Below are 70,897 nucleotides of genomic sequence, written 5' to 3'. Positions count from 1 at the left end.
TACCTTATGGCTCTGGCCAGAACTCAAGGTTTTTTCATTCACTTGTACACACTTTTTCACTTCGAAGTTGCCTGATTACCCCTCCCACTCCACTAGTGAACCAGGAGCTCCCAACCCACGTCCACCCAACACGATGGTCACAAGACAAGTCCCCCAATGTGTGTGTGTGTGTGTGTGTGTGTGTGTGTGTGTGTGTGTGTGTGTGTGTGTGTGTGTGTGTGTGCGTGCGTGCGTGCGTGCGTGCGTGCGTGCGTGCGTGCGTGCGTGTGTGTGTGTGTGTGTGTGTGTGTGTGTGTGTGTGTGTGTGTGTGTGTGTGTGTGTGTGTGTTTTGTGGCAAAAAAAAAATAATTTGATATATGACAGATGGGAAGGGAGCCGAAAGAGCCAAACCCCCATAAGCACAATTAGATGAATACTCTTGGCCACTCGCTCCTAACACTTTGCCGTTGGGGGGGGGGGAAATAACACTTTGCCGTTGGGGGGGGGGGAAATAACACTTTGCCGTTGGGGGGGGGGAAATAACACTTTGCTGTGGGAGGACAAACACTTTGCCGTGGGGGGACAAACACTTTGCCGTGGGGGGACAAACACTTTGCCGTGGGGGTGACTAACAACACACAAACAGTATGCCCTCAAAACCGCGTGAGCGAGAGGCCCGCAAAACCTAGCGAGCGAGAGGCCCGCAAAAACCTAGCGAGCGAGAGGCCCGCAAAACCTAGTGAGCGAGAGGCCCGCAAAACCTAGCGAGCGAGAGGCCCGCAAAACCGAGCGAGCGAGAGGCCCGCAAAACTTAGCGAGCGAGAGGCCCGCAAAACCGAGCGAGCGAGAGGCCCGCAAAACCAAAGCCGTGTTAGTCACCTGCACGGCAAAGTGTTAGTCCCCCACGGCAAAGTGTTAAGGTAGGAATCTGGTGTTCCTACACCAGGTTCTTCCTCAGTTCACGAACTATTGTTCACTGAGGTCGTGACCTGCCCCGCCTGCCCCGGGTCACGGGTGTCACGGGCTGCGGTGTTATGCACAGAATGTGTGACACTGGTGTTGTCACGGGTGTTCTCACGTGGGTGATCACGGAGGTAGTAACAGGTGTTGTCACTTGGGTGGTCACCACCAATTATGCCTGAGGTGGTGTTCTGTAGCACCACGTCTGTGTCACAGGTGACCTGGGTCGTGACCTGGGTCGTATCCCGACACGCCTGCCCCGGATCACGGGAGACACGGGCTGCGGTGTTATGCGCAGAGTGTGACACTGGTGTTGTCACAAAGGTAGTCACTGGGGTAGTCACGGATGTGGTCACGGATGTAGTCGCGGGTGTAGTCACCACCAATTATGCCACAGGTGGTGTCCTGTAGCACCACGTCTGTGTCACGGGTGACCTGGGTCGTGACCTGGGTCGTATACCGACACGCCTGCCCCGGATCATGGGAGTCACGGGCTGCGGTGTTATGCGCAGAGTGTGTGACACTGGTGTTGTCACAGGGGTGGTCAATGGGGTAGTCACGGATGTGGTCACGGATGTAGTCACGGGTGTAGTCACCACTAATTATGCCACAAGAGGTGTCCTGTAGCACCACGTCTGTGTCACGGGTGACCTGGGTCGTGACCTGGGTCGTATACCGACACGCCTGCCCCGGATCATGGGAGTCACGGGCTGCGGTGTTATGCGCAGAGTGTGTGACGCTGGTGTTGTCACAGGGGTGGTCACGGATGGGATAGTCACGAATGTGGTCACGGATGTAGTCACGGGTGTAGTCACCACCAATTATGCCACAGGTGGAGTCCTGTAGCACCACGTCTGTGTCACGGGTGACCTGGGTCGTGACCTGGGTCGTATACCGACACGCCTGCCCCGGATCACGGGAGTCACGGGCTGCGGTGTTATGCACAGTGTGTGACACTGGTGTTGTCACAGGGGTGGTCACTGGGGTAGTCACGGATGTAGTCACGGGGGTGGTCACCACCAATTATGCCACAGGTGGTGTCCTGTAGCACCACGTCTGTGTCACAGGTGACCTGGGCCGTGACCTAGGAAGTGACCTGGGTCGTATACCGACATGCCTGCCCCAGATCACGGGAGTCACGGGCTGTGGTGTTATGCGCAGAGTGTGTGACACTGGTGTTGTCACAGGGGTTGTCACGGGGGTGGTCACGGGGGTGGTCACGGATGTAGTCACGGGGGTGGTCACCACCAATTATGCCTCAGGTGGTGTCCTGTAGCACCACGTCTGTGTCACAGGTGACCTGGGTTGTGACCTGGGTCGTATCCTGACACGCCTGCCCCGGATCACGGGAGTCACGGGCTACGGTGTTATGCGCAGAGTGTGTGACAATGGTGTTGTCACAGGGGTAGTCACGGGGGTTGTCACGGGTGTGGACACGGGGGTAGTCACGGGTGTGGTCACAGTGCTGGTCACAGTGCTGGTCACAGGGGTTGTCACCACCAATTATGCCACAGGTGGTGTCCTGTAGCACCACGTCTGTGTCACGGGTGATCTAGGTCGTGACCTGGGTCGTATCCCTACACGCCTGCCCCGGATCACGGGAGTCACGGGCTGCGGTGTTATGCTCAGAGTGTGTGACACTGGTGTTGTCACAGGGGTTGTCACGGGGGTGGTCACTGCTGTTGTCACAGGGGTTGTCACGGATGTAGTCACAGGGGTTGTCACGGATGTAGTCACGGGGGTGGTCAACACCAATTATGCCTCAGGTGGTGTCCTGTAGCACCACGTCTGTGTCACAGGTGACCTGGGTCGTGACCTGGGTCATATCCCGACACGCCTGCCCCGGATCCCGGGAGTCACGGGCTGTGGTGTTATGCGCAGAGTGTGTGACACTGGAGTTGTCACGGGGGTGGTCACGGGTGGGGTCACTGGAGGTGGCCCCGTCGACTCCGTCTCCTTCACTTAGGACTCAACTGGGTTCAGGTCGAGAAGGATACTAAGGGTCCTGAAGAAGGCCCACCAGACGGCTACCTCGAGGACGCCTGTCACGAAGCAACTGGACATGGTCCAGCAGGTCCAGGGGGTCGTGAAGGTCTCGGGGCGTGGAGGGACGATCACCTTCAAGAGGGGGACTTTACTCAACAGTCCCCGCCAGCGGGAGTCGTACTGCCGCTAGAGGAGGCGCAGACTGAGGTGATCCTGGACCACACCCCAGACGTACCACAACACACGACACACCAACGCCACCACCATCATCATGGAGGAGTTGATTCTGTCAGTACTCATTATTTATGTTGTATTATTTCTGAAAAGTATTTTGTTTTTTACAGAATATTATTAATTTGTTGCTGTATTGTTCATCGCTAATGTTTGGAAATGAGATGTGTTACAACATGCAGAAATACGACACGCACCTGGCAGCTACCAGGTGATTGTAGTGGAGTAGCTACCTTGTGATTGTAGTGGTGTAGCTTCGTGGTGATTGTAGTGGTGGAGCTACCTGGTGATTGTAGTGGTGGAGCTACCTGGTGATTGTAGTGGTGGAGCTACGTGGTGATTGTAGTGGTGTAGCTACGTGGTGATTGTAGTAGTGGAGCTACCTGGTGATTGTAGTGGTGTAGCTACGTGGTGATTGTAGTGGTGGAGCTACCTGGTGATGGTAGTGGTGTAGCTACCTGGTAATGGTAGTGGTGAAGCTACCTGGTGATGGTAGTGGTGAAGCTACCTGGTGATGGTAGTGGTGAAGCTACCTGGTGATAGTAGTGGTGTAGCTACCTGGTGATGGTAGTGGTGTAGCTACCTGGTGATGGTAGTGATGTAGCTACCTGGTAATGGTAGTGGTGTAGCTACCTGGTGATGGTAGTGGTGTAGCTACCTGGTGATGGTAGTGATGTAGCTACCTGGTGATGATAGTGGTGTAGCTACCTGGTGATGGTAGTGGTAGAGCTACCTGGTGATGGTAGTGGTGTAGCTACCTGGTGATGGTAGTGGTGAAGCTACCTAGTGATGGTAGTGGTGTAGCTACCTGGTGATTGTAGTGGAGCCGCTACCTGGTGATTGTAGTCGGGTAGCTACCTGGTGATGGTAGTGGTGTAGCTACCTGGTGATGGTAGTGGTGTAGCAACCTGGTGATGGTAGTGGTGTAGGTACCTGGTGATGGTAGTGGTGTTGCTACCTAGTGATGGTAGTGGTGTAGCTACCTGGTGATTGTAGTGGAGCAGCTACCTGGTGATTGTAGTCGGGTAGCTACCTGGTGATGGTAGTGGTGTTGCTACGTGGTGATTGTAGTGGTGTAGCTACCTGGTGATTGTAGTGGTGTAGCTACCAGGTCATGGTAGTGGTGTAGCTACCTGGTGATGGTAGTGGTGTAGCTACCAGGTGATTGTAGTGGTGGAGCTACCTGCTGATGGTAGTGTTGTAGCTACCTAGTGATGGTAGTGATGTAGCTACCAGGTGATGGTAGTGGTGTTGCTACCTGGTGATGGTAGTGGTGTAGCTACCTGGTGATGGTAGTGTTGTAGCTACCTGGTGATGGTAGTGGTGTTGCTACCTGGTGATGGTAGTGATGTAGCTACCTTGTGATGGTAGTGGTGGAGCTATCTGGTGATGGTAGTGATGTAGCTACCTGGTGATGGTAGTGGTGGAGCTACCTGGTGATTGTAGTGGTGGAGCTACCTGGTAATGGTAGTGGTGGAGCTACCTGGTGATGGTAGTGATGTAGCTACCTGGTGATGGTAGTGGTGGAGCTACCTGGTGATGGTAGTGGTGCAGCTACCTGGTGAAGGTAGTGTTGTTGCTACCTGGTGATGGTAGTGGTGTTGCTACCTGGTGATGGTAGTGGTGTAGCTACCTGGTGATGTTAGTGGTGGAGCTACCTGGTGATGGTAGTGGTGGAGCTACCTGGTGATGGTAGTGGTGGAGCTACCTGGTGATGGTAGTGGTGGAGCTACCTGGTGATGGTAGTGGTGGAGCTACCTGGTGATAGAAGTGGTGGAGCTAAATACACCTGTGTGTGTGTGTGTGTGTGTGTGTGTGTGTGTGTGTGTGTGTGTGTGTGTGTGTGTGTGTGTGTGTGTGTGTGTGTGTGTGTGTGTGTGTGTGTGTGTGTGTGTGTGTGTGTGTGTGTGTGTGTGTGTGTGTGTGTGTGTGTGTGTGTGTGTGTGTATGTGTGTTTTGTGGCAAAAAAAAATAACTTGATATATGACAGATGGGAAGGGAGCCGAAAGAGCCAAACCCCCATAAGCACAATTAGATGAATACTCTTGGCCACTCGCTCCTAACACTTTGCCGTTAGGGGGGGGGGAGGAATAACACTTTGCCGTTGGGGGGGGGGGAATAACACTTTGCTGTGGGAGGATAAACACTTTGGCGTGGGGGGACAAACGCTTTGCCGTGGGGGGACAAACACTTTGCCATTGGGGGGGGACTAACACTTTGACGTTGGGGGGACAAACACTTTGCGGAGGGGGGACAAACACTTTGCCATTGGAGGACTAACACTTAACTTGCCATGGGGGGACTAACACTTTGCCGTGAGGGTGACTAACAACACGAAAACAGTATGCCCTCAAAACCGCGTGAGCGAGAGGCCCGCAAAACCTATCGAGCGAGAGGCCCGCAAAACCTAGCGAGCGAGAGGCCCGCAAAAACCTAGCGAGCGAGAGGCCCGCAAACTCCACAGCAAAGTGTTAGTCCTCCGCGGCAAAGTGTTAAGGTAGGAATCTGGTGTTCCAACACCAGGTTCTTCCTCAGTTCACGAACTGTAGTTCACTGAGGTCGTGACCTGCCCCGCCTGCCCCGGGTCACGGGAGTCACGGGCTGCGGTGTTATGCACAGAGTGTGTGACACTGGTGTTGTCACGGGTGTTCTCACGTGGGTGATCACGGAGGTAGTAACAGGTGTTGTCACTTGGGTGGACACCACCAATTATGCCTGAGGTGGTGTCCTGTAGCACCACGTCTGTGTCACAGGTGACCTGGGTCGTGACCTAGGACGTATCCCGACACGCCTGCCCCGGTTCACGGGAGACACGGGCTGCGGTGTTATGCGCAGAGTGTGTGACACTGGTGTTGTCACAGGGGTGGTCACTGGGGTAGTCACGGATGTGGTCACGGATGTAGTCACTGGTGTAGTCACCACCAATTATGCCACAGGTGGTGTCCTGTAGCACCACGTCTGTGTCACGGGTGACCTGGGTCGTGACCTGGGTCGTATACCGACACGCCTGCCCCAGATCATGGGAGTCACGGGCTGCGGTGTTACGCGCAGAGTGTGTGACACTGGTGTTGTCACAGGGGTGGTCAATGGGGTAGTCACGGATGTAGTCACGGGTGTAGTCACCACCAATTATGCCACAGGTGGGGTTCTGTAGCACCACGTCTGAGTCACGGGTGACCTGGGTCGTGACCTGGGTCGTATACCGACACGCCTGCCCCGGATCATGGGAGTCACGGGCTGCGGTGTTATGCGCAGAGGGTTTGACACTGGTGTTGTCACAGGGGTAGTCACGGGGGTTTTCACGCGGGTTGTCACGGATGTAGTCACGGGGGTGGTCACCACCAATTATGCCACAGGTGGTGTCCAGTAGCACCACGTCTGTGTCACAGGTGACCTGGGCCGTGACCTGGGTTGTATCCCGACACGCCTGCCCCGGATCATGGGAGTCACGGGCTGCGGTGTTATGCGCAGAGTGTGTGACACTGTTGTCACAGGGGTTGTCACGGGGGTTGTCACGGATGTAGTCACGGGGGTGGTCACCACCATTTATGCCTCAGGTGGTGTCCTGTAGCACCACGTCTGTGTCACAGGTGACCTGGGACGTGACCTGGGTCGTATCCCGACACGCCTGCCCCGGATCATGGGAGTCACGGGCTGCGGTGTTATGCGCAGAGTGTGTGCCACTTTTGTTGTCACAGGGGTAGTCACGGGGGTGGTCACGGATGTAGTCACGGGGGTGGTCACCACCAATTATGCCTCAGGTGGTGTCCTGTAGCACCACGTCTGTGTGACAGGTGACCTGGGACGTGACCTGGGTCGTATCCCGACACGCCTGCCCCGGATCATGGGAGTCACGGGCTGCGGTGTTATGCGCAGAGTGTGTGACACTTTTGTTGTCACAGGGGTAGTCACGGGGGTGGTCACGAATGTAGTCACGGGGGTGGTCACCACCAATTATGCCTCAGGTGGTGTCCTGTAGCACCACGTCTGTGTGACAGGTGACCTGGGTCGTGACCTGGGTCGTATCCCGACACGCCTGTCCCGGATCATGGGAGTCACGGGCTGCGGTGTTATGCGCAGAGTGTGTGACACTGGTGTTGTCACAGGGGTTGTCACGGGGGTGGTCACTGCTGTTGTCACAGGGGTTATCACGGATGTAGTCACAGGGGTTGTCACGGATGTAGTCACGGGGGTGGTCAACACCAATTATGCCTCAGGTGGTGTCCTGTAGCACCACGTCTGTGTCACAGGTGACCTGGGTCGTGACCTGGGTCGTATCCCGACAAGCCTGCCCCGGATCACGGGAGTCACGGGCTGTGGTGTTATGCGCAGAGTGTGTGACACTGGTGTTGTCACGGGTGTTGTCACGGGTGGGGTCACTGGAGGTGGCCCCGTCGACTCCGACTCCTTCACTTAGGACTCAACTGGGTCCTGGTCGAGAAGGATACTAAGGGTCCTGATGAAGGCCCACCAGACCGCCACCTCGAGGACGCCCGTGACGAAGCAACTGGACATGGTCCAGCAGGTCCAGGGGGTCGTGAAGGTCCCGGGGCGTGGAGGGACGATCACCTTCAAGAGGGGGACTTTAATCAACAGTCCCCGCCAGCTGGAGTCGTACTGCCGCTAGAGGAGGCGCAGACGGAGGTGGTCCTGGACCACACCCCAGACGTACCACAACACACGACACACCACCGCCACCACCATCATCATGGAGGTGTTGATTCTATCAGTACTCATTATTTATGTTTTATTATTTCTGAAAAGTATTTTGTTTTTTACAGAATATTATTAATTTGTTGCTGTATTGTTCATCGCTAATGTTTGGAAATGAGATGTGTTACAACATGCAGAAATACGACACGCACCTGGCAGCTACCAGGTGATTGTAGTAATGTAGCTACGTGGTGATTGTAGTGGTGAAGCTACCTGGTGATGGTAGTGGTGGAGCTACCTGGTGATGGTAGTGGTGTAGCTACCTGGTGATCGTAGTGGTGAAGCTACCTGGTGATGGTAGTGGTGAAGCTACCTGGTGATGGTAGTGGTGTAGCTACCTGGTGATGGTAGTGGTGTAGCTACCTGGTGATGGTAGTGGTGTAGCTACTTGGTGATGGTAGTGGTGTAGCTACCTGGTGATGGTAGTGGTGAAGCTACCTGGTGATGGTAGTGGTGTAGCTACCTGGTGATGGTAGTGGTGTAGCTACCTGGTGATTGTAGTGGTGTAGCTACCTGGTGATGGTAGTGGTGTAGCTACCTGGTGATGGTAGTGTTGTAGCCACCTGGTGATGGTAGTGGTGTAGCTACCTGGTGATGGTAGTGGTGAAGACACCTGGTGATGGTAGTGGTGTAGCTACCTGGTGATAGTAGTGGTGTAGCTACCTGGTGATGGTAGTGGTGTAGCTACCTGGTGATTGTAGTGGAGCAGCTACCTGGTGATTGTAGTGGTGTAGCTACCTGGTGATGGTAGTGGTGTAGCTACCTGGTGATGGTAGTGGTGTAGCTACCTGGTGATGGTAGTGGTGTAGCTACCTAGTGATGGTAGTGGTGTAGCTACCAGGTGATTGTAGTGGAGCAGCTACCAGGTGATTGTAGTCGGGTAGCTACCTGGTGTTGGTAGTGGTGTTGCTACGTGGTGATTGTAGTGGTGTAGCTACCTGGTGATTGTAGTGGTGTAGCTACCTGGTGATGGTAGTGGTGTAGCTACCTGGTGATGGTAGTGGTGTAGCTACCAGGTGATTGTAGTGGTGGAGCTACCTGGTGATTGATGTGGTGTAGCTACCTGGTGATTGTAGTGGTGTAGCTACCTGGTGATGGTAGTGTTGTAGCTACCTGGTGATGGTAGTGATGTAGCTACTTGGTGATTGAAGTGGTGTAGCTACGTGGTGATTGTAGTGGTGTTGCTACCTGGTGATGGTAGTGTTGTAGCTACCTGGTGATGGTAGTGATGTAGCTACCAGGTGATGGTAGTGGTGTTGCTACCTGGTGAAGGTAGTGGTGTAGCTACCTGGTGATGGTAGTGTTGTAGCTACCTGGTGATGGTAGTGGTGTTGCTACCTGGTGATGGTAGTGATGTAGCTACATGGTGATGGTAGTGGTGTTGCTACCTGGTGATGGTAGTGATGTAGCTACCTGGTGATGGTAGTGGTGGAGCTACCTGGTGATGGTAGTGACGTAGCTACCTGGTGATGGTAGTGGTGGAGCTACCTGGTGATTGTAATGGTGGAGCTACCTGGTGATCGTAGTGGAGGAGCTAACTGGTGATGGTAGTGATGTAGCTACCTGGTGATGGTAGTGGAGGAGCTACCTGGTGATGGTAGTGGTGTAGCTACCTGGTGATGGTAGTGTTGTAGCTACCTGGTGATGGTAGTGGTGTAGCTACCTGGTGATGGTAGTGTTGTAGCTACCTGGTGATGGTAGTGGTGTAGCTACCTGGTGATGGTAGTGGTGTAGCTACCTGGTGATGGTAGTATTGTAGCTACCTGGTGATGGTAGCGGTGTAGCTACCAGGTGATGGTAGTGGTGTAGCTACCTGGTGATGGTAGTGGTGTAGCTACCTGGTGATGGTAGTGGTGTAGCTACCTGGTGATGGTAGTGGTGTAGCTACCTGGTGATGGTAGTGGTGGAGCTACCTGGTGATGGTAGTGTTGTAGCTACCTGGTGATGGTAGTGGTGTAGCTACCTGGTGATGGTAGTGGTGTAGCTACCTGTTGATGGTAGTGGTGGAGCTACCTGGTGATGGTAGTGGTGGAGCTAACTGGTGATGGTAGTGTTGTAGCTACCTGGTGATGGTAGTGGTGTTGCTACCTGGTGATGGTAGTGGTGTAGCTACCTGGTAATGGTAGTGGTGTAGCTACCTGGTGATGGTAGTGGTGGAGCTACCTGGTGATGGTAGTGGTGTTGCTACCTGGTGATGGTAGTGGTGTAGCTACCTGGTGATGGTAGTGGTGGAGCTACCTGGTGATGGTAGTGATGTAGCTACCTGGTGATGGTAGTAGTGGAGCAACCTACACCTGTGTGTGTGTGTGTGTGTGTGTGTGTGTGTGTGTGTGTGTGTGTGTGTGTGTGTGTGTGTGTGTGTGTGTGTGTGTGTGTGTGTGTGTGTGTGTGTGTGTGTTTTGTGGCAAAAAAAAAATCATTTGATATATGACAGATGGGAAGAGAGCCGAAAGAGCCAAACCCCCATAAGCACAATTAGATGAATACTCCTGGCCACTCGCTCCTAACACTTTGCCGTTAGGGGGGGGGGGGGGAAATAACACTTTGCCGTTGGGGGGGGGGGGAAATAACACTTTGCCGTTGGGGAGGGGGGGGAAATAACACTTTGCTGTGGGAGGACAAACACTTTGCCGTGGGGGGACAAACACTTTGCCGTGGGGAGACAAACACTTTGCCGTTGGGGGGGGGGGACTAACACTTTGCCGTTGGGGGGGACTAACACTTTGCAGAGGGGGGACAAACACTTTGCCATTGGGGGACTAACACTTAACTTGCCATGGGGGGACTAACACTTTGCCGTGGGGGTGACTAACAACACGCAAACAGTATGCCCTCAAAACCGCGTGAGCGAGAGGCCCGCAAAACCAAGTGAGCGAGAGGCCAGCAAAACCTAGTAAGCGAGTGGCCCGCAAAACCTAGCAAGCGAGAGGCCCGCAAAAACCTAGCGAGCGAGAGGCCCGCAAAAACCTAGCGAGCGAGAGGCCCGCAAAACCTAGCGAGCGAGAGGCCCGCAAAACCTAGCGAGCGAGAGATCCGCAAAACCGAGAGGCCCTCAAAACCGAGCGAGCGAGAGGCCCGCAAAACTTAGTGAGCGAGAGGCCCGCAAAACCGAGTGAGCGAGAGGCCCGCAAAACCGAGCGAGCGAGAGGCCCGCAAAACAGAGCGAGCGAGAGTCCCTCAAAACAGAGCGAGCGAGAGGCCCGCAAAACTTAGTGAGCGAGAGGCCCGCAAAACCTGAGTGAGCGAGAGGCCCGCAAAACCTGAGTGAGCGAGAGGCCCGCAAAACCGAGCGAGCGAGAGGCCCGCAAAACAGAGCGAGCGAGAGTCCCTCAAAACAGAGCGAGCGAGAGGCCCGCAAAACTTAGTGAGCGAGAGGCCCGCAAAACTTAGCGAGCGAGAGGCCCGCAAAACTTAGCGAGCGAGAGGCCCGCAAAACCGAGCGAGCGAGAGGCCCGCAAAACCGAGCGAGCGAGAGGATCGCAAAACTTAGCAAGCGAGAGGCCCGCAAAACCGAGCGAGCGAGAGGCCTGCATAACCTAGCGAGCGAGAGGCCCGCAAAACCAAGGCCGCGTTAGTCACCACCACGGCAAAGTGTTAGTCACTCCACGGCAAAGTGTTAAGGTAGGAATCTGGTGTTCCTACACCAGGTTCTTCCTCAGTTCACGAACTGTGGTTCACTGAGGTCGTGACCTGCCCCGCCTGCCCCGGGTCACGGGAGTCACGGGCTGCGGTGTTATGCACAGAGTGTGTGACACTGGTGTTGTCACGGGTGTTCTCACGTGGGTGATCACGGAGGTAGTAACAGGTGTTGTCACTTGGGTGGTCACCACCAATTATGCCTGAGGTGGTGTCCTGTAGCACCACGTCTGTGTCACAGGTGACCTGGGTCGTGACCTAGGTCGTATCCCGACACGCCTGCCCCGGTTCACGGGAGACACGGGCTGCGGTGTTATGCGCAGAGTGTGTGACACTGGTGTTGTCACAGGGGTGGTCACTGGGGTAGTCACAGATGTGGTCACGGATGTAGTCACGGGTGTAGTCACCACCAATTATGCCACAGGTGGTGTCCTATAGCACCACGTCTGTGTCACAGGTGACCTGGGTCGTGACCTGGGTCGTATACCGACACGCCTGCCCCGGATCATGGGAGTCACGGGCTGCGGTGTTACGCCCAGAGTGTGTGACACTGGTGTTGTCACAGGGGTGGTCAATGGGGTAGTCACGGATGTAGTCACGGGTGTAGTCACCACCAATTATGCCACAGGTGGTGTTCTGTAGCACCACGTCTGTGTCACGGGTGACCTGGGTCGTGACCTGGGTCGTATACCGACAAGCCTGCCCCAGATCATGGGAGTCACGGGCTGCGGTGTTATGCGCAGAGTGTGTGACACTGTTGTCACAAGGGTTGTCATTTGGGTTGTCACGGGGGTTGTCACGGATGTAGTCACGGGGGTGGTCACCACCAATTATGCCTCAGGTGGTGTCCTGTAGCACCACGTCTGTGTCACAGGTGACCTGGGACGTGACCTGGGTCGTTCCCGACACGCCTGCCCCGGATCATGGGAGTCACGGGCTGCGATGTTATGCGCAGAGTGTGTGACACTGGTGTTGTCACAGGGGTAGTCACGGGGGTGGTCACGGATGTAGTCACGGGGGTGGTCACCACCAATTATGCCTCAGGTGGTGTCCTGTAGCACCACGTCTGTGTCACGGGTGATCTAGGTCGTGACCTGGGTCGTATCCCTACACGCCTGCCCCGGATCACGGGAGTCACGGGCTGCAGTGTTATGCGCAGAGTGTGTGACACTGGTGTTTTCACAGGGGTTGTCACAGGGGTGGTCACTGCTGTTGTCACAGGGGTTGTCACGGATGTAGTTACAGGGGTTGTCACGGATGTAGGCACGGGGGTGGTCAACACCAATTATGCCTCAGGTGGTGTCCTGTAGCACCACGTCTGTGTCACAGGTGACCTGGGTCGTGACCTGGGTCGTATCCCGACAAGCCTGCCCCGGATCACGGGAGTCACGGGCTGTGGTGTTATGCGCAGAGTGTGTGACACTGGTGTTGTCACGGGTGGGGTCACTGGAGGTGGCCCCGTCGACTGCGACTCCTTCACTTAGGACTCAACTGGGTCCAGGTCGAGAAGGATACTAAGGGTCCTGATGAAGGCCCACCAGACCGCCACCTCGAGGACGCCCGTGACGAAGCAACTGGACATGGTCCAGCAGGTCCGGGGGGTCGTGAAGGTCCCGGGGCGTGGAGGGACGATCACCTTCAAGAGGGGGACTTTACTCAACAGTCCCCGCCAGCTGGAGTCGTACTGCTGCTAGAGGAGGCGCAGACGGAGGTGGTCCTCGACCACACCCCAGACGTACCACAACACACGACACACCACCGCCACCACCATCATCATGGAGGAGTTGACTCTATCAGTACTCATTATTTATGTTTTATTATTTCTGAAAAGTATTTTGTTTTTTACAGAATATTATTAATTTGTTGCTGTATTGTTCATCGCTAATGTTTGGAAATGAGATGTGTTACAACATACAGAAATACGTCACGCACCTGGCAGCTACCTGGTGACTGTAGTGGAGTAGCTACCTGGTGATTGTAGTGGTGTAGCTACGTGGTGATTGTAGTGGTGGAGCTACCTGGTGATTGTAGTTGTGGAGCTACCTGGTGATTGTAGTGGTGGAGCTACGTGGTGATTGTAGTGGTGTAGCTACGTGGTGATTGTAGTGGTGGAGCTACCTGGTGATTGTAGTGGTGGAGCTACCTGGTGATGGTAGTGGTGTAGCTACCTGGTGATGGTAGTGGTGAAGCTACCTGGTGATGGTAGTGGTGAAGCTGCCTGGTGATGGTAGTGGTGTAGCTACCTGGTGATGGTAGTGTTGTAGCTACCTGGTGATGGTAGTGGTGGAGCTACCTGGTGATGGTAGTGGTGTAGCTACCTGGTGATGGTAGTGTTGTAGCTACCTGGTGAGGGTAGTGGTGTAGCTACCTGGTGATGGTAGTGGTGTAGCTACCTGGTGATGGTAGTGTTGTAGCTACCTGGTGATGGTAGTGGTGTAGCTACCTGGTGATGGTAGTGGTGTAGCTACCTGGTGATGGTAGTGGTGGAGCTACCTGGTGATGGTAGTGTTGTAGCTACCTGGTGATGGTAGTGGTGTAGCTACCTGGTGATGGTAGTGGTGTAGCTACCTGGTGATGGTAGTGGTGGAGCTCCCTGGTGATGGTAGTGGTGGAGCTAACTGGTGATGGTTGTGTTGTAGCTACCTGGTGATGGTACTGGTGTTGCTACCTGGTGATGGTAATGGTGTAGCTACTTGGTGATGGTAGTGGTGTAGCTACCTGGTGATGGTAGTGGTGGAGCTACCTGGTGATGGTAGTGGTGTTGCTACCTGGTGATGGTAGTGGTGTAGCTACCTGGTGATGGTAGTGGTGGAGCTACCTGGTGATGGTAGTGATGTAGCTACCTGGTGATGGTAGTGGTGGAGAAACCTACACCTGTGTGTGTGTGTGTGTGTGTGTGTGTGTGTGTGTGTGTGTGTGTGTGTACTCACCTATTTGTACTCACCTATTTGTGCTTGCGGGGGTTGAGCTTTGGCTCTTTGGTCCCGCCTCTCAACTGTCAATCAACTGGTGTACAGATTCCTGAGCCTACTGGGCTCTATCATATCTACATTTAAAACTGTGTATGGAGTCAGCCTCCACCACATCACTGCCTAATGCATTCCATCCGTTAACTACTCTGACACTGAAAAAGTTCCTTCTAACGTCTCTGTGGCTCATGTGAGTACTCAGTTTCCACCTGTGTCCCCTCGTTCGCGTCCCACCAGTGTTGAATAGTTTATCCTTGTTTACCCGGTCGATTCCTCTGAGGATTTTGTAGGTTGTGATCATGTCTCCCCTTACTCTTCTGTCTTCCAGTGTCGTAAGGTGCATTTCCCGCAGCCTTTCCTCGTAACTCATGCCTCTTAGTTCTGGGACTAGTCTAGTGGCATACCTTTGGACTTTTTCCAGCTTCGTCTTGTGCTTGACAAGGTACGGGCTCCATGCTGGGGCCGCATACTCCAGGATTGGTCTTACATATGTGGTGTACAAGATTCTGAATGATTCCTTACACAGGTTCCTGAACGCTGTCCTGATGTTAGCCAGCCTCGCATATGCCGCAGACGTTATTCTTTTTATGTGGGCTTCAGGAGACAGGTTTGGTGTGATATCAACTCCTAGATCTTTCTCTCTGTTCGTTTCATTAAGTACTTCATCTCCTATTCTGTATCCTGTGTTTGGCCTCCTATTTCCACCACCTAGTTTCATTACTTTGCATTTACTCGGGTTGAACTTCAACAGCCATTTGTTGGACCATTCACTCAGTCTGTCTAGGTCATCTTGTAGCCTCCTACTATCGTCCTCAGTTTCAATCCTCCTCATAATTTTTGCATCATCGGCAAACATTGAGAGAAACGATTCTATACCCTCTGGAAGATCATTTACATATATCAGAAACAGTATAGGTCCAAGGACTGACCCCTGCGGTACTCCACTCGTAACGTCTCGCCAATCTGAGACCTCACCCCTCACACTGACTCGTTGTCTCCTGTTACTTAGGTATTCCTGTATCCAACGGAGTACCTTCCCTTTCACTCCAGCCTGCATCTCCAGTTTTTTCACTAGCCTCTTGTGTGGCACTGTGTCAAAGGCTTTCTGACAATCCAAAAATATGCAGTCTGCCCACCCTTCTCTTTCTTGCCTTATTTTTGTTGCCTGGTCGTAGAATTCAAGTAACCCTGTGAGGCAGGACCTGCCATCCCTGAATCCATGTTGATGCTGTGTTACAAAGTTCTTTCGCTCCAGATGTTCCACTAGCTTTCTTCGCACAATCTTCTCCATCAACTTGCATGGTATGCAGGTTAGGGACACTGGTCTGTAATTCAGTGCCTCCTGCCTATCCCCTTTCTTGTATATCGGGACTACGTTAGCTGCTTTCCAAATTTCTGGCAGTTCCCCTGTTGCCAGTGATTTGTTATACACCATGGAGAGCGGGAGGCACAGTTCTTCTGCTCCTTCCTTTAGTATCCAAGGGGAGATTCCATCTGGACCTATAGCCTTTGTCACATTCAATTCTAGTAAACACTTCCTTACTTCCCCGCTGGTAATCTCAAACTCTTCCAGTGGTTCCTGGTTAGCTATTCCCTCTCTTATCTCTGGGATTTCTCCTTGCTCCAAGGTGAAGACCTCCTGGAATTTCTTATTTAGTTCCTCACACACTTCCTTGTCGTTTGTAGTGAATCCTTCTGCCCCTAACCTTAATTCCATAACCTGTTCTTTTACTGTTGTTTTTCTCCTGATGTGGCTATGCAGCAATTTAGGCTGAGTCTTTGCCTTGCTTGCGATGTCATTTTCGTATTGTGTGTGTGTGTGTGTGTGTGTGTGTGTGTGTGTGTGTGTGTGTGTGTGTGTGTGTGTGTGTGTGTGTGTGTGTGTGTGTGTGTGTGTGTGTGTGTGTGTGTGTGTGTGTGTGTGTGTGTGTGTGTGTGTGTGTGTTTTGTGGCAAAAAAAAAAATAATTTGATATATGACAGATGGGAAGGGAGCCGAAAGAGCCAAACCCCCATAAGCACAATTAGATGAATACTCTTGGCCACTCGCTCCTAACACTTTGCCGTTAGGGGGGGGGGAATAACACTTTGCCGTTGGGGGGGGGGGGAAATAACACTTTGCCGTTGGGGAGGGGGGGGTAAATATCACTTTGCTGTGGGAGGACAAACACTTTGCCGTGGGGAGACAAACACTTTGCCATTGGGGGACTAACACTTAACTTGCCATGGGTTAGTCACCCCCACTTTGCCGTGGGGGTGACTAACAACACGCAAACAGTATGCCCTCAAAACCGCGTGAGCGAGAGGCCCGCAAAACCGAGCGAGCGAGAGGCCCGCAAAACCTAGTAAGCGAGAGGCCCGCAAAACCTAGCGAGCGAGAGGCCCGCAAAAACCTAGCGAGCGAGAGGCCCGCAAAAACCTAGCGAGCGAGAGGCCCGCAAAAACCTAGCGAGCGAGAGGCCCGCAAAACCTAGCGAGCGAGAGGCCCGCAAAACCTAGCGAGCGAGAGACCCGCAAAACCGAGCGAGCGAGAGACCCGCAAAACCGAGCGAGCGAGAGGCCCTCAAAACTGAGCGAGCGAGAGGCCCGCAAAACCAAGCGAGTGAGAGGCCCGCAAAACAGAGCGAGCGAGAGGCCCGCAAAACAGAGCGAGCGAGAGGTCCGCAAAACCGAGCGAGCGAGAGGCCCGCAAAACTTAGTGAGCGAGAGGCCCGCAAAACTTAAGCGAGCGAGAGGCCCGCAAAACCGAGCGAGCGAGAGGCCCGCAAAACAGAGCGAGCGAGAGTCCCGCAAAACAGAGCGAGCGAGAGGCCCGCAAAACTTAGCGAGCGAGAGGCCCGCAAAACCGAGCGAGCGAGAGGCCCGCAAAACTTAGTGAGCGAGAGGCCCGCAAAACTTAGCGAGCGAGAGGCCCGCAAAACCGAGCGAGCGAGAGGCCCGCAAAACAGAGCGAGCGAGAGTCCCGCAAAACAGAGCGAGGGAGAGGCCCGCAAAACTTAGCGAGCGAGAGGCCCGCAAAACCGAGCGAGCGAGAGGCCCGCAAAACTTAGCGAGCGAGAGGCCCGCAAAACTTAGCGAGCGAGAGGCCCGCAAAACCGAGCGAGCGAGAGGCCCGCAAAACCGAGCGAGCGAGAGGACCGCAAGACTTAGCGAGCGAGAGGCCCGGAAAACCAAGCAAGCGAGAGGCCTGCATAACCTAGCGAGCGAGAGGTCCGCAAAACCAAGGCCGTGTTAGTCACCTCCACGGCAAAGTGTTAGTCACTCCACGGCAAAGTGTTAGTCCCCCACGGCAAAGTGTTAAGGTAGGAATCTGGTGTTCCTACACCAGGTTCTTCCTCAGTTCACGAACTGTAGTTCACTGAGGTCGTGACCTGCCCCGTCTGCCCCGGGTCACGGGAGTCATGGGCTGCGGTGTTATGCGCAGAGTGTGTGACACTATGGTGTTGTCACAGGGGTGGTCACGGGTGTAGTAACCACCAATTATGCCACAGGTGGTGTCCTGTAGCACCACGTCTGTGTCACGGGTGACCTGGGTCGTGACCAGGGTCGTATACCGACACGCCTGCCCCGGATCACGGGAGTCACGGGCTGCGGTGTTATGCGCAGAGTGTGTGACACTGGTGTTGTCACAGGGGTGGTCACTGGGGTAGTCACGGATGTGGTCACGGATGTAGTCACGGGTGTAGTCAACACCAATTATGCCACAGGTGGTGTCCTGTAGCACCACGTCTGTGTCACGGGTGACCTGGGACGTGACCTGGTTCGTATCCCGACACGCCTGCCCCGGATCACGGGAGTTACGGGCTGCGGTGTTATGCGCAGAGTGTGTGACACTGGTGTTGTCACGGGGGTTGTCACGGGGGTGGTCACCACCAATTATGCCTCAGGTGGTGTCCTGTAGCACCACGTCTGTGTCACGGGTGACCTGGGCCGTGACCTGGGTCGTATCCCGACACGAATGCCCCGGATCATGGGAGTCACGGGCTGCGGTGTTATGCGCAGAGTGTGTGACACTGGTGTTGTCACAGGGGTAGTCACGGGGGTGGTCACGGATGTAGTCACGGGGGTGGTGTTATGATCTCAGCCTGCAGGAGAAACGAGTCTCCCTTCTTGAGAGTTATTCAGCAAGCCTGACCTAACTGGAAGGTCTAGCAAATATTGAGGTGATAACCCATATGTAAAATGGTTGGTTGGATATGTGTAACAGTTTGAGATTATGGGCAATGCAGAAGAAAATAGATAAATGACTGGCTAGGAGATGTGGACATTTTGCTGGAGGCGTGAGGCTCGCTTCTGGAGGACCTTGACCTCACTTGAGTGCCAGACATCGCAGGGGGAAGCCGCGCTCCGTTGAGCTCCCGTCAGAAGGGAACCCCTAGTGATATATCTCTAAGAGAAGAGAAGTGTGCAGACGTACCAGCTGTGGAATCGAGCTGGGGACGTGTGGTCTCAAGTCGTGGACGATAATTAGTGAATATTAAGCCTCCCGGAGGCATTATTGTGGGCTGTGTGGAGCGCCCTGACCAGACGCCGTCAGAGGAAAAGCGCCCTCGACCAGTTAATCTGTGGTAAGCACGATATACGCCAGTTCATAGTGATTGCATTGTAGTTGGTCGTGTGCCCAGCGACAGTAGCGATGTTTATTTATAAGTTAGACATGTTTTAATAAGGCAGAAGGCCTGAAATAGGAGAGTGAAGAGGGAGGAACACGGAGCGACGTCCGTCCTCTCTGAGCGCTGGCGGACGACTGAGGGAGCCTGGCTCCGGATGGAGGAAGACCCTCCCAGCGAGTGAGGACCGCCACCAGGCGAGGTGGAGTATGGACCCGCCCAAAACGGGGGAGTCCACTCTCACTGTATGTAGAGAACAGATAGAGGTTTGAGGCAAACATATTGTGTGAATATTTTTTGTTTATGTGTTAAAGGGGAACATTTTATTGGAGTGTCGATGGGTTGCAGGTTTGTCTTTTGGGGAAGAAGTTGCTGAGAACTTCGAAGCCAGCAGATGAAGTAGCTGATGAGACTCCAAGGTAGTGGAGCAGAGGACCTCGAGCTGTGAGGAGAAGCAGCAGTGAAGAGGAGTGTCATGTGCTTCTGTAGAGGTGGAGAAGTACCACAGTTGCTCGGGGAAACTTCATGGTGTAGCAGCCAAGAGAGATGTGGAGGAACCTAGCTGAAGGGTGAAGCACCGTAGTTACACAAGGAAACTTCATGATAGCAGCCTGGAGGAGCTGCAGAGGATCCCGGTAGTGAAGCCCGGAAGAACCTAAGGATATTAGGGTTGTGAACTTCCAGAGGTGGAAGGGGAAGTTCTGGTGGATTACTAGTAGGGAGTTGATAGTGTTTGGTTGTCATTAGCGTGCAAGACGCAGTGAGAGGTGAGTGACTGTTGGCATTCTTATGTCAAGGAGTTTTTTTATACTGAAGTATCAATTAACATTTGTACTGGTATATGTTATTGCATTCAAATGCTGATTTTCTATATATATATGTTATCTTGCTGATGGTGCAACAGTGTGTAGGCTTGACCAACTTGAGGAAGTTAATAGTATCAGGTGGTGAACCAGGAGGTAGGATACCACTTGATAAGCTGATAATAGAGTTCTGATGGTATTGGAGTGCAACCTGATTGTGATATTATAGAGTATAAGATTCATTATTATATGTGTGTATGTATCGTGTATGTGCTTTGTTCAGTAAATGTGTCACAATTTGCTGGTGTTTGCCCTTGTCCTAGTGAGGCTTCCCAGGAGGTAGTAAAGAAGGAGAGAGAGAGAGAGAAAGAACCATGAACCACTGCTGTGGACAGGGTAAGAGGTAATACTAGTAAGTCATAAGGGGATTGAGGAGATCATATCTCATAAGGAGAGAGTGGGGAGTCACAGCGGCTCGAGTGGGTGTGTGCACGTGACAACGAGGCTAAGTGTTGGAGCCGCATCCCCTAAACGTGTGACGTTGAGCCCCTCTCCAAGAGCCAGAAGCGCCAAGGGTGATCTCCTAGTATAAGCACTCTGCCGAGTTGTGGGTTGGGTTGTCCATAGAGAAGGATCGACGACGACAACACCAACCAACCCACAGTCTATAATAAATTGGGGGCCTGTGTCCGGGAGAGTGAACTGACACACCCACACCCTGTCCAAGAGTGGATTTGTACACCCTTGCTGAGATAAACTGTGTGAACGCAGGTGTATATTTTCTCTTGGGAAGACTCACAGGACAAAGATGGATAAGGTGCAAACGTTTGTGGAGTCAGGCAAGCCTGAGGACTTGGAAGGTTGCACGAGGGATCAATTGAAACAAATAGCAGAAAAATGTGGCATCAGGTTGAAAGCGTCTAAAGTAGCTGGGATGAAGGATGAGATCCTGAGGCAGTTAAGAGCCAAAAGTGAAGCGGCAGAGCAAGGAGCCCAAAAAGGAGCTGAAAGTGGAAAGGAGGATGATGGGCAGGATGAAGTGAGATCCCAGGGATCGAGTAGGAGCAGCAAGAGTAGCCGCAGTAGTAGGAGTAGCCGGAATAGGAGCTTGGAGAGATTCCAGTTAGAGCTCCAGATGCAGCGTGAGGACAAGGAGAGACAGTTCCAGCTGGAAAAGATGAAATTAGAACTGCAGATGAAAAATGAAGCCGAGAAGGAAAAAGAGAAAACCAGACTGGAAGTAGAGAAAGAGAAAACCAAACTGGAAGTAGAAAAAGAGAAAACCAGAGTAAGAGAACTGGAGTTGGAACAAGAGAAAGAAAAAGAGAAAGCAAGACTAGAGGTCGAAAAAGAAAAAGAGAGAACAAAACAAATGCAGATAGAAGCGAACAGAACCTTGGCTGAGCAAAGGATTGAACATGGGTTGCCAGAGAGCACCACCCAGGTATCACACCCACCAGATGTTAGGGTTAGGGAGAAGGACATTCCCTTGTTTGTTCCCGAAGAGGCAGAGAGCTTTTTCGAGCACTTTGAAAAAGTAGCCAGCATCAAGGAGTGGCCACAGGAGGAATGGGCCCAGCTGGTCCAGTTAAGATTGACCGGTGCAGCCAGGGAGGCATACACCCAATTGTCACTGGAAGAGTGTCAGGATTATGCCACGGTAAAGAGCAGCATTTTGCGCTCGTTTCAGTTAACCCCAGAAGCTTATAGAAAGCGCTTCAGAGAGATGATCAAAGTTGGAGCATGTACGTTTGCTGAGACAGCAAGAGATCTGGAAAGACGATTCCAGAAGTGGATTGAGGCTGCTGGAGTTGGATCTTATGCTGACCTGAAGCAACTGATGGTCATGGAGAAGTTCTTGGAGATGATGCATCCCGAAACAAAGTTCAAGATCCAAGAAGCAGGGATAATGGAGGTGAAAGATGCCGCAGATAGGGCGGATATGATTACTGAAGCGTACAAGAGCTTAAGGGAGAACAGAGTGAGAAGCGAGGCGAGACGCAGCAATGGCAGATCCAATGGAGTCTGGGGAGGAAGAAATTATGAAAGACCCAGAAGAGTCTGGGGTGAGAAAAATTTTGATAAATGGGCAGATAAAAGTAAGTACCCTAAAACTCAGAAGAGTAGGTCGCGCACTTCGTCTGAAAGTGAGGATGGAGGAGCCAAACGAGAAACTAATCGTTATCCAGGGAATCAAGAGTCCAGTAAAGCTCCACAGAGTGCGAGTAGTACGTCTGGCCCGAGGAACTCCAATGCGAGTGGACAGAGTCAGAGCTACTCTGGTACATATAGAAGAGACTTTTCCCAGATGAGATGTTACAATTGTAACGGATTGGGTCACGTGATGCGAGATTGTCGGCAGGGCAAGAGAGTTGTGACCCTGGCCATGTGTGACCCCCGAAGCAAATATATCAATGTGTTCCAAGACAAACCACAGAGAGCGAACTTAGTGAACGAGAGGTATAGGCCGTTCATGAGCAAAGGTTGGATCAGTGTAGGAGGCCAACCTGAAGTAGAAGTTGGTATCTTAAGAGATACCGGAGCTAATCAGAGCTTGATTACGAGAAGCCTGATTGGGAATGATCGACGATTAGCTGGCAGTGGTAAGATGAGAGTATATGGGTTATTGTCTGAGAGTGACATGCCCGTATGTACTGTCCAGCTAAGGTCGGAATATGTGTCGGCGGAGGTGATGTTGGGAGTGTGCCCCGACATACCTATTCCAGGAGTCCAAGTGATTCTGGGGAATGACTTGTGTGGGACAAAGGTGTTGCCAAGAGTCATAGCGGAGACTGTGCCAGAGGAGTGCCCAGAAGGCCACTGCACGGGTGGGACACCTGAGAGTGTGAACCTGACTGACATCCGAGGGGATGAGTCAGGAGACCACCAAGCCATTGAGTACCCTGTCTCGGTAGTGATGAAGACAGAGGTGGCCGACAAGGAAGACGCTGGAGAAGATGAGACAGTGTCAATTAAACCGGTAGAAGATATTGATGTAGATATAGCATGGCTGTTTGATGAAGGTCCAGCCCAGGAAAATGAAGTCTCGGTGAGGTCAAAAGTGAAGATGGCCCAGCCGAAGAAGAATCATGTGAAGAGAGCGGACCTGAGTAGAGCCCAGACTGCTGAAATTAAGAGTCGGAAAGTGAATGCAACTGTGCTGAGTAGGAATGAGGAAGGATGTGGACATACTGAGGACGGGAGTAGATCGTCAAGTGGTCCACGAGCACAGAGGCATATGGATAGTGGAGTTAAGTTGTTTGAGATGTCAGGAGTTGACATGTTTCACAGAAAACGTGGAGAAAAGATAGTGAAGAAGAGTGATAGCCGAGAAAATGAGAGGAGAAGAGACAGTATGTGTGGAGAGATGCTTGCGAGGACTTTGGGAGAGGCAAAGCGACATGTATGGTCGAGTGCTGTTGGATGTAATGCAGTGCTCGAAGAAACTTTTAGGGAACGAAGAAGAGTTGAAGGAGAAGAAATGGAGTTGTATAGAGGTGAGAAATGTGAGAAGAGGATGATGATACAAGCATGGAGGAATAGAAGAAAGCCGAGGACTCGATGGGAGTCGAACAGGATGAGGTCTCAGATAAATGAGGAGACGAAAAGGAGGATCGTCGGTGAAGACGATGGAGTGAAGTATGAGGACAGGAGACGAAAGTATAATGGCAGTAGATGGAAGTGTGAAGACGACAGAGGAGGTACAGACAGTAGACGTCTGACTCTGGACGTGAAGAGAAGAAGACGAGGAAATGGAGGGTGGAGACAATAAGTAGAGTGGACCGATGGAGTGCAGGCGTCCAAGGGAGGACAGCCTAGCCAAGAGGTGCCAGAGAAGTCAAATCGTTTGTGAGAAGATCATATTTCTGGCGAGTTGTGAGCCAGATGTTGCAAGGAGCAACGAACTAATTGTAGACTCCTAAGGGAGTACGTAAGCAGATCAACCGTTCGAACCAATCGGTTGAAGAACGAGACAGTGTGGTGGCGGATGTATTATCCCGAGCCTAGCCACTAGAATAACTCTCAAAAATAAGGGGAGGGGAGTGTTATGATCTCAGCCTGCAGGAGAAACGAGTCTCCCTTCTTGAGAGTTATTCAGCAAGCCTGACCTAACTGGAAGGTCTAGCAAATATTGAGGTGATAACCCATATGTAAAATGGTTGGTTGGATATGTGTAACAGTTTGAGATTATGGGCAATGCAGAAGAAAATAGATAAATGACTGGCTAGGAGATGTGGACATTTTGCTGGAGGCGTGAGGCTCGCTTCTGGAGGACCTTGACCTCACTTGAGTGCCAGACATCGCAGGGGGAAGCCGCGCTCCGTTGAGCTCCCGTCAGAAGGGAACCCCTAGTGATATATCTCTAAGAGAAGAGAAGTGTGCAGACGTACCAGCTGTGGAATCGAGCTGGGGACGTGTGGTCTCAAGTCGTGGACGATAATTAGTGAATATTAAGCCTCCCGGAGGCATTATTGTGGGCTGTGTGGAGCGCCCTGACCAGACGCCGTCAGAGGAAAAGCGCCCTCGACCAGTTAATCTGTGGTAAGCACGATATACGCCAGTTCATAGTGATTGCATTGTAGTTGGTCGTGTGCCCAGCGACAGTAGCGATGTTTATTTATAAGTTAGACATGTTTTAATAAGGCAGAAGGCCTGAAATAGGAGAGTGAAGAGGGAGGAACACGGAGCGACGTCCGTCCTCTCTGAGCGCTGGCGGACGACTGAGGGAGCCTGGCTCCGGATGGAGGAAGACCCTCCCAGCGAGTGAGGACCGCCACCAGGCGAGGTGGAGTATGGACCCGCCCAAAACGGGGGAGTCCACTCTCACTGTATGTAGAGAACAGATAGAGGTTTGAGGCAAACATATTGTGTGAATATTTTTTGTTTATGTGTTAAAGGGGAACATTTTATTGGAGTGTCGATGGGTTGCAGGTTTGTCTTTTGGGGAAGAAGTTGCTGAGAACTTCGAAGCCAGCAGATGAAGTAGCTGATGAGACTCCAAGGTAGTGGAGCAGAGGACCTCGAGCTGTGAGGAGAAGCAGCAGTGAAGAGGAGTGTCATGTGCTTCTGTAGAGGTGGAGAAGTACCACAGTTGCTCGGGGAAACTTCATGGTGTAGCAGCCAAGAGAGCTGTGGAGGAACCTAGCTGAAGGGTGAAGCACCGTAGTTACACAAGGAAACTTCATGATAGCAGCCTGGAGGAGCTGCAGAGGATCCCGGTAGTGAAGCCCGGAAGAACCTAAGGATATTAGGGTTGTGAACTTCCAGAGGTGGAAGGGGAAGTTCTGGTGGATTACTAGTAGGGAGTTGATAGTGTTTGGTTGTCATTAGCGTGCAAGACGCAGTGAGAGGTGAGTGACTGTTGGCATTCTTATGTCAAGGAGTTTTTTTATACTGAAGTATCAATTAACATTTGTACTGGTATATGTTATTGCATTCAAATGCTGATTTTCTATATATATATGTTATCTTGCTGATGGTGCAACAGTGTGTAGGCTTGACCAACTTGAGGAAGTTAATAGTATCAGGTGGTGAACCAGGAGGTAGGATACCACATGATAAGCTGATAATAGAGTTCTGATGGTATTGGAGTGCAACCTGATTGTGATATTATAGAGTATAAGATTCATTATTATATGTGTGTATGTATCGTGTATGTGCTTTGTTCAGTAAATGTGTCACAATTTGCTGGTGTTTGCCCTTGTCCTAGTGAGGCTTCCCAGGAGGTAGTAAAGAAGGAGAGAGAGAGAGAGAAAGAACCATGAACCACTGCTGTGGACAGGGTAAGAGGTAATACTAGTAAGTCATAAGGGGATTGAGGAGATCATATCTCATAAGGAGAGAGTGGGGAGTCACAGCGGCTCGAGTGGGTGTGTGCACGTGACAACGAGGCTAAGTGTTGGAGCCGCATCCCCTAAACGTGTGACGTTGAGCCCCTCTCCAAGAGCCAGAAGCGCCAAGGGTGATCTCCTAGTATAAGCACTCTGCCGAGTTGTGGGTTGGGTTGTCCATAGAGAAGGATCGACGACGACAACACCAACCAACCCACAGTCTATAATAGTGGTCACCACCAATTATGCCTCAGGTGGTGTCCTGTAGCACCACGTCTGTGTCACAGGTGACCTGGGTCGTGACCTGGGTCGTATCCCGATACGCCTACCCCGGATCACGGGAGTCACGGGCTACGGTGTTATGCGCAGAGTGTGTGACACTGGTGTTGTCACAGGGGTAGTCACGGGGGTTGTCACGGGTGTGGACACGGGGGTAGTCACGGGTGTGGTCTCAGTGCTGGTCACGGGGGTTGTCACCACCAATTATGCCACAGGTGGTGTCCTGTAGCATCACGTCTGTGTCATGGGTGACCTGGGTCGTGACCTGGGTCGTATCCCTACACGCCTGCCCCGGATAACAAGAGTCACGGGCTGCGGTGTTATGCGCAGAGTGTGTGACACTGGTGTTGTCACGGGGGTGGTCACGGGGGTGGTCACTGCTGTTGTCACAGGGGTTGTCACGGATGTAGTCACAGGGGTTGTCACGGATGTAGTCACGGGGGTGGTCAACACCAATTATGCCTCAGATGGTGTCTTGTAGTACCACGTCTGTGTCACAGGTGACCTGGGTCGTGACCTGGGTCGTATCCCGACACGCCTGCCTCGGATCACGGGCTGCGGTGTTATGCGCAGTGTGTGACACTGGTGTTGTCACAGGGGTTGTCACGGATGTAGTCACAGGGGTTGTCACGGATGTAGTCACGGGGGTGGTCAACACCAATTTTGCCTCAGGTGGTGTCTTGTAGCACCACGTCTGTGTCACAGGTGACCTGGGTCGTGACCTGGGTCGTATCCCGACACGCCTGCCCCGGATCACGGGAGTCAAGGGCTGTGGTGTTATGCGCAGAGTGTGTGACACTGGTGTTGTCACGGGTGTTGTCACGTGGGTGGTTACTGGAGGTGGCCCCGTCGACTCCGTCTCCTTCACTTAGGACTCAACTGGGTTAAGGTCGAGAAGGATACTAAGGGTCCTGATGAAGGCCCACCAGACCGCCACCTCGAGGACGCCCGTGATGAAGCAACTGGACATGGTCCAGCAGGTCCAGGGGGACGTGAAGGTCCCGAGGCGTGGAGGGACGATCACCTTCAAGAGGGGGACGTTAGTCAACAGTCCCCGCTAGCTGGAGTCGTACTGCCGCTAGAGGTGGCGCAGACGGAGGTGATCCTGGACCACACCCCATACGTACCACAACACACGACACACCACCGCCACCACCATCATCATGGAGGAGTTGATTCTATCAGTGCTCATTATTTATGTTTTATTATTTTTGAAAAGTATTTTGTTTTTTACAGAATATTATTAATTTGTTGCTGTATTGTTCATCGCTAATGTTTGGAAATGAGATGTGTTACAACATGCAGAAATACGACACGCACCTGGCAGCTACCAGGTGATTGTAGTGGTGGAGCAACCTGGTGATGGTAGTGTTGTAGCTACCTGGTGATGGTAGTGGTGTAGCTACCTGGTGATGGTAGTGGTGTAGCTACCTGGTGATGGTAGTGGTGTAGCTACCTGGTGATGGTAGTGGTGTAGCTACCTGGTGATGGTAGTGATGTAGCTACCTGGTGATGGTAGTGGTGTAGCTACCTGGTGATGGTAGTGGTGTAGCTACCTGGTGATGGTAGTGATGAAGCTACCTGGTGATAGTAGTGGTGTAGCTACCTGGTGATGGTAGTGGTGGAGCTACCTGGTGATGGTAGTTGTGTAGCTACCTGGTGATGGTAGTGGTGTAGATATCCTAGTGATGGTAGTGGTGTAGCTACCTGGTGATTGTAGTGGAGCAGCTACCTGGTGATTGTAGTCGAGTAGCTACCTGGTGATGGTAGTGGTGTTGCTACGTGGTGATTGTAGTGGTGTAGCTACCTGGTGATTGTAGTGGTGTAGCTACCTGGTGATGGTAGTGGTGTAGCTACCTGGTGATGGTATTGGTGTAGCTACCAGGTGATTGTAGTGGTGGAGCTACCTGGTGATTGAAGTGGTGTAGCTACCTGGTGATTGTAGTGGTATAGCTACCTGGTGATGGTAGTGTTGTAGCTACCTGGTGATGGTAGTGATTTAGCTACCAGGTGATGGTAGTGGTGTTGCTACCTGGTGATGGTAGTGGTGTAGCTACCTGGTGATGGTAGTGTTGTAGCTACCTGGTGATGGTAGTGGTGTTGCTACCTGGTGATGGTAGTGATGTAGCTACCTGGTGATGGTAGTGGTGGAGCTACCTGGTGATGGTAGTGATGTAGCTACCTGGTGATGGTAGTGGTGGAGCTACCTGGTGATTGTAGTGGTGGAGCTACCTGGTAATGGTAGTGGTGGAGCTACCTGGTGATGGTAGTGATGTAGCTACCTGGTAATGGTAGTAGTGGAGCTACCTGGTGATGGTAGTGGTGCAGCTACCTGGTGATGGTAGTGTTGTAGGTACCTGGTGATGGTAGTTGTGTTGCTACCTGGTGATGGTAGTGGTGTAGCTACCTGGTGATGGTAGTGGTGGAGCTACCTGGTGATGGTAGTGGTGGAGCTACCTGGTGATGGTAGTGGTGGAGCTACCTGGTGATGGTAGTGTTGTAGCTACCTGGTGATGGTAGTGATGTAGCTACCAGGTGATGGTAGTGGTGTTGCTACCTGGTGATGGTAGTGGTGTAGCTACCTGGTGATGGTAGTGTTGTAGCTGCCTGGTGATGGTAGTGGTGTTGCTACCTGGTGATGGTAGTGATGTAGCTACCTGGTGATGGTAGTGGTGGAGCTACCTGGTGATGGTAGTGATGTATAGCTACCTGGTGATGGTAGTGGTGGAGCTACCTGGTGATTGTAGTGGTGGAGCTACCTGGTAATGGTAGTGGTGGAGCTACCTGGTGATGGTTGTGATGTAGCTACCTGGTGATGGTAGTGGTGGAGCTACCTGGTGATGGTAGTCGTACAGCTACCTGGTGATGGTAGTGTTGTAGCTACCTGGTGATGGTAGTGGTGTTGCTACCTGGTGATGGTAGTGGTGTAGCTACCTGGTGATGGTAGTGGTGGAGCTACCTGGTGATGGTAGTGGTGGAGCTACCTGGTGATGGTAGTGATGGAGCTACCTGGTGATGGTAGTGTTGGAGCTACCTGGTGATGGTAGTGGTGGAGCTACCTGGTGATAGTAGTGGTGGAGCTAAATACACCTGTGTGTGTACTCACCTATATGTGCTTGCAGGATCGAGCATTGACTCTTGGATCCCGCCTTTCAAGCTATCGGTTGTTTACAGCAATGACTCCTGTCCCATTTCCCTATCATACCTAGTTTTAAAAGTATGAATAGTATTTGCTTCCACAACCTGTTCCCCAAGTGCATTCCATTTTTCTACTACTCTCACGCTAAAAGAAAACTTCCTAACATCTCTGTGACTCATCTGAGTTTCCAGTTTCCACCCATGTCCCCTCGTTCTGTTATTATTACGTGTGAACATTTCATCTATTTCCACTTTGTCAATTCCCATGAGTATTTTATATGTCCCTATCATATCTCCTCTCTCCCTTCTTTTCTCTAGTGTCGTAAGGTTCAGTTCCTTCAGCCGCTCTTCATATCCCATCCCTCGTAGCTCTGGGACAAGCCTCGTCGCAAACCTCTGAACCTTCTCCAGTTTCTTTATGTGTTTCTTCAGGTGGGGGCTCCATGATGGCGCGGCATACTCTAAGACGGGTCTCACGTAGGCAGTGTAAAGCGCTCTAAAAGCTTCCTCATTTAGGTTTCTGAATGAAGTTCTAATTTTCGCCAGTGTAGAGTACGCTGCTGTCGTTATCCTATTTATATGTGCCTCAGGAGTTAGATTAGGTGTCACATCCACTCCCAGGTCTCTTTCTCGAATCGTTACAGGTAGGCTGTTCCCCTTCATTGTGTACTGTCCCTTTGGTCTCCTGTCACCTGATCCCATTTCCATAACTTTACATTTACTGGTGTTAAACTCCAGTAGCCATTTCCCTGACCATCTCTGCAGCCTGTTTAAGTCCTCTTGGAGGATCCTACAATCCTCGTCTGTCACAACTCTTCTCATTAATTTTGCGTCATCTGCAAACATTGACATGTATGTGTGTGTGTGTGTGTGTGTGTGTGTGTGTGTGTGTGTGTGTGTGTGTGTGTGTGTGTGTGTGTGTGTGTGTGTGTGTGTGTGTGTGTTTTGTGGCAAAAAAAAAATAATATGATATATGACAGATGGGAAGGGAGCCGAAAGAGCCAAACCCCCATAAGCACAATTAGATGAATACTCTTGGCCACTCGCTCCTAACACTTTGCCGTTGAGGGGGGGGGGGAATATTACTTTGCCGTTGGGGGGGGGGGGAAATAACACTTTGCTGTGGGAGGACAAACACTTTGCCGTGGGGGGACAAACACTTTGCCGTGGGGGGACAAACACTTTGCCGTTGGGTGGACTAACACTTTGCCGTTGGGGGGGACTAACACTTTGCGGAAAGGGGACAAACACTTTGCAATTGAGGGACTAACACTTAACTAGCCATGGGGGGACTAACACTTTGCCGTGGGGGTGACTAACAACACGCAAATAGTATGCCCTCAAAACCGCGTGAGCGAGAGGCCCGCAAAACTGAGCGAGCGAGAGGCCCGCAAAACCTAGCGAGCGAGAGGTCCGCAAAACCTAGCGAGCGAGAGGCCCGCAAAAACCTAGCGAGCGAGAGACCCGCAAAACCTTGTGAGCGAGAGGCCCGCAAAACCTAGTGAGCGAGAGGCCCGCAAAACCTAGCGAGCGAGAGGCCCGCAAAACCGAGCGAGCGAGAGGCCCTCAAAACCGAGCGAGCGAGAGGCCCGCAAAACCGAGCGAGCGAGAGGCCCGCAAAACCGAGCGAGCGAGAGCCCCGCAAAACCGAGCGAGCGAGAGGCCCGCAAAACCGAGCGAGTGAGAGGCCCGCAAAACTTAGCGAGCGAGAGGCCCGCAAAACCGAGCGAGCGAGAGGCCAGCAAAACAGAGCGAGCGAGAGGCCCGCAAAACCGAGCGAGTGAGAGGCCCGCAAAACTTAGCGAGCGAGAGGCCCGCAAAACCGAGCGAGCGAGAGGCCAGCAAAACAGAGCGAGCGAGAGTCCCGCAAAACAGAGCGAGCGAGAGGCCCACAAAACTTAGCGAGCGAGAGGCCCGCAAAACTTAGCGAGCGAGAGGCCCGCAAAACCGAGCGAGCGAGAGGCCCGCAAAACCGAGCGAGCGAGAGGCCCGCAAAACAGAGCGAGCGAGTGGCCCTCAAAACTTAGCGAGCGAGAGGCCCGCAAAACCGAGCGAGCGAGAGGCCCGCAAAACCGAGCGAGCGAGAGCCCCGCAAAACCGAGCGAGCGAGAGGCCCGCAAAACCGAGCGAGTGAGAGGCCCGCAAAACTTAGCGAGCGAGAGGCCCGCAAAACCGAGCGAGCGAGAGGCCAGCAAAACAGAGCGAGCGAGAGGCCCGCAAAACCGAGCGAGTGAGAGGCCCGCAAAACTTAGCGAGCGAGAGGCCCGCAAAACCGAGCGAGCGAGAGGCTAGCAAAACAGAGCGAGCGAGAGTCCCGCAAAACAGAGCGAGCGAGAGGCCCGCAAAACTTAGCGAGCGAGAGGCCCGCAAAACTTAGCGAGCGAGAGGCCCGCAAAACCGAGCGAGCGAGAGGCCCGCAAAACCGAGCGAGCGAGAGGCCCGCAAAACAGAGCGAGCGAGTGGCCCTCAAAACTTAGCGAGCGAGAGGCCCGCAAAACCGAGCGAGCGAGAGGCCCGCAAAACCGAGCGAGCGAGAGCCCCGCAAAACCGAGCGAGCGAGAGGCCCGCAAAACCGAGCGAGTGAGAGGCCCGCAAAACTTAGCGAGCGAGAGGCCCGCAAAACCGAGCGAGCGAGAGGCCAGCAAAACAGAGCGAGCGAGAGGCCCGCAAAACCGAGCGAGTGAGAGGCCCGCAAAACTTAGCGAGCGAGAGGCCCGCAAAACCGAGCGAGCGAGAGGCCAGCAAAACAGAGCGAGCGAGAGTCCCGCAAAACAGAGCGAGCGAGAGGCCCGCAAAACTTAGCGAGCGAGAGGCCCGCAAAACTTAGCGAGCGAGAGGCCCGCAAAACCGAGCGAGCGAGAGGCCCGCAAAACTGAGCGAGCGAGAGGCCTGCAAAACCGAGCGAGCGAGAGGCCTGCATAACCTATCGAGCGAGAGGCCCGCAAAACCAAGGCCGTGTTAGTCACCTCCACGGCAAAGTGTTAGTCACTCCACGGCAAAGTGTTAGTCCCCCACGGCAAAGTGTTAAGGTAGGAATCTGGTGTTCCTACACCAGGTTCTTCCTCAGTTCACGAACTGTAGTTCACTGAGGTCGTGACCTGCCCCGCCTGCCCCGGGTCACGGGAGTCACGGGCTGTGGTGTTATGCACAGAGTGTGTGACACTGGTGTTGTCACGGGTGTTCTCACGTGGGTGATCACGGAGGTAGTAACAGGTGTTGTCACTTGGGTGGTGTTATGATCTCAGCCTACAGTAGAAACGAGTCTCCCTCCTTGAGAGTTATTCATCAAGCCTGACCTGATTAGAAGGTCTAGCAAATATTGAGGTGATAACGCATATGTAAAATAGTTGCTTGGATATGTATAACAATTTGAGATTATGGGCAATGAAGAAGAAAACAGATAAATGACTGGCTAGGAGATGTGGACATTTTGCTGGAGGCATGAGGCTCGCTTCTGGAGGGGCTTTGACCTCACTTGAGTGCCAGACATCGCAGGGGAAAAGCCGCGCTCCGTTGAGCTCCCGTCAGAAGGGAACCCCTAGTGATATATCTCAAAGAGAAGAGAAGTGTGCAGACGTACCAGCTGTGGAATCAAGCTGGGGACGTGTGGTCTCAAGTCGTGGGCGATAATTAGTGAATATTAAGCCGCCCGAAGGCATTATTGTGGGCCGTGGAGCGCCCTGACCAAGCCTCGTCAGAGGAAGAAGCGCCCTCGACCAGACGATCTGTGGTAAGCACGATATACGCCAGTTCATAGTGATTGCTTGTAGTTGGTCGTGTGCCCAGCGACAGTAGCGATGTTTATTTATAAGTTAGACATGTTTTAATAAGGCAGAAGGCCTGAAATAAGAGAGTGGAGAGGGAGGAACACGGAGCGACGTCCATCCCCTCTGAGCGCTGGCGGGCGACTGAGGGAGCCTGGCTCCTGACGGAGGAAGACCCTCCCAGCGAGTGAGGACCGCCGCCAGGCGAGGTGGAGTATGGACCCGCCCAAAACGGGGGAGTCCACTCTCACTGTATGTAGAGAACAGATAGAGGTTGGAGGCAAACATATTGTGTGATTATTTTTGTTTATGTGTCAAAGGGGAAACAATTTTATTGGTGTGTCGATGGGTTGCAGGTTTGTCTTTGGGGAAGAAGTTGCTAAGAACTTCGAAGCCAGCAGATGAAGTAGCTGATGAGACTCCAAGGTAGTGAAGCAGAGGACCTCGAGCTGTGAGGAGAAGCAGTGAAGAGGAGTGTCACGTGCTTCTGTAGAGGTGGTGAAGCACCATAGTTGCTCGAGGAAACTTCATGGTGTAGCAGCCAAGAGAGCTGTGGAGGAACCTAGCAGAAGGGTGAAGCACCGTAGTTGCTCAAGGAAACTTCATGATAGCAGCCTGGAGGAGCTGCAGAGGATCCTGGTAGTGAAGCCCGGAAGAACCTAAAGATATTAGGGTAGTGAACTTCCAGAGGTGGAAGGGGAAGTTCTGGTGGATTACTTGTAGGGAGTTGATAGTGTTTGGTTGTCATTAGTGTGCAAGACGCAGTGAGAGGTGAGTGACTGTTTGCATTCTTATGTCAAGGAGAGATTTATACTGAAGTTTAGAGTTACAGTCGTAGGCTGGATTACCTACAGATGTATGCGTTCCAGGACTGACAGTGATCGATTGATCATTGTTGCGTATCAATGAACATTTATACTGATATATGTTATTGCATTCAAATGCTGATTTTCTATATATATATATATTATCTTGCTGATGGTGCAACAGTGTATGTAGACTTGACCAACTTGAGGAGGTTGATAGTATCAGGTGGTGAACCAGGAGATAGGATACCACTTGATAAGCTGATGGTAGAGTTCTGATGGTGTTGGAGAGCAACCTGATTGTAATAGTATAGAGTATGGGATTCATTATTATTATATGTGTGTATGTATCGTGTATGTGCTTTGTCCAGTAAATGTATTCCAATTTGCTGGTGTTTGCCCTTGTCCTAGTGGGGCTTCCCAGGAGGTAGTAAAGAAGGAGAGAGAGAGAGAAAGAACCAAGAACTACTGCTGTGGACAGGGTAAGAGGTAATACTAGTAAGTCATAGGGGATTGAGGAGATCATACCTCATAAGGAGAGAGTGGGGAGTCACAGTGGCTCGAGTGGGTGTGTGCACGTGACAACGAGGCTAAGCGTTGGAGCCGCATCCCCTAAACGTGTGACGTTGAGCCCCTCTCCAAGAGCCAGAAGTGCCAAGGGTGATCTCCTAGTATAAGCACTCTACCGAGTTGTGGGTTGGGTTGTCCATAGAGAAGGATCAACGACGACAATAATCAACCCACAGTCTATAATAAATTGGGGGCCTGTGTCCGGGAGAGTGAACTGACACACCCACACCCTGTCCAAGAGTGGATTTGTACACCCTTGCTGAAATAGATAATCTGTGTGACCGCAGGTGTATATTCTCTCTCTTGGGAAGACTCACAGGACAAAGATGGATAAGGTGCAAGCGTTTGTGGAGTCAGGCAAGCCTGAGGACTTGGAAGGTTGCACGAGGGATCAATTGAAACAAATAGCAGAAAAATGTGGCATTAGGTTGAAAGCATCTAAGGTAGCTGGGATGAAGGATGAGATCCTGAGGCAGTTAAGAGCCAAAAATGAAGCAGCAGAGCAAGGAGCCCAAAAAGGAGCTGAAAGTGGAAAGGAGGATGATGGGCAGGATGAAGTGAGATCCCAGGGATCGAGTAGGAGCAGCAAGAGTAGCCGCAGTAGCAGGAGTAGCCGAAATAGGAGCTTGGAGAGATTCCAGTTAGAGCTCCAGATGCAGCGTGAGGACAAGGAGAGACAGTTCCAGCTGGAAAAGATGAAATTAGAACTCCAGATGAAAAATGAAGCCGAGAAGGAAAGAGAAAACCAGACTGGAAATAGAAAAAGAGAAAACCAGAGTAAGAGAACTGGAGTTGGAACAGGAGAAAGAAAAAGCCCAAGTCGAAAAAGAAAAAGAGAGAACAAAACAAATGCAGATAGAAGCGAATAGAACCTTGGCTGAGCAAAGGATTGAACATGGGTTGCCAGAGAGCACCACCCAGGTATCACACCGACCAGATGTTAGGGTTAGGGAGAAGGACATTCCCTTGTTTGTTCCCGAAGAGGCAGAGAGCTTTTTCGAGCACTTTGAAAAAGTAGCCAGCATCAAGGAGTGGCCACAGGAGGAATGGGCCCAGCTGGTCCAGTTAAGATTGACCGGTGCAGCCAGGGAGGCATACACCCAATTGTCACTGGAAGAGTGCCGGGATTATGCCACGGTAAAGAGCAGCATATTGCGCTCGTTTCAGTTAACCCCAGAAGCTTATAGGAAGCGCTTCAGAGAGATGATCAAAGTTGGAGCGTGTACTTTTGCTGAGACAGCAAGAGATCTGGAAAGACGATTCCAGAAGTGGATTGAGGCTGCTGGAGTTGGATCTTACGCTGACCTGAAGCAACTGATGGTCATGGAGAAGTTCTTGGAGATGATGCATCCCGAAACAAAGTTCAAGATCCAAGAAGCACGGATAAAGGAGGTGAAAGATGCCGCAGATACGGCAGATATGATTACTGAAGCATACAAGAGCTTGAGGGAGAAAAGAGTGCAGAATGAGGTGAGACGCAGCAATGGCAGACCCAGTGGAGTCTGGGGAGGAAGAAATTATGAAAGACCCAGAAGAGTCTGGGGTGAGAAAAATTTTGATAAATGGGCAGATAAAAGTAAGTACCCTAAAACTCAGAAGAGTGGGTCGCGCACTTCGTCCGAAAGTGAAGATGAAGGAGCTAAACGAGAAGCTAATCGTTATCCAGGAAATCGAGAGTCCAGTAAAACCCCACAGAGTGCAAGTAGTGTACCTGGCCCGAGGAATTCTCATGCGAGTGGACAAAGTCAGAACTACTCTGGTACATATAGAAGAGACTTCTCCCAGATGAGATGTTACAATTGTAACGGATTGGGTCACGTAATGCGAGATTGTAGGCAGGGCAAAAGAGTTGTGACCCTGGTCATGTGTGACCCCAAAAGTAAATATACTAATGTGTTCCGAGACAAACCACAGAGAGCGAACTTAGTGAACGAGAGGTATAGGCCGTTCATGAGCAAAGGTTGGATCAGAATAGGAAGCCAACCTGAGGTAGAAGTTGGTATCTTAAGAGATACCGGAGCTAATCAGAGCTTGATTACGAGAAGCCTGATTGGGAATGATCGACGGTTAGCTGGCAGGAGTAAGATGAGAGTATATGGGTTATTGTCGGAGAGTGACATGCCCGTTTGTACTGTCCAGCTAAGGTCGGAATATGTGTCGGCAGAGGTGATGTTGGGAGTGTGCCCCGACATACCTGTTCCAGGAGTCCAAGTGATCCTGGGGAATGACTTGTGCGGGACAAAGGTGTTGCCAAGAGTCATGGCGGAGACTGTGCCAGAGGAGTGCCCAGAAGGCCACGGCACGGGTGGGACACCTGAGAGTGTGAACCTGACTGACATCCGAGGAGATGAGTCAGGAGACCGCCAAGCCATTGAGTACCCTGTCTCGGTAGTGATGAAGACAGAGGTGGCCGACGAGGAAGACGCTGGAGAAGATGAGACAGTGTCGATTCAGCCGGTGGAAGAGATCGATGTAGATATAGCACGGCTATTTGATGAAGGTCCAGCCCAGGAAAATGAAGTCTCGGTGAGGTCAAAAGTGAAGATGGCCCAGCCGAAGAAGAATCATGTGAAGAGAGCGGACCTGAGTAGAGCCCAGACTGCTGAAATTAAGAGTCGGAAGGTGAATGCAACTGTGCTGAGTAGGAATGAGGAAAGATGTGGACAGACTGAGGACGGAAGTAGAGCGTCAAGTTGTCCACGAGCACAGAGGCATAGGGATAGGTGAGTTAAGTTGTTTGAGATGTCAAGAGTTGACATGTTTCACAGAAAACGAGGAGGAGAGATAGTGAAGAAGAGTAATAGCCGAGGAAATGAAAGGAGAAGAGACAGTATGTGTGGAGAGATGCTTACGAGCACTCTAGGAGAGGTAGAGCGACATGTACGGTCGAGTGCTGTTGTATGTAGTACAGTGCTCGAAGAAACTTTTAGGGAACGAAGAAGAGTTGAAGGAGAAGAAAGGGAGTTGTATAGAGGTGAGAGGTGTGAGAAGAGGATGATGATGCAAGCATGGATGAATAGAAGAAAGCCGAGGACTCGATGGAGGTCAAACGGGATGAGGTCTCGGATAAATGGGGAGACGAAAGGGAGGAGCGTCGGTGAAGACGGGGAAGTGAAGTATGATGACAGGAGACGAAAGTATAATGGCAGTAGATGGAAGTGTGAAGACGACAGAGGAGGTACAGACAGTAGATGTCTGACTCTGGACGTGAAGAGAAGAAGACGAGGAAACGGAGGGTGGAGACAGTAAGTAGAGTGGACCGATGGAGTGCAGGCGTTCAAGGAGGACAGCCTAGCTAAGAGGTGTCAGAGAGGTCAGATCGTTTATGAGAAGATCATGTTTCTGGCACGTTGTGAGCCAGATGTTGCAAGGTGCAACGAATTAATTGTAGACTCCTAAGAGAGTATATCGGGTGAAGAACGAGACAGTGTGGTGGCTGATGTATTATCCCGAGCTTTGCCACTGGAATAACTCTCAAAAATAAGGGGAGGGGAGTGTTATGATCTCAGCCTACAGGAGAAACGAGTCTCCCTCCTTGAGAGTTATTCATCAAGCCTGACCTGATTAGAAGGTCTAGCAAATATTGAGGTGATAACGCATATGTAAAATAGTTGCTTGGATATGTATAACAATTTGAGATTATGGGCAATGAAGAAGAAAACAGATAAATGACTGGCTAGGAGATGTGGACATTTTGCTGGAGGCGTGAGGCTCGCTTTTGGAGGGGCTTTGACCTCACTTGAGTGCCAGACATCGCAGGGGAAAAGCTGCGCTCCGTTGAGCTCCCGTCAGAAGGGAACCCCTAGTGATATATCTCAAAGAGAAGAGAAGTGTGCAGACGTACCAGCTGTGGAATCGAGCTGGGGACGTGTGGTCTCAAGTCGTGGGCGATAATTAGTGAATATTAAGCCGCCCGAAGGCATTATTGTGGGCCGTGGAGCGCCCTGACCAAGCCTCGTCAGAGGAAGAAGCGCCCTCGACCAGACGATCTGTGGTAAGCACGATATACGCCAGTTCATAGTGATTGCTTGTAGTTGGTCGTGTGCCCAGCGACAGTAGCAATGTGTATTTATAAGTTAGACATGTTCTAATAAGGCAGAAGGCCTGAAATAAGAGAGTGGAGAGGGAGGAAAACGGAGCGACGTCCATCCCCTCTAAGCGCTGGCGGGCGACTGAGGGAGCCTGGCTCCTGACGGAGGAAGACCCTCCCAGCGAGTGAGGACCGCCGCCAGGCGAGGTGGAGTATGGACCTGCCCAAAACGGGGGAGTCCACTCTCACTGTATGTAGAGAACAGATAGAGGTTGGAGGCAAACATATTGTGTGATTATTTTTGTTTATGTGTCAAAGGGGAAACAATTTTATTGGAGCGTCGATGGGTTGCAGGTTTGTCTTTGGGGAAGAAGTTGCTGAGAACTTCGAAGCCAGCAGATGAAGTAGCTGATGAGACTCCAAGGTAGTGAAGCAGAGGACCTCGAGCTGTGAGGAGAAGCAGTGAAGAGGAGTGTCACGTGCTTCTGTAGAGGTGGTGAAGCACCATAGTTGCTCGAGGAAACTTCATGGTGTAGCAGCCAAGAGAGCTGTGGAGGAACCTAGCAGAAGGGTGAAGCACCGTAGTTGCTCAAGGAAACTTCATGATAGCAGCCTGGAGGAGCTGCAGAGGATCCTGGTAGTGAAGCCCGGAAGAACCTAAAGATATTAGGGTAGTGAACTTCCAGAGGTGGAAGGGGAAGTTCTGGTGGATTACTTGTAGGGAGTTGATAGTGTTTGGTTGTCATTAGTGTGCAAGACGCAGTGAGAGGTGAGTGACTGTTTGCATTCTTATGTCAAGGAGGGTTTTATACTGAAGTTTAGAGTTACAGTCGTAGGCTGGATTACCTACAGATGTATGCGTTCCAGGACTGACAGTGATCGATTGATCATTGTTGCGTATCAATGAACATTTATACTGATATATGTTATTGCGTTCAAATGCTGATTTTATATATATATATATTATCTTGCTGATGGTGCAACAGTGTATGTAGACTTGACCAACTTGAGGAGGTTGATAGTATCAGGTGGTGAACCAGGAGATAGGATACCACTTGATAAGCTGATGGTAGAGTTCTGATGGTGTTGGAGAGCAACCTGATTGTAATAGTATAGAGTATGGGATTCATTATTATTATATGTGTGTATGTATCGTGTATGTGCTCTGTCCAGTAAATGTATTCCAATTTGCTGGTGTTTGCCCTTGTCCTAGTGAGGCTTCCCAGGAGGTAGTAAAGAAGGAGAGAGAGAGAGAAAGAACCAAGAACCACTGCTGTGGACAGGGTAAGAGGTAATACTAGTAAGTCATAGGGGATTGAGGAGATCATACCTCATAAGGAGAGAGTGGGGAGTCACAGCGGCTCGAGTGGGTGTGTGCACGTGACAACGAGGCTAAGCGTTGGAGCCGCATCCCCTAAACGTGTGACGTTGAGCCCCTCTCCAAGAGCCAGAAGTGCCAAGGGTGATCTCCTAGTATAAGCACTCTACCGAGTTGTGGGTTGGGTTGTCCATAGAGAAGGATCAACGACGACAATAACCAACCCACAGTCTATAATAGTGGTCACCACCAATTATGCCTGAGGTGGTGTCCTGTAGCACCACGTCTGTGTCACAGGTGACCTGGGTCGTGACCTAGGTCGTATCCCGACACGACTGCCCCGGTTCACGGGAGACACGGGCTGCGGTGTTATGCGCAGAGTGTGTGACACTGGTGTTGTCACAGGGGTGGTCAATGGGGTAGTCACGGATGTAGTCACGGGTGTAGTCACCACCAATTATGCCACAGGTGGTGTCCTGTAGCAACACGTCTGTGTCACGGGTGACCTGGGTCGTGACCTGGGTCGTATACCGACACGCCTGCCCCGGATCATGGGAGTCACGGGCTGCGGTGTTACGCGCAGAGTGTGTGACACTGGTGTTGTCACATGGGTGGTCAATGGGGTAGTCACGGGTGTAGTCACCACCAATTATGCCACAGGTGGTGTTCTGTAGCAACACGTCTGTGTCACGGGTGACCTGGGTCGTGACCTGGGTAGTATACCGACAAGCCTGCCCCGGATCATGGGAGTCACGGGCTGCGGTGTTATGCGCAGAGTGCGTGACACTGGTGTTGTCACAGGGGTAGTCACGGGGGTGGTCACGGATGTAGTCACGGGGGTGGTCACCACCAATTATGCCTCAGGTGGTGTCCTGTAGCACCACGTCTGTGTCACAGGTGACCTGGGACGTGACCTAGGTCGTATCCCGACACGCCTGCCACGGATCATGGGAGTCACGGGCTGCGATGTTATGCGCAGAGTGTGTGACACTGGTGTTGTCACAGGGGTAGTCACGGGGGTGGTCACGGATGTAGTCACGGGGGTGGCCACCACCAATTATGCCTCAGGTGGTGTCCTGTAGCACCACGTCTGTGTCATGGGTGATCTAGGTCGTGACCTGGGTCGTATCCCTACACGCCTGCCCCGCATCACGGGAGTCACGGGCTGCAGTGTTATGCGCAGGGTGTGTGACACTGGTGTTTTCACAGGGGTTGTCACAGGGGTGGTCACTGCTGTTGTCACAGGGGTTGTCACGGATGTAGTCACAGGGGTAGTCACGGATGTAGTCACGGGGGTGGTCAACACCAATTATGCCTCAGGTGGTGTCCTGTAGCACCACGTCTGTGTCACAGGTGACCTGGGTCGTGACCTGGGTCGTATCCAGACAAGCCTGCCCCGGATCACGGGAGTCACGGGCTGTGGTGTTATGCGCAGAGTGTGTGACACTGGTGTTGTCACGGGTGGGGTCACTGGAGGTGGCCCCGTCGACTCCGACTCCTTCACTTAGGACTCAACTGGGTCCAGGTCGAGAAGGATACTAAGGGTCCTGATGAAGGCCCACCAGACCGCCACCTCGAGGACGCCCGTGACGAAGCAACTGGACATGGTCCAGCAGGTCCAGGGGGTCGTGAAGGTCCCGAGGCGTGGAGGGACGATCACCTTCAAGAGGGGGACTTTACTCAACAGTCCCCGCCAGCTGGAGTCGTACTGCCGCTAGAGGAGGCGCAGACGGAGGTGGTCCTGGACCACACCCCAGACGTACCACAACACACGACACACCACCGCCACCACCATCATCATGGAGGAGTTGATTCTATCAGTACTCATTATTTATGTTTTATTATTTCTGAAAAGTATTTTGTTTTTTACAGAATATTATTAATTTGTTGCTGTATTGTTCATCGCTAATGTTTGGAAATGAGATGTGTTACAACATACAGAAATACGACACGCACCTGGCAGCTACCTGGTGATTGTAGTGGATTAGCTACCTGGTGATTGTAGTGGTGTAGCTACGTGGTGATTGTAGTGGTGGAGCTACCTGGTGATTGTAGTGGTGGAGCTACCTGGTGATGGTAGTGTTGTAGCTACCTGGTGATGGTAGTGGTGTAGCTACCTGGTGATAGTATTGGTGTAGCTACCTGGTGATGGTAGTGGTGTAGCTACCTGGTGATGGTAGTGGAGTAGCTACCTAGTGATGGTAGTGGTGTAGCTACCTGGTGATGGTAGTGGTGGAGCTACCTGGTGATGGTAGTGTTGTAGCTACCTGGTGATGGTAGTGGTGTAGCTACCTGGTGATGGTAGTGGTGTAGCTACCTGGTGATGGTAGTGGTGGAGCTACCTGGTGATGGTAGTGGTGGAGCTAACTGGTGATGGTTGTGTTGTAGCTACCTGGTGATGGTAGTGGTGTTGCTACCTGGTGATGGTAGTGATGTAGCTACCTGGTGATGGTAGTGGTGTAGCTACCTGGTGATGGTAGTGGTGGAGCTACCTGGTGATGGTAGTTGTGTAGCTACCTGGTGATGGTAGTGGTGTAGCTACCTAGTGATGGTAGTGGTGTAGCTACCTGGTGATTGTAGTGGAGCAGCTACCTGGTGATTGTAGTCGTGTAGCTACCTGGTGATGGTAGTCGTGTTGCTACGTGGTGATTGTAGTGGTGTAGCTACCTAGTGATTGTAGTGGTGTAGCTACCTGGTGAAGGTAGTGGTGTAGCTACCTGGTGATGGTAGTGGTGTAACTACCAGGTGATTGTAGTGGTGGAGCTACCTGGTGATTGAAGTGGTGTAGCTACCTGGTGATTGTAGTGGTGTAGCTACCTGGTGATGGTAGTGTTGTAGCTACCTGGTGATGGTAGTGATGTAGCTACCTGGTGATGGTAGTGGTGTAGCTACCTGGTGATGGTAGTGGTGGAGCTACCTGGTGATGGTAGTGGTGTAGCTACCTGGTGATGGTAGTGGTGTAGCTACCTAGTGATGGTAGTGGTGTAGCTACCTGGTGATTGTAGTGGAGCAGCTACCTGGTGATTGTACTCGGGTAGCTACCTGGTGATGGTAGTGGTGTTGCTACGTGGTGATTGTAGTGGTGTAGCTACCTGGTGATGGTAGTGGTGTAGCTACCTGGTGATGGTAGTGGTGTAGCTACCTGGTGTTGGTTGTGGTGTAGCTACCTGGTGATGGTAGTGGTGTAGCTACCTAGTGATGGTAGTGGTGTAGCTACCTGGTGATTGTAGTGGAGCAGCTACCTGGTGATTGTAGTCGTGTAGCTACCTGGTGATGGTAGTCGTGTTGCTACGTGGTGATTGTAGTGGTGTAGCTACCTAGTGATTGTAGTGGTGTAGCTACCTGGTGAAGGTAGTGGTGTAGCTACCTGGTGATGGTAGTGGTGTAACTACCAGGTGATTGTAGTGGTGGAGCTACCTGGTGATTGAAGTGGTGTAGCTACCTGGTGATTGTAGTGGTGTAGCTACCTGGTGATGGTAGTGTTGTAGCTACCTGGTGATGGTAGTGATGTAGCTACCTGGTGTGACGGTGTTCCCCCCCTTATAATTCTCCCACGCCTGCAGTAAGAGTCATGTCTACTTTTCCCAAGCGTTCTCTACGTTGCAGGCTACAATTTGATATATGGGAGAGAGTGAAGTGTTCTCGGAGAGCCGATAAATTTGTGAAATAGTAATATTTTGGCCTGTGGTATAGGCCCTTTAGGGAGCCAAGATGGCGCTTGCCTCCCTGATCTCCCGCTAAAACCGTGTGACGTCAGTGGCACCGGATTGGTCACCGACAGCAATGTGGCACCGGGAGCCAATGAAAACTTCCCGTAGTGAAAGTGACGTCACGAAGGAAGGGGGTCCAGGCCGCGCGCCACTCTGGCGCCATCAGTCAGACACGACACGTCATAGAGGTCGGACGTGCGACGGTTGGTCCTGTCAGTTGGACAGTTGTTTCCCGCTCCCGTGGATTTACGCGTCACCTGAAGTCCGCCAGTACTCTGAGAAGTCTTCCCTAGTTCATGTGTTGAACCAGAAGAGGGAATTGACGGTTATTTGAGCAACAAGTGCTCCAGTCAGGTACTGTGCCAGAAGCAGTGAAGCCGTGCAGTGACGTATGTGACGTCTGTGGCAATTCACCAGTTCGTGACAGCGTAGTGGCTGACAGAGCCACTGGGTAGCTGAGGAAGAGAGGACTATTTGGGGAAACCGGACGACTGTAGCTGAGACGTAGGCGACAGCCGTTGCTGGGAGAAGACGACGGCCAGGAGACCGACTCCAACCTTCAAGAAGTCAAGAAGGAGGACGGACCTGCAGTGAGGAGGCACGGAGACGACGCGCTAAACGGTGGGACGACGAGAGGCTCTGGTAGGACACGACGACGTGTAGTTTGGGGGTGTTCCCGACACGAGGACCAGGAGCTACATCTCGACTCTCATCGGAGGATAGGTTGAAGTAGGTGTTTCTAGTTCCCTCCCCATTCCCCTTTAGTTAGCTATGTTATTCGGATATATTATCTAGCCTGAGGATTTTATATGTCGTGAGCAAGTCTCACCCATGTCACGGTAAAGCACCAGTGTGCTAGACAGTACTATCAAGAGTACTTGTAATATTCATGTTCATTATTGGTGTGTACAGGCACCAGGAACAAGTGATAAATTTACTGTGTTGTGTATATCTTTCTATAGATTTTGATATGAACATATGGTGGAAAATTATATATAATATTATGCCAGTATTCGAAAGTTAGGTTGTGTGCCCAGAAATCATTTATTTTCCATGTATTGATATTTGATGTATCTACATTATATATGCTATGTTCATGCAGTGATAAGTCGTTTGTGAGTACAGTGAATTATTGCGTTATCGCCCACGAGAGAAAGTACTGAAAACTCCAGTGTTAATATGTCATAATATATTGTTGGATGAATAACAGTGTAAGACCATTACAGTGAGTCATGGTAGCATTGATTGTAGAAAAGACTGTTTGAGCCTGAGTACAGTGTAACCAAGTGATACGGTCTATTTGTGCCAATATCGAGTGTGCGAGTTTCATAGTAATATTAGAGAAGTTAAAGAAACAGCGCGCGTGAATCTAGAAAACAAGCAAAGCTTTCGTGCGGAGAGGCCAGGCGATCAGCTGTTCTTGACACTTGATGAGGGGGGGGGGAGGTGATGCCCCTTAGTGATCAAATACTATTCGTGGGAATTACCGGCCGCGTCAGGATCAGTTGATTTATTGATTATTGTTTGGCCTTGTGACATCTTTCATACATTTTAAGTAAAATACAAAACCATCTTTGTGTTTATATCATCCCCTCCATTGATCTTGTGGCTATATTATACCGGTAAGCATAGAGTGATAACAATAAGTACCTGCTTGATTCCTGTTCTTTTGAGTGTGACCTTGCCAAGGCTACCACTAATTCCACCAGTCCACTGATGGTGTTACTATCCACCTAAAACACCATTTGGCGACCTTGTGGTTAACTGTAGTGCCCGATTGTTGAGGAGGGCACACGACAGTCAAGTGAACGAGTCGTGTTCTCACTCTTTCTTAATAAGAGGCTGTTAAGATTGACTGGGAGACTCTCCTGGCGTGCAGTGGCGCCGTGAGGATCGAGTGAAGTCCCGCAGGGCTACGGTGAGTGACTCTGAGCATAACTATTGCTCACCCCAGACTAGAGTGAAGAGAGGTGAAACCCCAACACTGGTGATTGAAGTGGTGTAGCTACGTGGTGATTGTAGTGGTGTTGCTACCTGGTGATGGTAGTGTTGTAGCTACCTGGTGATGGTAGTGATGTTGCTACCAGGTGATGGTAGTGGTGTTGCTACCTGGTGATGGTAGTGATGTAGCTACCTGGTGATGGTAGTGGTGGAGCTACCTGGTGATGGTAGTGATGTAGCTACCTGGTGATAGTAGTGGTGGAGCTACCTGGTGATGGTAGTGGTGGAGCTACCTGGTGATGGTAGTGTTGGAGCTACCTGGTGATGGTAGTGGTGGAGCTACCTGGTGATAGTAGTGGTGGAGCTAAATACACCTGTGTGTGTGTGTGTGTGTGTGTGTGTGTGTGTGTGTGTGTGTGTGTGTGTGTGTGTGTGTGTGTTTTGTGGCAAAAAAAAAATAATTTGATATATGACAGATGGGAAGGGAGCCGAAAGAGCCAAACCCCCATAAGCACAATTAGATGAATACTCTTGGCCACTCGCTCCTAACACTTTGCCGTTGAGGGGGGGGGGAATAACACTTTGCCGTTGGGGGGGGGGAATAACACTTTGCTGTGGGAGGACAAACACTTTGCCGTGGGGGGACAAACACTTTGCCGTGGGGGGACAAACACTTTGCCGTTGGGGGGACTAACATTTTGCCGTTGGGGGGGACTAACACTTTGCGGAGGGGAGACAAACACTTTGCAATTGGGGGACTAACACTTAACTTGCCATGGGGGGACTAACACTTTGCCGTGGGGGTGACTAACAACACGAAAACAGTATGCCCTCAAAACCGCGTGAGCGAGAGGCCCGAAAAACCGAGCGAGCGAGAGGCCCGCAAAACCTGGCGAGCGAGAGGCCCGCAAAACCTAGTGAGCGAGAGGCCCGCAAAACCTAGCGAGCGAGAGGCCCGCAAAACCTAGCGAGCGAGAGGCCCGCAAAACCGAGCGAGCGAGAGGCCCTCAAAACTGAGCGAGCGAGAGGCCCACAAAACCGAGCGAGCGAGAGGCCCGCAAAACAGAGCGAGAGAGAGCCTCACAAAACCGAGCGAGTGAGAGGCCCGCAAAACCGAGCGAGCGAGAGGCCCACAAAACTTAGCGAACGAGAGGCCCGCAAAACCGAGCGAGCGAGAGGCCCATAAAACCGAGCGAGCGAGAAGCCCGCAAAACCGAGCGAGCGAGAGGCCCGCAAAACCGAGCGAGCGAGAGGCCCGCAAAACAGAGCGAGCGAGAGTCCCGCAAAACAGAGCGAGCGAGAGGCCCGCAAATCTTAGCGAGCGAGAGGCCCGCAAAACCGAGCAAGCGAGAGGCCCGCAAAACCGAGCGAGCGAGAGGACGGCAAAACTTAGCGAGCGAGAGGCCCGCAAAACCGAGCGAGCGAGAGGCCTGCATAACCTAGCGAGCGAGAGGGCAGCAAAACCAAAGCCGTGTTAGTCACCTCCACGGCAAAGTGTTAGTCACTCCACGGCAAAGTGTTAGTCCCCCACGGCAAAGTGTTAAGGTAGGAATCTGGTGTTCCTACACCAGGTTCTCCCTCAGTTCACGAACTGTAGTTCAATGAGGTCGTGACCTGCCCCGCCTGCCCCGGGTCACGGGAGTCACGGGCTGCGGTGTTATGCGCAGAGTGTGTGACACTGGTGTTGTCACGGGTGTTCTCACGTGGGTGATCACAGAGGTAGTAACAGGTGTTCTCACTTGGGTGGTCACCACCAATTATGACTGAGGTGGTGTCCTGTAGCACCACGTCATTGTCACAGGTGACCTGGGTCGTGACCTGGGTCGTATCCCGACACGCCTGCCCCGGATCATGGGAGTCACGGGCTGCGGTGTTATGCGCAGAGTGTGTGACACTGGTGTTGTCACAGGGGTGGTCAATGGGGTAGTCACGGATGTGGTCACGGATGTAGTCACGGGTGTAGTCACCACCAATTATGCCACAGGTGGTGTTCTGTAGCACCACGTCTGTGTCACGGGTGACCTGGGTCGTGACCTGGGTCGTATACCGACAAGACTGCCCCGGATCATGGGAGCCACGGGCTGCGGTGTTATGTGCAGAGTGTGTGACACTGGTGTTGTCACAGGGGTAGTCACGGGAATGGTCACCACCAATTATGCCACAGGTGGTGTCCTGTAGCACCACGTCTGTGTCACAGGTGACCTGGGCCGTGACCTGGGTTGTATCCCGACACGCCTGCCCCGGATCACGGGAGTCACGGGCTGCGGTGTTATGCGCAGAGTGTGTGACACTGTTGTCACAGGGGTTGTCACGGGGGTTGTCACGGACGTAGTCACGGGGGTGGTCACCACCAATTATGCCTCAGGTGGTGTCCTGTAGCACCACGTCTGTGTCACAGGTGACCTGGGTCGTATCCCGACACTCCTGCCCTGGATCATGGGACTCACGGGCTGCGGTGTTATGCGCAGAGTGTGTGACACTGGTGTTGTCACAGGGGTAGTCACGGGGGTGGTCACGGATGTAGTCACGGGGGTGGTCGCCACCAATTATGCCTCAGGTGGTGTCTTGTAGCACCACGTCTGTGTGACGGGTGACCTGGGTCGTGACCTGGGTCGTATCCCGACACGCCTGCCCCGGATCACGGGAGTCACGGGCTACGGTGTTATGCGCAGAGTGTGTGACACTGGTGTTGTCACAGGGGTAGTCACGGGGGTAGTCACGGGGGTTGTCACGGGTGTGGACACGGGGGTAGTCACGGGTGTGGTCACGGGTGTGGTCACAGTGCTGGTCACGGGGGTTGTCACCACCAATTATGCCACAGGTGGTGTCCTGTAGCACCATGTCTGTGTCACGGGTGATCTAGGTCGTGACCTGGGTCGTATCCCTACACGCCTGCCCCGGATCACGGGAGTCACGGGCTGCGGTGTTATGCGCAGAGTGTGTGACACTGGTGTTGTCACAGGGGTTGTCTCGGGGGTGGTCACTGCTGTTGTCACAGGGGTTGTCACGGATATAGTCACAGGGGTTGTCACGGATGTAGTCACGGGGGTGGTCAACACCAATTATGCCTCAGGTGGTGTCCTGTAGCACCACGTCTGTGTCACAGGTGACCTGGGTCGTGACCTGGGTCGTATCCCGACACGCCTGCCCCGGATCACAGGAGTCACGGGCTGCGGTGTTATGCGCAGAGTGTGTGACACTGGTGTTGTCACGGGTGTTGTCACGGGTGGGGTCACTGGAGGTGGCCCCGTCGACTCCGTCTCCTTCACTTAGGACTCAACTGGGTCCAGGTTGAGAAGGATACTAAGGGTCCTGATGAAGGCCCACCAGACCGCCACCTCGAGGACGCCCGTGACGAAGCAACTGGACATGGTCCAGCAGGTCCAGGGGGTCGTGAAGGTCCCGGGGCGTGGAGGGACGATCACCTTCAAGAGGGGAACTTTACTCAACAGTCCCCGCCAGCTGGAGTCGTACTGCCGCTAGAGGAGGCGCAGACGGAGGTGGTCCTGGACCACACCCCAGACGTACCACAACACACGACACACCACTGCCACCACCATCATCATGGAGGAGTTGATTCTATCAGTACTCATTATTTATGTTTTATTATTTCTGAAAAGTATTTTGTTTTTTACAGAATATTATTGATTTGTTGCTGTATTGTTCATCGCTAATGTTTGGAAATGAGATGTGTTACAACATGCAGAAATACCACACGCACCTGGTAGCTACCAGGTGATTGTAGTGGTGGAGCTACCTGGTGATGGTAGTGTTGTAGCTACCTGGTGATGGTAGTGGTGTAGCTACCTGGTGATGGTAGTGGTGTAGCTACCTGGTGATGGTAGTGGTGTAGCTACCTGGTGATTGTAGTGGTGGAGCTACCTGGTGATTGTAGTTGTGGAGCTACCTGGTGATTGTAGTGGTGTAGCAACCTGGTGATTGTAGTGGTGGAGCTACCTGGTGATTGTAGTTATGGAGCTACCTGGTGATTGTAGTGGTGGAGCTACGTGGTGATTGTAGTGGTGGAGCTACCTGGTGATTGTAGTTGTGGAGCTACCTGGTGATTGTAGTGGTGGAGCTACCTGGTGATTGTAGTGGTGTAGCTACGTGGTGATTGTAGTGGTGGAGCTACCTGGTGATTGTAGTGGTGTAGCTACGTGGTGATTGTAGCGGTGGATCTACCTGGTGATTGTAGTGGTGGAGCTACCTGGTGATGGTAGTGGTGTAGCTACCTGGTGATGGTAGTGGTGAAGCTACCTTGTGATGGTAGTGGTGAAGCTACCTGGTGATGGTAGTGGTGTAGCTAGCTGGTGATGGTAGTGGTGTAGCTACCTGGTGATGGTAGTGGTGTAGCTACCTGGTGATGGTAGTGGTGTAGCTACCTGGTGATGGTAGTGGTGAAGATACCTGGTGATGGTAGTGGTGTAGCTACCTGGTGATAGTAGTGGTGTAGCTACCTGGTGATGGTAGTGGTGTAGCTACCTGGTGATTGTAGTGGAGCAGCTACCTGGTGATTGTAGTGGTGTAGCTACCTGGTGATGGTAGTGGTGTAGCTACCTGGTGATGGTAGTGGTGAAGATACCTGGTGATGGTAGTGGTGTAGCTACCTGGTGATAGTAGTGGTGTAGCTACCTGGTGATGGTAGTGGTGTAGCTACCTGGTGATTGTAGTGGAGCAGCTACCTGGTGATTGTAGTGGTGTAGCTACCTGGTGATGGTAGTGGTGTAGCTACCTGGTGATGGTAGTGGTGTAGCTACCTGGTGATGGTAGTGTTGTAGCTACCTAGTGATGTTAGTGGTGTAGCTCCCTGGTGATTGTAGTGGAGCAGCTACCTGGTGATTGTAGTCGGGTAGCTACCTGGTGATGGTAGTGGTGTTGCTACGTGGTGATGGTAGTGGTGTAGCTACCTGGTGATTGTAGTGGTGTAGCTACCTGGTGATGGTAGTGGTGTAGCTACCTGGTTATGGTAGTGGTGTAGATACCAGGTGATTGTAGTGGTGGAGCTACCTGGTGATTGAAGTGGTGTAGCTACCTGGTGATTGTAGTGGTGTAGCTACCTGGTGATGGTAGTGTTGTAGCTACCTGGTGATGGTAGTGATGCACTTACCTGGTGACTGAAGTTGTGTAGCTACGTGGTGATTGTAGTGGTGTTGCTACCTGGTGATGGTAGTGATGTTGCTACCTGGTGATGGTAGTGATGTAGCTACCTGGTGATGGTAGTGGTGGAGCTACCTGGTGATGGTAGTGATGTAGCTACCTGGTGATGGTAGTGGTGGAGCTACCTGGTGATTGTAGTGGTGGAGCTACCTGGTAATGGTAGTGGTGGAGCTACCTGGTGATGGTAGTGGTGGAGCTACCTGGTGATGGTAGTGATGTAGCTACCTGGTGATGGTAGTGGTGGAGCTACCTGGTGATTGTAGTGGTGGAGCTACCTGGTGATCGTAGTGGTGGAGCTACCTGGCGATGGTAGTGATGTAGCTACCTGGTGATGGTAGTGGTGGAGCTACCTGGTGATAGTAGTGGTGTAGCTACCTGGTGATGGTAGTGTTGTAGCTACCTGGTAATGGTAGTGGTGTTGCTACCTGGTGATGATAGTGGTGTAGCTACCTGGTGATGGTAGTGGTGTAGCTACCTGGTGATGGTAGTGGTGGAGCTACCTGGTGATGGTAGTGGTGGAGCTACCTGGTGATAGTAGTGGTGGAGCTACCTACACCTGTGTGTGTGTGTGTGTGTGTGTGTGTGTGTGTGTGTGTGTGTGTGTGTACTCACCTAGTTGTACTCACCTAGTTGTGTTTGCGGGGGTTGAGCTCTGGCTCTTTGGTCCCGCCTCTCAACCGTCAATCAACAGGTGTACAGATTCCTGAGCCTATCGGGCTCTGTCATATCTACACTTGAAACTGTGTATGGAGTGAGCCTCCACCACATCACCCCCTAATGCATTCCATTTGTCAACCACTCTGACACTAAAAAAGTTCCTTCTAATATCTCTGTGGCTCATTTGGGCACTCAGTTTCCACCTGTGTCCCCTTGTGCGTGTTCCCCTTGTGTTAAATAGACTGTCTTTATCTACCCTATCAATCCCCTTCAGAATCTTGAATGTGGTGATCATGTCCCCCCTAACTCTTCTGTCTTCCAGCGAAGTGAGGTTTAATTCCCGTAGTCTCTCCTCGTAGCTCATACCTCTCAGCTCGGGTACTAGTCTGGTGGCAAACCTTTGAACCTTTTCCAGTTTAGTCTTATCCTTGACTAGATATGGACTCCATGCTGGGGCTGCATACTCCAGGATTGGCCTGACATACGTGGTATACAAAGTTCTGAATGATTCTTTACACAAGTTTCTGAATGCCGTTCGTATGTTGGCCAGCCTGGCATATGCCGCTGATGTTATCCGCTTGATATGTGCTGCAGGAGACAGGTCTGGCGTGATATCAACCCCCAAGTCTTTTTCCTTCTCTGACTCCTGAAGAATTTCCTCTCCCAGATGATACCTTGTATCTGGCCTCCTGCTCCCTACACCTATCTTCATTACATTACATTTGGTTGGGTTAAACTCTAACAACCATTTGTTCGACCATTCCTTCAGCTTGTCTAGGTCTTCTTGAAGCCTCAAACAGTCCTCTTCTGTTTTAATCCTTCTCATAATTTTAGCATCGTCCGCAAACATTGAGAGAAATGAATCGATACCCTCCGGGAGATCATTTACATATATCAGAAACAAGATAGGACCGAGTACAGAGCCCTGTGGGACTCCACTGGTGACTTCACGCCAATCGGAGGTCTCACCCCTCACCGTAACTCTCTGCTTCCTATTGCTTAGATACTCCCTTATCCACTGGAGCACCTTACCAGCTACACCTGCCTGTCTCTCCAGCTTATGTACCAGCCTCTTATGCGGTACTGTGTCAAAGGCTTTCCGACAATCCAAGAAAATGCAGTCCGCCCAGCCCTCTCTTTCTTGCTTAATCTGTGTCACCTGATCATAGAATTCTATCAAGCCTGTAAGGCAAGATTTACCCTCCCTGAATCCATGTTGGCGATTTGTCACGAAGTCCCTTCTCTCCAGATGTGTTACCAGGTTTTTTCTCACGATCTTCTCCATCACCTTGCATGGTATACAAGTCAAGGACACTGGCCTGTAGTTCAGTGCCTCTTGTCTGTCGCCCTTTTTGTATATTGGGACCACATTCGCCGTCTTCCATATTTCTGGTAGGTCTCCCGTCTCTAGTGATTTACTATACACTATGGAGAGTGGCAAGCAAAGTGCCTCTGCACACTCTTTCAGTACCCATGGTGAGATCCCATCTGGACCAACCGCCTTTCTAACATCCAGATCCAGCAGGTGTCTCTTGACCTCCTCTCTCGTAATTTCGAACTCCTCCAAGGCCGCCTGGTTTACCTCCCTTTCTCCTAGCACAGTGACCTCACCCTGTTCTATTGTGAAGACCTCCTGGAACCTCTTGTTGAGTTCCTCACACACCTCTCTGTCATTCTCTGTATACCTGTCCTCGCCTGTTCTAAGTTTCAATACCTGTTCTTTCACTGTTGTTTTCCTTCTGATGTGACTGTGGAGTAGCTTTGGTTCGGTCTTGGCTTTGTTTGCTATATCATTTTCAAAATTTTTCTCTGCTTCTCTTCTCACCCTGACGTACTCATTCCTGGTTCTCTGTGTGTGTGTGTGTATGTGTGTGTATGTGTGTGTGTGTGTGTGTGTGTGTGTGTGTGTGTGTGTGTGTGTGTGTGTGTGTGTGTGTGTGTGTGTGTGTGTGTGTGTGTGTGTGTGTGTGTGTGTTTTGTGGCAAAAAAAAAAATAATTTGATATATGACAGATGGGAAGGGAGCCGAAAGAGCCAAACCCCCATAAGCACAATTAGATGAATACTCTTGGCCACTCGCTCCCAACACTTTGCCGTTAGAAGGGGGGGAGAATAACACTTTGCCGTTGGGGGGGGGGAATATAATCTTTGCCGTTGGGGGGGGGGGAAATAACACTTTGCTGTGGGAGGACAAACACTTTGCCGTGGGGGGACAAACACTTTGCCGTTGGGGGGGACTAACACTTTGCCGTTGGGGGGGACTAACACTTTGCAGAGGGGGGACAAACACTTTGCCATTGGGGGAGTAACACGTAACTTGCCATGGGGGGACTAACACTTTGCCGTGGGGGTGACTAACAACATGCAAACAGTATGCCCTCAAAACCGCGTGAGCGAGAGGCCCGCAAATCCGAGCGAGCGAGATCCCTGCAAAACCTAGCAAGCAAGAGGCCCGCAAAACCTCGCGAGCGAGAGGCCCGCAAAAACCTAGCGAGCGAGAGGCCCGCAAAACCTAGCGAGCGAGATGCCCGCAAAACCTAGCGAGCGAGAGGCCCGCAAAACCTAGCGAGCCAGAGGCCCGCAAAACCGAGCGAGCGAGAGGCCCTCAAAACCGAACGAGCTAGAGGCCCGCAAACCGAGCAAGCGAGAGGCCCGCAAAACAGAGCGAGCGAGAGGCCCGCAAAACAGAGCGAGCGAGAGGCCCGCAAAACAGAGCGAGCGAGAGGAACGCAAAACCGAGCGAGCGAGAGGCCCGGAAAACAGAGCGAGCGAGAGTCCCGCAAAACAGAGCAAGCGAGAGGCCCGCAAAACTTAGCGAGCGAGAGGCCCGCAAAACCGAGCGAGCGAGAGGCCCGCAAAACTTAGCGAGCGTGAGACCCGCAAAACCGAGCGAGCGAGAGGCCCGCAAAACCGAGCGAGCGAGAGGACCGCAAAACTTAGCGAGCGAGAGGCCCGCAAATCCGAGAGAGCGAGAGGCCCGCAAAATCAAGCGAGCGAGAGGCCCGCAAAACAGAGCGAGCGAGAGTCCCGCAAAACAGAGCGAGCGAGAGGCCCGCAAAACTTAGCGAGCGAAAGGCCCGCAAAACAGAGCGAGCGAGAGTCCCGCAAAACAGAGCGAGCGAGAGGCCCGCAAAACTTAGCGAGCGAGAGGCCCGCAAAAACGAGCGAGCGAGAGGCCCGCAAAACGGAGCGAGCGAGAGGCCTGCATAACCTAGCGAGCGAGAGGCCCACAAAACCAAGGTCGTGTTAGTCACCTCCACGGCAAGGTGTTAGTCACCTCCACGGCAAAGTGTTAGCCCCCACGGCAAAGTGTTAAGGAAGGAATCTGGTGTTCCTACACCAGGTTATTCCTCAGTTCACGAACTGTAGTTCACTGAGGTCGTGACCTGCCCCGCCTGCCCCGGGTCACGGGAGTCACGGGCTGCGGTGTTATGCGCAGAGTGTGTGACACTGGTGTTGTCACAGGGGTGGTCACTGGGGTAGTCACGGATGTGGTCACGGATGTAGTCACGGGTGTAGTCATCACCAATTATGCCACAGGTGGTGTCCTGTAGCACCACGTCTGTGTCACGGGTGACCTTGGTCGTGACCTGGGTCGTATACCGACACGCCTGCCCCGGATCATGGGAGTCACGGGCTGCGGTGTTATGCGCAGAGTGTGTGACACTGGTGTTGTCACGGGGGTGGTCACGGGTGGGGTCACTGGAGGTGGCCCCGTCGACTCCGTCTCCTTCACTTAGGACTCAACTGGGTCCAGGTCGAGAAGGATACTAAGGGTCCTGATGAAGGCCCACCAGACGGTCACCTCGAGGACCCCCGTCACGAAGCAACTGGACATGGTCCAGCAGGTCCAGGCGGTCGTGAAGGTCCCGGGGCGTGGAGGGACGATCACCTTCAAGAGGGGGACGTTACTCAACAGTCCCCGCCAGCTGGAGTCGTACTGCCGCTAGAGGAGGCGCAGACGGAGGTGGTTCTGGACCACACCCCAGACGTACCACAACACACGACACACCACCGCCACCACCATCATCATGGAGGTGTTGATTCTATCAGTACTCATTATTTATGTTTTATTTTTTCTGAAAAGTATTTTGTTTTTTACAGAATATTATTAATTTGTTGCTGTATTGTTCATCGCTAATGTTTGGAAATGAGATGTGTTACAACATGCAGAAATACGACACGCACCTGGCAGCTACCAGGTGATTGTAGTGGAGTAGCTACCTGGTGATTGTAGTGGTGTAGCTACCTGGTGATTGTAGTGGTGGAGCATCGTGGTGATTGTAGTGGTGTAGCTACGTGGTGATTGTAGTGGTGGAGCTACCTGGTGATTGTAGTGGTGTAGCTACGTGGTGATTGTAGTGGTGGAGCTACCTGGTGATTGTAGTGGTGGAGCTACCTGGTGATGGTAGTGGTGAAGCTACCTGATGATGGTAGTGGTGAAGCTACCTGGTGATGGTAGTGGTGAAGCTACCTGGTGATTGTAGTAGTGGAGCTACCTGGTGATGGTAGCGGTGTAGCTACCTGGTGATGGTAGTGGTGTAGCTACCTGGTGATGGTAGTGATGTAGCTACCTGTTGATGGTAGTGGTGTAGCTACCTAGTGATGGTAGTGGTGTAGCTACCTGGTGATTGTAGTGGAGCCGCTACCTGGTGATTGTAGTCGGGTAGCTACCTGGTGATGGTAGTGGTGTTGCTATGTGGTGATTGTAGTGGTGTAGGTACCTGGTGATGGTAGTGGTGTAGCTACCTGGTGATGGTAGTGGTGTAGCTCCCTGGTGATGGTAGTGGTGTAGCTACCTGGTGATGGTAGTGGTGTAGCTACCTAGTGATGGTAGTGGTGTAGCTACCTGGTGATTGTAGTGGAGCAGCTACCTGGTGATTGTAGTCGGGTAGCTACCTGGTGGTGGTAGTGGTGTTGCTACGTGGTGATTGTAGTGGTGTAGCTACCTGGTGATTGTAGTGGTGTAGCTACCTGGTGATGGTAGTGGTGTAGCTACCTGGTGATGGTAGTGGTGTAGATACCAGGTGATTGTAGTGGTGGAGCTACCTGGTGATTAAAGTGGTGTAGCTACCTGGTGATTGTAGTGGTGTAGCTACCTGGTGATGGTAGTGTTGTAGCTACCTGGTGATGGTAGTGATGTACCTACCTGGTGACTGAAGTGGTGTAGCTACGTGGTGATTGTAGTGGTGTTGCTACCTGGTGATGGAAGTGTTGTAGCTACCTGGTGAGGGTAGTGTTGTAGCTACCTTGTGATGGTAGTGGTGTTGTTACCTGGTGATGGTAGTGATGTAGCTACCTGGTGATGGTAGTGGTGGAGCTACCTGGTGATGGTAGTGATGTAGCTACCTGGTGATGGTAGTGGTGGAGCTACCTGGTGATTGTAGTGGTGGAGCTACCTGGTAATGGTAGTGGTGGAGCTACCTGGTGATGGTAGTGGTGGAGCTACCTGGTGATGGTAGTGATGTAGCTACCTGGTGATGGTAGTGGTGGAGCTACCTGGTGATTGTAGTGGTGGAGCTACCTGGTGATCGTAGTGGTGGAGCTACCTGGCGATGGTAGTGATGTAGCTACCTGGTGATGGTAGTGGTGGAGCTACCTGGTGATGGTAGTGGTGTAGCTACCTGGTGATGGTAGTGTTGTAGCTACCTGGTGATGGTAGTGGTGTTGCTACCTGGTGATGGTAGTGGTGTAGCTACCTGGTGATGGTAGTGGTGTAGCTACCTGGTGATGGTAGTGGTGGAGCTACCTGGTGATGGTAGTGGTGGAGCTACCTGGTGATAGTAGTGGTGGAGCTACCTACACCTGTGTGTGTGTGTATGTGTGTGTGTGTGTGTGTGTGTGTGTGTGTGTGTGTGTGTGTGTGTGTGTGTGTGTGTGTGTATGTGTGTGTGTGTGTGTGTGTGTGTGTGTGTGTGTTTTGTGGCAAAAAAAAAATAATTTGATATATGACAGATGGGAAGGGAGCCGAAAGAGCCAAACCCCCATAAGCACAATTAGATGAATACTCTTGGCCACTCGCTCCTAACACTTTGCCGTTAGGGGGGGGGGGAAATAACACTTTGCTGTTGGGGGGGGGGAATAACACTTTGCCGTTGGGGGGGGGGGAAATAACACTTTGCTGTGGGAGGACAAACACTTTGCCGTGGGGGGACAAACACTTTGCCGTGAGGGGACAAACACTTTGCCGTTGGGGGGGACTAACACTTTGCCGTTGGGGGAGACTAACACTTTGCAGAGGGGGGACAAACACTTTGCCATTGGGGGAGTAACACGTAACTTGCCATGGGGGGACTAACACTTTGCCGTGGGGGTGACTAACAACGCGCAAACAGTATGCCCTCAAAACCGCGTGAGCGAGAGGCCCGCAAATCCGAGCGAGCGAGATCCCTGCAAAACCTAGCAAGCAAGAGGCCCGCAAAACCTAGCGAGCGAGAGGCCCGCAAAAACCTAGTGAGCGAGAGGCCCGCAAAACCTAGCGAGCGAGAGGCCCGCAAAACCTAGCGAGCGAGAGGCCCGCAAAACCGAGCGAGCGAGAGGCCCTCAAAACCGAGCGAGCGAGAGGCCCGCAAAACCGAGCAAGCGAGAGGCCCGCAAAACAGAGCGAGCGAGAGGCCTGCAAAACAGAGCGAGCGAGAGGCCCGCAAAACAGAGTGAGCGAGAGGCCCGCAAAACAGAGCGAGTGAGAGACCCGCAAAACCGAGCGAGTGAGAGGCCCGCAAAACCGAGCGAGCGAGAGGACCGCAAAATTTATCGAGCGAGAGGCCCGCAAAACCGAGCGAGCGAGAGGCCCGCAAAATCAAGCGAGCGAGAGGCCCGCAAAACAGAGCGAGCGAGAGGCCCGCAAAACAGAGCGAGCGAGAGTCCCGCAAAACAAAGCGAGCGAGAGGCCCGCAAAACTTAGCGAGCGAGAGGCCCGCAAAACAGAGCGAGCGAGAGTCCCGCAAAACAGAGCGAGCGAGAGGCCCGCAAATCTTAGCGAGCAAGAGGCCCACAAAAACGAGCGAGCGAGAGGACCGCAAAACTTAGCGAGCGAGAAGCCCGCAAAACGGAGCGAGCGAGAGGCCTGCATAACCTAGCGAGCGAGAGGCCCGCAAAACCAAGGTCGTGTTAGTCACCTCCACGGCAAGGTGTTAGTCACCTCCACGGCAAAGTGTTAGCCCCCACGGCAAAGTGTTAAGGTAGGAATCTGGTGTTCCTACACCAGGTTATTCCTCAGTTCACGAACTGTAGTTCACTGAGGTCGTGACCTGCCCCGCCTGCCCCGGGTCACGGGAGTCACGGGCTGCGGTGTTATGCGCAGAGTGTGTGACACTGGTGTTGTCACGGGTGTTGTCACAGGGGTGGTCACTGGGGTAGTCACGGATGTGGTAACGGATGTAGTCACGGGTGTAGTCATCACCAATTATGCCACAGGTGGTGTCCTGTAGCACCACGTCTGTGTCACGGGTGACCTTGGTCGTGACCTGGGTCGTATACCGACACGCCTGCCCCGGATCATGGGAGTCACGGGCTGCGGTGTTATGCGCAGAGTGTGTGACACTGGTGTTGTCACGGGGGTGGTCACGGGTGGGGTCACTGGAGGTGGCCCCGTCGACTCCGTCTCCTTCACTTAGGACTCAACTGGGTCCAGGTCGAGAAGGATACTAAGGGTCCTGATGAAGGCCCACCAGACGGTCACCTCGAGGACGCCCGTCACGAAGCAACTGGACATGGTCCAGCAGGTCCAGGGGGTCGTGAAGGTCCCGGGGCGTGGAGGGACGATCACCTTCAAGAGGGGGACGTTACTCAACAGTCCCCGCCAGCTGGAGTCGTACTGCCGCTAGAGGAGGCGCAGACGGAGGTGGTTCTGGACCACACCCCAGACGTACCACAACACACGACACACCACCGCCACCACCATCATCATGGAGGTGTTGATTCTATCAGTACTCATTATTTATGTTTTATTTTTTCTGAAAAGTATTTTGTTTTTTACAGAATATTATTAATTTGTTGCTGTATTGTTCATCGCTAATGTTTGGAAATGAGATGTGTTACAACATGCAGAAATACGACACGCACCTGGCAGCTACCAGGTGATTGTAGTGGAGTAGCTACCTGGTGATTGTAGTGGTGTAGCTACCTGGTGATTGTAGTGGTGGAGCATCGTGGTGATTGTAGTGGTGTAGCTACGTGGTGATTGTAGTGGTGGAGCTACCTGGTGATTGTAGTGGTGTAGCTACGTGGTGATTGTAGTGGTGGAGCTACCTGGTGATTGTAGTGGTGGAGCTACCTGGTGATGGTAGTGGTGAAGCTACCTGGTGATGGTAGTGGTGAAGCTACCTGGTGATGGTAGTGGTGAAGCTACCTGGTGATTGTAGTAGTGGAGCTACCTGGTGATGGTAGTGGTGTAGCTACCTGGTGATGGTAGTGGTGTAGCTACCTGGTGATGGTAGTGATGTAGCTACCTGTTGATGGTAGTGGTGTAGCTACCTAGTGATGGTAGTGGTGTAGCTACCTGGTGATTGTAGTGGAGCCGCTACCTGGTGATTGTAGTCGGGTAGCTACCTGGTGATGGTAGTGGTGTTGCTATGTGGTGATTGTAGTGGTGTAGGTACCTGGTGATGGTAGTGGTGTAGCTACCTGGTGATGGTAGTGGTGTAGCTACCTGGTGATGGTAGTGGTGTAGCTACCTGGTGATGGTAGTGGTGTAGCTACCTAGTGATGGTAGTGGTGTAGCTACCTGGTGATTGTAGTGGAGCAGCTACCTGGTGATTGTAGTCGGGTAGCTACCTGGTGATGGTAGTGGTGTTGCTACGTGGTGATTGTAGTGGTGTAGCTACCTGGTGATTGTAGTGGTGTAGCTACCTGGTGATGGTAGTGGTGTAGCTACCTGGTGATGGTAGTGGTGTAGATACCAGGTGATTGTAGTGGTGGAGCTACCTGGTGATTGAAGTGGTGTAGCTACCTGGTGATTGTAGTGGTGTAGCTACCTGGTGATGGTAGTGTTGTAGCTACGTGGTGATGGTAGTGATGTACCTACCTGGTGACTGAAGTGGTGTAGCTACGTGGTGATTGTAGTGGTGTTGCTACCTGGTGATGGAAGTGTTGTAGCTACCTGGTGAGGGTAGTGTTGTAGCTACCTTGTGATGGTAGTGGTGTTGCTACCTGGTGATGGTAGTGATGTAGCTACCTGGTGATGGTAGTGGTGGGGTACCTGGTGATGGAAATGATGTAGCTACCTGGTGATGGTAGTGGTGGAGCTACCTGGTGATTGTAGTGGTGGAGCTACCTGGTAATGGTAGTGGTGGAGCTACCTGGTGATGGTAGTGGTGGAGCTACCTGGTGATGGTAGTGATGTAGCTACCTGGTGATGGTAGTGGTGGAGCTACCTGGTGATTGTAGTGGTGGAGCTACCTGGTGATCGTAGTGGTGGAGCTTCCTGGCGATGGTAGTGATGTAGCTACCTGGTGATGGTAGTGGTGGAGCTACCTGGTGATGGTAGTGGTGTAGCTACCTGGTGATGGTAGTGTTGTAGCTACCTGGTGATGGTAGTGGTGTTGCTACCTGGTGATGGTAGTGGTGTAGCTACCTGGTGATGGTAGTGGTGTAGCTACCTGGTGATGGTAGTGGTGGAGCTACCTGGTGATGGTAGTGGTGGAGCTACCTGGTGATAGTTGTGGTGGAGCTACCTACACCTGTGTGTGTGTGTGTGTGTGTGTGTGTGTGTGTGTGTGTGTGTGTGTGTGTGTGTGTGTGTGTGTGTGTGTGTGTGTGTGTGTGTGTGTGTGTGTGTGTGTGTGTGTGTGTGTGTGTTTTGTGGCAAAAAAAAAATAATATGATATATGACAGATGGGAAGGGAGCCGAAAGAGCCAAACCCCCATAAGCACAATTAGATGAATACTCTTGGCCACTCGCTCCTAACACTTTGCCGTTAGGGGGGGGGGGGGGAAATAACACTTTGCAGTTGGGGGGGGGGGAATAACACTTTGCCGTTGGGGGGGGGGAATAACACTTTGCTGTGGGAGGACAAACACTTTGCCGTGGGGGGGACAAACACTTTGCCGTGGGGGGACAAACACTTTGCCGTTGGGGGGGGACTAACACTTTGCCGTTGGGGGGGACTAACACTTTGCAGAGGGGGACAAACACTTTGCCATTGGGGGAGTAACACGTAACTTGCCATGGGGGGACTAACACTTTGCCGTGGGGGTGACTAACAACACGCAAACAGTATGCCCTCAAAACCGCGTGAGCGAGAGGCCCGCAAATCCGAGCGAGCGAGATCCCTGCAAAACCTAGCAAGCAAGAGGCCCGCAAAACCTAGCGAGCGAGAGGCCCGCAAAAACCTAGCGAGCGAGAGGCCCGCAAAAACCTAGCGAGCGAGAGGCCCGCAAAACCTAGCGAGCGAGAGGCCTGCAAAACCTAGCGAGCGAGAGGCCTGCAAAACCGAGTGAGCGAGATGCCCTCAAAACTGAGCAAGCGAGAGGCCCGCAAAACAGAGCGAGCGAGAGGCCCGCAAAACAGAGCGAGCGAGAGGCCCGCAAAACCGAGCGAGCGAGAGGCCCGCAAAACTTAGCGAGCGAGAGACCCGCAAAACCGAGCGAGTGAGAGGCCCGCAAAACCGAGCGAGCGAGAGGCCCGCAAAACCAAGGTCGTGTTAGTCACCTCCACGGCAAGGTGTTAGTCACCTCCACGGCAAAGTGTTAGCCCCCACGGCAAAGTGTTAAGGTAGGAATCTGGTGTTCCTACACCAGGTTATTCCTCAGTTCACGAACTGTAGTTCACTGAGGTCGTGACCTGCCCCGCCTGCCCCGGGTCACGGGAGTCACGGGCTGCGGTGTTATGCGCAGAGTGTGACACTGGTGTTGTCACGGGTGTTGTCACAGGGGTGGTCACTGGGGTAGTCACGGATGTGGTCACGGATGTAGTCACGGGTGTAGTCATCACCAATTATGCCACAGGTGGTGTCCTGTAGCACCACGTCTGTGTCACGGGTGACCTGGGTCGTGACCTGGGTCGTATACCGACACGCCTGCCCAGGATCATGGGAGTCACGGGCTGCGGTGTTATGCGCAGAGTGTGTGACACTGGTGTTGTCACAGGGGTGGTCACGGATGGGATAGTCACGGATGTGGTCACGGATGTAGTCACGGGTGTAGTCACGGGTGTATTCACCACCAATTATGCCACAGGTGGAGTCCTGTAGCACCACGTCTGTGTCACGGGTGACCTGGGTCGTGACCTGGGTCGTATACCGACACGCCTGCCCCGGATCACGGGAGTCACGGGCTGCGGTGTAATGCGCAGAGTGTGTGACACTGGTGTTGTCACAGGGGTAGTCACGGGGGTATTCCCGGGGGTTGTCACGGATGTAGTCACGGGGGTGGTCACCACCAATTATGCCACAGGTGGTGTCCTGTAGCACCACGTCTGTGTCACAGGTGACCTGGGCCGTGACCTAGGCCGTGACCTGGGTTGTATCCCGACACGCCTGCCCCGGATCATGGGAGTCACGGGCTGCGGTGTTATGCGCAGAGTGTGTGACACTGGTGTTGTCACAGGGGTTGTCACGGGGGTTGTCACGGATGTAGTCACGGATGTAGTCACGGGGGTGGTCACCACTAATTATGCCTCAGGTGGTGTCCTGTAGCACCACGTCTGTGTCACAGGTGACCTGGGCCGTGACCTGGATCGTATCCCGACACGCCTGCCCCGGATCATGGGAGTCACAGGCTGCGGTGATATGCGCTGAGTGTGTGACACTGGTGTTGTCACAGGGGTTGTCACGGGGGTGGTCACGGATGTAGTCACGGGGGTGGTCACGGATGTAGTCACGGGGGTGGTCACGGATGTAGTCACGGGGGTGGTCACCACCAATTATGCCTCAGGTGGTGTCCTGTAGCACCACGTCTGTGTCACAGGTGACCTGGGTCGTGACCTGGGTCATATCCCGACACGCCTGCCCCGGATCACGGGAGTCACGGGCTACGGTGTTATGCGCAGAGTGTGTGACACTGGTGTTGTCACAGGGGTAGTCACGGGGGTTGTCACGGGTGTGGACACGGGGGTAGTCACGGGTGTGGTCACAGTGCTGGTCACGGGGGTTGTCACCACCAATTATGCCACAGGTGGTGTCCTGTAGCACCACGTCTGTGTCACGGGTGATCTAGGTCGTGACCTGGGTCGTATCCCTACACGCCTGCCCCGGATCACGGGAGTCACGGGCTGCGGTGTTATGCGCAGAGTGTGTGACACTGGTGTTGTCACAGGGGTGGTCACGGGGGTGGTCACTGCTGTTGTCACAGGGGTTGTCACGGATGTAGTCACAGGGGTTGTCACGGATGTAGTCACGGGGGTGGTCAACACCAATTATGCCTCAGGTGGTGTCCGGTAGCACCACGTCTGTGTCACAGGTGACCTGGGTCGTATCCCCACACGCCTGCCCCGGATTCCGGGAGTCACGGGCTGTGGTGTTATGCGCAGAGTGTGTGACACTGGTGTTGTCACGGGGGTGGTCACGGGTGGGGTCACTGGAGGTGGCCCCGTCGACTCCGTCTCCTTCACTTAGGACTCAACTGGGTCCAGGTCGAGAAGGATACTAAGGGTCCTGATGAAGGCCCACCAGACGGCCACCTCGAGGACGCCCGTCACGAAGCACCTGGACATGGTCCAGCAGGTCCAGGGGGTCGTGAAGGTCCCGGGGCGTGGAGGGACGATCACCTTCAAGAGGGGGACGTTACTCAACAGTCCCCGCCAGCTGGAGTCGTACTGCCGCTAGAGGAGGCGCAGACGGAGGTGGTTCTGGACCACACCCCAGACGCACCACAACACACGACACACCACCGCCACCACCATCATCATGGAGGTGTTGATTCTATCAGTAACATTATTTATGTTTTATTTTTTCTGAAAAGTATTTTGTTTTTTACAGAATATTATTAATTTGTTGCTGTATTGTTCATCGCTAATGTTTGGAAATGAGATGTGTTACAACATGCAGAAATACGACACGCACCTGGCAGCTACCAGGTGATTGTAGTGGAGTAGCTACCTGGTGATTGTAGTGGTGGAGCTACCTGGTGATTGTAGTGGTGTAGCTACGTGGTGATTGTAGTGGAGGAGCTACCTGGTGATTGTAGTGGTGGAGCTACCTGGTGATGGTAGTGGTGAAGCTACCTGGTGATGGTAGTGGTGAAGCTACCTGGTGATGGTAGTAGTGAAGCTACTTGGTGATTGTAGTAGTGGAGCTACCTGGAGATGGTAGTGGTGTAGCTACCTGGTGATGGTAGTGGTGTAGCTACCTGGTGATGGTAGTGATGTAGCTACCTGTTGATGGTAGTGGTGTAGCTACCTTGTGATGGTAGTGGTGGAGCTACCTGGTGATGGTAGTGGTGTAGCTACCTGGTGATGGTAGTGGTGTAGCTACCTAGTGATGGCAGTGGTGCAGCTACCTGGTGATTGTAGTGGAGCCGCTACCTGGTGATTGTAGTCGGGTAGCTACCTGGTGATGGTAGTGGTGTTGCTATGTGGTGATTGTAGTGGTGTAGCTACCTGGTGATGGTAGTGGTGTAGCTACCTGGTGATGGTAGTGGTGTAGCTACCTGGTGATGGTAGTGGTGTAGCTACCTGGTGATGGTAGTGGTGTAGCTACCTAGTGATGGTAGTGGTGTAGCTACCTGGTGATTGTAGTGGAGCAGCTACCTGGTGATTGTAGTCGGGTAGCTACCTGGTGATAGTAGTGGTGTTGCTACGTGGTGATTGTAGTGGTGTAGCTACCTGGTGATTGTAGTGGTGTTGCTACCTGGTGATGGTAGTGGTGTAGCTACCTGGTGATGGTAGTGGTGTAGATACCAGGTGATTGTAGTGGTGGAGCTACCTGGTGATTGAAGTGGTGTAGCTACCTGGTGATTGTAGTGGTGTAGCTACCTGGTGATGGTAGTGTTGTAGCTACCTGGTGATGGTAGTGATGTACTTACCTGGTGACTGAAGTGGTGTAGCTACGTGGTGATTGTAGTGGTGTTGCTACCTGGTGATGGTAGTGTTGTAGCAACCTGGTGATGGTAGTGTTGTAGCTACCTGGTGATGGTAGTGGTGTTGCTACCTGGTGATGGTAGTGATGTAGCTACCTGGTGATGGTAGTGGTGGAGCTACCTGGTGATTGTAGTGGTGGAGCTACCTGGTAATGGTAGTGGTGGAGCTACCTGGTGATGGTAGTGGTGGAGCTACCTGGTGATGGTAGTGATGTAGCTACCTGGTGATGGTAGTGGTGGAGCTACCTGGTGATTGTAGTGGTGGAGCTACCTGGTGATCGTAGTGGTGGAGCTACCTGGCGATGGTAGTGATGTAGCTACCTGGTGATGGTAGTGGTGGAGCTACCTGGTGATAGTAGTGGTGTAGCTACCTGGTGATGGTAGTGTTGTAGCTACCTGGTGATGGTAGTGGTGTTGCTACCTGGTGATGGTAGTGGTGTAGCTACCTGGTGATGGTAGTGGTGTAGCTACCTGGTGATGGTAGTGGTGGAGCTACCTGGTGATGGTAGTAGTGGAGCTACCTGGTGATAGTAGTGGTGGGGCTACCTGGTGATAGTAGTGGTGGAGCTACCTACACCTGTGTGTGTGTGTGTGTGTGTGTGTGTGTGTATGTGTGTGTGTGTGTGTGTGTGTGTGTGTGTGTGTGTGTGTGTGTGTGTGTGTGTGTGTGTGTGTGTGTGTGTGTGTGTGTGTGTGTGTGTGTGTGTGTGTGTGTGTGTGTGTGTTTTGTGGCAAAAAAAAAATAATTTGATATATGACAGATGGGAAGGGAGCCGAAAGAGCCAAACCCCCATAAGCACAATTAGATGAATACTCTTGGCCACTCGCTCCTAACACTTTGCCGTTAGGGGGGGGGGGAAATAACACTTTGCCGTTGGGGGGGGGAATAACACTTTGCCGTTGGGGGGGGGGGGAAATAACACTTTGCTGTGGGAGGACAAACACTTTGCCGTGGGGGGACAAACACTTTGCCGTGGGGGGACAAACACTTTGCCGTTGGGGGGGACTAACACTTTGCCGTTGGGGGGGACTAACACTTTGCAGAGGGAGGACAAACACTTTGCCATTGGGGGAGTAACACGTAACTTGCCATGGGGGGACTAACACTTTGCCGTGGGGGTGACTAACAACACGCAAACAGTATGCCCTCAAAACCGCGTGAGCGAGAGGCCCGCAAATCCGAGCGAGCGAGATCCCTGCAAAACCTAGCAAGCAAGAGGCCCGCAAAAACCTAGCAAGCGAGAGGCCCGCAAAACCTAGCGAGCGAGAGGCCCGCAAAACCTAGCGAGCGAGAGGCCCGCAAAACCGAGCGAGCGAGAGGCCCTCAAAACCGAGCGAGCGAGAGGCCCGCAAAACCGAGCAAGCGAGAGGCCCCCAAAACAGAGCGAGCGAGAGGCCCGCAAAACAGAGCGAGCGAGAGGCCCGCAAAACAGAGCGAGCGAGAGGCCTGCAAAACAGAGCGAGCGAGAGACCCGCAAAACCGAGCGAGTGAGAGGCCCGCAAAACCGAGCGAGCGAGAGGACCGCAAAATTTATCGAGCGAGAGGCCCGCAAAACCGAGCGAGCGAGAGGCCCGCAAAATCAAGCGAGCGAGAGGCCCGCAAAACGGAGCGAGCAAGAGGCCCGCAAAACAGAGCGAGCGAGAGTCCCGCAAAACAAAGCGAGCGAGAGGCCCGCAAAACTTAGCGAGCGAGAGGCCCGCAAAACAGAGCGAGCGAGAGTTCCGCAAAACAGAGCGAGCGAGAGGCCCGCAAAACTTAGCGAGCGAGAGGCCCGCAAAACGGAGCGAGCGAGAGGCCTGCATAACCTAGCGAGCGAGAGGCCCGCAAAACCAAGGTCGTGTTAGTCACCTCCACGGCAAGGTGTTAGTCACCTCCACGGCAAAGTGTTAGCCCCCACGGCAAAGTGTTAAGGTAGGAATCTGGTGTTCCTACACCAGGTTATTCCTCAGTTCACGAACTGTAGTTCACTGAGGTCGTGACCTGCCCCGCCTGCCCCGGGTCACGGGAGTCACGGGCTGGGGTGTTATGCGCAGAGTGTGTGACACTGGTGTTGTCACGGGTGTTGTCACAGGGGTGGTCACTGGGGTAGTCACGGATGTGGTCACGGATGTAGTCACGGGTGTAGTCATCACCAATTATGCCACAGGTGGTGTCCTGTAGCATCACGTCTGTGTCACGGGTGACCTGGGTCGTGACCTGGGTCGTATACCGACACGCTTGCCCCGGATCATGGGAGTCACGGGCTGCGGTGTTATGCGCAGAGTGTGTGACACTGGTGTTGTCACAGGGGTGGTCACGGATGGGATAGTCACGGATGTGGTCACGGATGTAGTCACGGGTGTAGTCACCACCAATTATGCCACAGGTGGAGTCCTGTAGCACCACGTCTGTGTCACGGGTGACCTGGGTCGTGACCTGGGTCGTATACCGACACGCCTGCCCCGGATCACGGGAGTCACGGGCTGCGGTGTAATGCGCAGAGTGTGTGACACTGGTGTTGTCACAGGGGTAGTCACGGGGGTTGTCACGGATGTAGTCACGGGGGTGGTCACCACCAATTATGCCACAGGTGGTGTCCTGTAGCACCACGTCTGTGTCACAGGTGACCTGGGCCGTGACCTAGGCCGTGACCTGGGTTGTATCCCGACACGCCTGCCCCGGATCATGGGAGTCACGGGCTGCGGTGTTATGCGCAGAGTGTGTGTCACTGGTGTTGTCACAGGGGTTGTCACGGGGGTTGTCACGGGGGTTGTCACGGATGTAGTCACGGGGGTGGTCACCACCAATTATGCCTCAGGTGGTGTCCTGTAGCACCACGTCTGTGTCACAGGTGACCTGGGCCGTGACCTGGATCGTATCCCGACACGCCTGCCCCGGATCATGGGAGTCACGGGCTGCGGTGATATGCGCTGAGTGTGTGACACTGGTGTTGTCACAGGGGTTTTCACGGGGGTGGTTACGGATGTAGTCACGGGGGTGGTCACCACCAATTATGCCTCAGGTGGTGTCCTGTAGCACCACGTCTGTGTCACAGGTGACCTGGGTCGTGACCTGGGTCGTATCCCGACAGGCCTGCCCCGGATCACGGGAGTCACGGGCTACGGTGTTATGCGCAGAGTGTGTGACACTGGTGTTGTCACAGGGGTAGTCACGGGGGTTGTCACGGGTGTGGACACGGGGGTAGTCACGGGTGTGGTCACAGTGCTGGTCACGGGGGTTGTCACCACCAATTATGCCACAGGTGGTGTCCTGTAGCACCACGTCTGTGTCACGGGTGATCTAGGTCGTGACCTGGGTCGTATCCCTACACGCCTGCCCCGGATCACGGGAGTCACGGGCTGCGGTGTTATGCGCAGAGTGTGTGACACTGGTGTTGTCACAGGGGTTGTCACGGGGGTGGTCACTGCTGTTGTCACAGGGGTTGTCACGGATGTAGTCACAGGGGTTGTCACGGATGTAGTCACGGGGGTGGTCAACACCAATTATGCCTCAGGTGGTGTCCGGTAGCACCACGTCTGTGTCACAGGTGACCTGGGTCGTGACCTGGGTCGTATCCCCACACGCCTGCCCCGGATTCCGGGAGTCACGGGCTGTGGTGTTATGCGCAGAGTGTGTGACACTGGTGTTGTCACGGGGGTGGTCACGGGTGGGGTCACTGGAGGTGGCCCCGTCGACTCCGTCTCCTTCACTTAGGACTCAACTGGGTCCAGGTCGAGAAGGATAATAAGGGTCCTGATGATGGCCCACCAGACGGCCACCTCGAGGACGCCCGTCACGAAGCACCTGGACATGGTCCAGCAGGTCCAGGGGGTCGTGAAGGTCCCGGGGCGTGGAGGGACGATCACCTTCAAGAGGGGGACGTTACTCAACAGTCCCCGCCAGCTGGAGTCGTACTGCCGCTAGAGGAGGCGCAGACGGAGGTGGTTCTGGACCACACCCCAGACGTACCACAACACACGACACACCACCGCCACCACCATCATCATGGAGGTGTTGATTCTATCAGTACTCATTATTTATGTTTTATTTTTTCTGAAAAGTATTTTGTTTTTTTACAGAATATTATTAATTTGTTGCTGTATTGTTCATCGCTAATGTTTGGAAATGAGATGTGTTACAACATGCAGAAATACGACACGCACCTGGCAGCTACCAGGTGATTGTAGTTGAGTAGCTACCTGGTGATTGTAGTGGTGTAGCTACGTGTTGATTGTAGTGGTGGAGCTACCTTGTGATTGTAGTGGTGGAGCTACCTGGTGATTGTAGTGGTGGAGCTTCGTGGTGATTGTAGTGGTGTAGCTACGTGGTGATTGTAGTGGTGGAGCTACCTGGTGATTGTAGTGGTGTAGCTACGTGGTGATTGTAGTGGTGGAGCTACCTGGTGATTGTAGTGGTGGAGCTACCTGGTGATGGTAGTGGTGAAGCTACCTGGTGATGGTAGTGGTGAAGCTACCTGGTGATGGTAGTAGTGAAGCTACTTGGTGATTGTAGTAGTGGAGCTACCTGGTGATGGTAGTGGTGTAGCTACCTGGTGATGGTAGTGGTGTAGCTACCTGGTGATGGTAGTGATGAAGCTACCTGTTGATGGTAGTGGTGTAGCTACCTTGTGATGGTAGTGGTGGAGCTACCTGGTGATGGTAGTGGTGTAGCTACCTGGTGATGGTAGTGGTGTAGCTACCTAGTGATGGTAGTGGTGTAGCTACCTGGTGATTGTAGTGGAGCCGCTACCTGGTGATTGTAGTCGGGTAGCTACCTGGTGATGGTAGTGGTGTAGCTACCTGGTGATGGTAGTGGTGTAGCTACCTAGTGATGGTAGTGGTGTAGCTACCTGGTGATTGTAGTGGAGCAGCTACCTGGTGATTGTAGTCGGGTAGCTACCTGGTGATGGTAGTGGTGTTGCTACGTGGTGATTGTAGTGGTGTAGCTACCTGGTGATTGTAGTGGTGTAGCTACCTGGTGATGGTAGTGGTGTAGCTACCTGGTGATGGTAGTGGTGTAGATACCAGGTGATCGTAGTGGTGGAGCTACCTGGTGATTGAAGTGGTGTAGCTACCTGGTGATTGTAGTGGTGTAGCTACCTGGTGATGGTAGTGTTGTAGCTACCTGGTGATGGTAGTGATGTACTTACCTGGTGACTGAAGTGGTGTAGCTACGTGGTGATTGTAGTGGTGTTGCTACCTGGTGATGGTAGTGTTGTACCTACCTGGTGATGGTAGTGTTGTAGCTACCTGGTGATGGTAGTGGTGTTGCTACCTGGTGATGGTAGTGATGTAGCTACCTGGTGATGGTAGTGGTGGAGCTACCTGGTGATGGTAGTGATGTAGCTACCTGGTGATGGTAGTGGTGGAGCTACCTGGTGATTGTAATGGTGGAGCTACCTGGTAATGGTAGTGGTGGAGCTACCTGGTGATGGTAGTGGTGGAGCTACCTGGTGATGGTAGTGATGTAGCTACCTGGTGATGGTAGTGGTGGAGCTACCTGGTGATTGTAGTGGTGGAGCTACCTGGTGATCGTAGTGGTGGAGCTACCTGGCGATGGTTGTGATGTAGCTACCTGGTGATGGTAGTGGTGGAGCTACCTGGTGATAGTAGTGGTGTAGCTACCTGGTGATGGTAGTGTTGTAGCTACCTGGTGATGGTAGTGGTGTTGCTACCTGGTGATGGTAGTGGTGTAGCTACCTGGTGATGGTAGTGGTGTAGCTACCTGGTGATGGTAGTGGTGGAGCTACCTGGTGATGGTAGTGGTGGAGCTACCTGGTGATAGTAGTGGTGGAGCTACCTACACCTGTGTGTG

The 70,897-nt window shown here is 52.6% G+C and overlaps 1 protein-coding gene across 3 annotated transcripts; it reads left to right on the top strand.

Annotated features, from left to right (window-relative positions):
- Positions 1-17,695: 17,695 nt before the first annotated feature.
- LOC138369269 (uncharacterized) lies at positions 17,696-41,450 on the top strand. 3 transcript variants are annotated; one of them, XR_011229788.1, is made up of 2 exons: positions 17,696-24,429; positions 38,660-41,450. XR_011229788.1 is itself a non-coding variant. In XM_069332249.1 (2 exons), the coding sequence occupies exon 2, from the start codon at positions 20,696-20,698 to the stop codon at positions 23,657-23,659; it is 2,964 nt and encodes a 987-aa protein (XP_069188350.1). In that variant the 5' UTR covers positions 17,696-19,042; positions 19,433-20,695; the 3' UTR covers positions 23,660-27,210. The 3 variants fall into 3 exon arrangements, 1 of the variants encoding a protein (XP_069188350.1); XR_011229787.1 differs by lacking the exon at positions 38,660-41,450 and adding an exon at positions 24,820-27,210; XM_069332249.1 differs by lacking the exon at positions 38,660-41,450 and having other exon boundaries at positions 17,696-19,042; positions 19,433-27,210.
- Positions 41,451-70,897: the final 29,447 nt, after the last annotated feature.

This window comes from Procambarus clarkii, chromosome 4, assembly GCF_040958095.1.
Source record: "Procambarus clarkii isolate CNS0578487 chromosome 4, FALCON_Pclarkii_2.0, whole genome shotgun sequence".
Lineage (NCBI taxonomy): Eukaryota > Metazoa > Arthropoda > Malacostraca > Decapoda > Cambaridae > Procambarus > Procambarus clarkii.
The sequence above is the reverse complement of the archived record's forward strand: the minus strand, read 5'-3'. Positions and strand labels throughout refer to the sequence as shown.

Coding starts and splice junctions, on each gene's coding strand:
- LOC138369269 (XM_069332249.1), top strand. CDS start 20,696: ATGGATAAGGTGCAAACGTTTGTGGAGTCAGGCAAGCCTGAGGACTTG.